Source organism: Schistocerca cancellata, chromosome 6 (genome assembly GCF_023864275.1).
Source record: "Schistocerca cancellata isolate TAMUIC-IGC-003103 chromosome 6, iqSchCanc2.1, whole genome shotgun sequence".
NCBI classification, from domain to species: domain Eukaryota; kingdom Metazoa; phylum Arthropoda; class Insecta; order Orthoptera; family Acrididae; genus Schistocerca; species Schistocerca cancellata.
In genome coordinates, this window is record NC_064631.1 from 331,884,473 (window position 1) to 331,956,561 (window position 72,089).

Here is a 72,089-nt window from a genome sequence, read left to right on the forward strand (position 1 = left end):
CAAAGTGAGACCGCGTCCAGACGTCGTGGGGTTGGGCGGCCTCCCCTCGTTACAGATGTCGCACGTCATAGGCTGGGCAGACTGGTAAAACAGTGCAGGCGGCGAAGTGCGGCAGAATTGATATCAGACGTTAATGCTGGACAGTGTACAAGTGTGCCTGAACACACAGTGCACTGAACACTCCTAACGATGGGCCTCCGCAGCCAGCGACCAATGCTTGTGCCAATGTTAACACCACGACATTGGCAACTACATCTGAAATGGGCGCGTGATCGTCAGCAATGGACGTTGGCGCAGTGGCAGAGCGTTGCATGGTCTGGTGAATCCGGATACCTTCTTCATCATGCCGACAGGAGGGCGAGAATCCTTCGTCTTACAGGGGAACAGCCCCTTGACACCCATGTTGTGGGATGGAGACAGACTAGCGGCGGGTCCGTTATGCTCTGGGGAATATTCACATAGGTATCCATGGCTCCAGCGGAGCTCATGCATGGCACCATGACGGACAAGGAATAACGTACACTGGTTTCAGACCACAAACACGCTTTTACGACGATCGTGTATCCCGACGGCAGTCACGTTTTTCAGCAAGATAATGCGCAACGTCGCAAGGCTTGAACTGTGATCGAGTGGTTCAAGTAACACAGTGGCGAGTTTCATTGATGTGCTAGCCCCCCAACACGCCAGATCTGAACCCGATCGAACACATCTGGGATGTGATGGAACGTGATTAGGTAGGTGGTCATAATTTTCTGACTGATTATTGTATAAATAAAGCAAGGATCAGCGCCAGTACTTTTTTCTTGCACCACTACGCGTTCCGGTGGTTTACTGCTTCATCGTCAGGGGGAGAATCACTATTTTCATTCTTGATGCATAGCACAGACGTTTTCTCACAGCAGCAGCCTTGCAAAACGGGCTATGTTTTGTCTTTTACTGGTGTTATAAAAGTACTTTTCAGAAACAGCACTACTAAAACCAAAACAAAAGCACGAGTAACGTAAAGTTACAGACAAAGGAAAACCAAAACGATGCTAAGTAGTCCATACTACAGAGAGCAATCTCTACACTTGAAGATGATGGTGCAATAATCAATTGACTGACCCGGAAATCTGTTTTAAATACACTGAAGAGCTAAAGAAACTAGTACACCTGCCTAATATCGTGTAAGGCCACGCGAGCACGCAGAGGTGCCACAACACCACGTGGCATGGACTCAACTAATGTCTGAAGTAGTGCTGGAGCGAATTGATACCATGAATACGAAAGAGTACGAGGGGTGTATATCTCTTCTGCACAGCACATTGCAAGGCATCCCAGATACGCTCAATAATATTCATGTCTGCGGAGTTTGATTGCCAGCTGCAGTATTTAAACTCAGAAGCTTGTTTCATTTCTTGATGTGTGGGGGGTAGCATTGTTCTGGACTTGCCCAAGTCTGTCGGAATGCACAATGGAAATGAATGGATGGAGGTGATCAGACAATGCTTAAGCCGTCGGCACACGGACCGTGCATCCGAACGTTGAGCGTTGAGCGTGCCGAGTTTCTGACGTCATAGCGTGGAACAGCACGCTCGGGAGTCTTTCCGAACGTGCAGAGGAATATCTGGCACGTCAGATATTCTGAGCGTGCGTCTGAGCGTTGACCAATGAGATGGCACAACGCCTCCTACGTCACACGCACGCCGTCTCCCTTCGGTACAGAGTTGTGAGGCGCCATATTGCCATTCATTTCAAGCCTATAGGTATATATGCCGTTTCGAGCACCAGCAAATTGAGAATCTCTGCAAAACCCGTTGTTAACTGTGTGATTCATTCCAATAAAATAATGAGAAACATCATATTCGTGGAAAAAGAATTATTGTAACTTGCGTATAATGGGAATATGCTATTTGAAGGCAGCGACACACTGAAGATCCACCCAAAACGCATTGTTCTTGGTACAATTTGTTATAATTAAATATCAGTTAGTAACATATCTACGATTAATGTTTTTAGCAAGCGTTAAGGTACTATGATTAGATGTAAATGTTGATATGTTGGTTTAGCGTAATGAATAGCGTCAGTGTCCACCAACGGGTTGATTTTGTTAGGGCGATGGTTCGCGTCGTGACACAACCAATTTTTTTTCTTAACATTCGCGTTTTTATTAGGTTCCGATACTTTATTATTAGTTTAATACAAGTCTAGACTATAATATTTGATGTTATGTAAATACAAGTTCACCCTTTTTGGGGGGGTGACTTTGTTCGATTGGCTTAATCTAAAGGACAGCTTGCGCTACTTGTATAAAAGATATTTTACTCCTCCTTCTTTTACACTTCGTAATTCTGCTACCGGGTAGGAACAGTGATCAAGTAAGACAGACCTCGGGGTTTTATTAAATGTGGGAACCATGAAATAATATTTATCTTATGCGGAGGGCCGGCCGGAGTGGCCGTGCGGGTAAAGGCGCTTCAGTCTGGAACCGCGTGACCGCTCCGGTCGCAGGTTCGAATCCTGCCTCGGGCATGGATGTGTGTGATGTCCTTAGGTTAGTTAGGTTTAGGTAGTTCTAAGTTCTAGGGGACTGATGACCACAGATGTTAAGTCCCATAGTGCTCAGAGCCATTTGAACCAATCTTATGCGGAGAAGTATTCCAAATTTGTGACGCACTGTTTGTAACGGAACTTTTATAAGCCTGTATCCTTATCCATTTGACACGGTACTTTCCTTTTCGGGGACGATGGAAGAAATGTGCGTTTTAATAGAGCTAACGTGAGAATTTTACGCGCGCCCGTTGAGTAAACAGTGTGTTTTACGAACTAGAAACATCCCTCAGCTGCCGCTGGAGTGCGTTGCGATCGCGTATACCACGTTGGGGCCCACGTACCGTATGCACGAATCGCATCGCTCCTGAGCGTTCAGCAGCACGTCGAACTTGGCACGCTCCACCAGCTTGAACAGCCATTGGTGACATGCAGGGTCCCTGGATTCATGAAAAAAATGGTTCAAATGTCTCTGAGCACTATGGGACTTAACATCTGTGGTCATCAGTCCCCTAGAACTTAGAACTACTTAAACCTAACTAACCTGAGGACATCACACACATCCATGCCCGAGGCAGGATTCGAACCTGCGACCATAGCAGTCGCGCGGTTCCGGACTGAGCGCCTAGAACCGCTAGACCACCGCGGCCGGCCTGGATTCATGAAGTATTCTCCATACCCGTACAAGTCCGTCCGCTCGATACAATTCGAAACGAGACTCGTCCGACCACGCAACATGTTTCCAGTCGTCAACAATCCGACGTCGCTGTTCACGGGCCGAGGCGAGGCGTAAAGCTTTGTGTAGTGCAGTCGTCAAGGGTACACGAGTCGGCCTTCGGCTCCGATAGGCCATATCGATGCTGTTTCGTTGAATGGTTCGCACGCTGACACTTGTTGATGGCCCAGCATTGAAATCTGCCGCAATTTGCGGAAGGGTTGCATTTCTGTCACGTTGAACGATTCTCTTCAGTCGTCGTTGGCCCCAGTCTTGCAGGATCTTTCACCGGACGCAGCGATGTCGGCGATATGACATTTTACCGGATTCCTGATATTCACAGTACACTCGTGGAATGGTGGTACGGGTAAGTCCGACCCCGGTAGCTGAATCCTCTGAGCCCGGGTTCGATTCCCGGCTGGGTCGGGGAATTTTCTCCTCCCAGGGACTGGGTGTTGTGGTGTCCTCATCCTATCATGCTCATCGACTGCATGTCGCCGAAGTGGAGCCAAATTGAAAGACCGGCACCCGGCGAACGGTCTGACGGAAGGGGGCCCTAGCGATACGATTAAATAAATAAGTACGGGAAAATACCCATTTCGTCGCTAATTCGGAGATGCTGTGTCCCATCGCGCGTACGCCGACTATAATACCACGTTCAAACTCAGTTACATCTTGATAACGTGCCATTGTAGCAGGAGTAACCGATCTAACAACTGTGCCAGACACTTGTCTTATATAGGCGTTGCTGATGGCAGCGCCGTATTCTTCATCTACAACTACATACATACTCCGCAGACCACCATACAGTGCGTGTCGGAGGGTACCTGGTACCACAGCTAGCATCTTCGCTCCCTGTTCCACTCCCAAATAGAACGAGGGAAAAATGACTGCCTATATGCCTCTCTACGAGCCCTAATCTCTCTTACCTTTCCTTGTGGTCTTTCCGCGAAATGTAAGTTGGCGGCAGTAAAATGGTACTGCAGTCAGCCTCAAATACTGGTTCTCTAAATTTCCTCAGTAGCGATTCACGAAAAGAACGCCTCCTTTCCTCTAGAGACTCTCACTCGAGTTCCTGAAGCATTTCCGTAACACTCGCGTGATGATCAAACCTACCAGTAACAAATCTAGCAGCCCGCCTCTGAATTGCTTCTATGTCCTCCCTCAATCCGACCTGATAGGGATCCCAAACGCTCGAGCAGTACTCAAGAACAGGTCGTATTAGTGTTTTATAAGCGGTCTCCTTTACAGATGAACCACATCTTCCCAAAATTCTACCAATAAACCGAAGACGACTATCCGCCTTCCCCACAGCTGCCATTACATGCTTGTCCTACTTCATATCGCTCTGCAATGTTACGCCCAAGTATTTAATCGACGTAACTGTGTCAAGCGCTACACTACCAATGGAGTATTCAAACATTACGGGATTCTTTTTCCTATTCATCTGCATTAATTTACATTTATCTATATTTAGAGTTAGCTGCCATTCTTTACACCAATCACAAATCCTTTCCAAGTCATCTTGTATCCTCCTACAGTCCTAAAGTCTTCTGCATGTTTACAAATCTCTGTATTTGAATACGCATGCCTACACTAGTTTCTTAGACGCTTCAATGTATGTTCCACCTTTTTGTTGAAACTGATAGTGAATTGACACGTCTTTCTTTCTACGGCAGGTTGGGAGAGTGGTCTGCTCTCCGTCGCCCCTGTTGTCTGTCAGCCCTCGGTATATATAAATAGGCCACCGCGTCCCCTTCGGATTCTAGCCAGTATTAATCGGTTGCAGCGGTCGACAGCAGCGGCGGGCGCCGCGGGCTGCGTGTGGCGCCACCGTCGGGCCCCCGGGGCGCCGCGGCGCCTGCCGCTGTGCGCCGCCAGGCAGTCTGGCGTCGGCGTCGCAGAGACGTCGGCCCGTCTGCCGCCGCCGCCTTCGATCGGCGCGCCTCGGCGCGTCGCGATGCGTCGCCGGTGTGGCTAACGCGCCGCCTCTGCCTCTCCGGACAGTGATTTGACTGGAAGAGCAAGTCACCCTGTACTGCGGAAACGTGTCACTCCTCCTGCAGACACTCTCCAACAACTTAGCGCTAGACCTGTTATTCACGCTCACCTAGACAACGACAGCTTATGAATATTTCGTCCGTAAATGACAGCACCATGAGGGCTGATATTGAAGGAGAAATACGAAGGCTATTCGGAAAGTAAGGTCCGGTCTGTGAAACGAAAACCACAATGTAAATCCCATGAAGCTTTGCAAAGAATTATTGGGTAGTGTCTGTAGTTCGCCCGTCGATTGCGCCACGTCGCTCTTTTCAGTTCTGAGCGCATAACGAGCACATAAGGATGCTTAGAAAGTAGTGTCTTCTGCCAAGCATGAGGGTCTGATGTCATGCATCCCGCATAACATAATTGTCTTGCGTTTGCTTCTCCATACTACACTACTGGCCATTAAAATTGCTACACCAAGAAAATGACGTTTTACAGACGCGAAATTTAACCGACAGGAAGAAGATGCTGTGATATGCCGATGATTAGGTTTTCAGAGCATTCACACAAGGTTGGCGCCGGTGGCGACACCTAGAACGTGCTGACATGAGGACAGTTTCCAACAGATTTCTCACACACAAACAGCAGTTGACCGGCGTTGCCTGGTCAAACGTTGTTGTGATGCCACGTGTAAGAAGGGGAAATGCGTACCATCACGTTTCCGACTTTGATAAAGGTCGGATTATAGCCTATCGCGATTGCGGTTTATCGTATCGTGACATTGCTGCTAGCGTTGGTCGAGATCCAATGACTGTTAGCAGAATATGGAATCGATGGGTTCAGGAGGGTAATACGGAACGCCGTGCTGGATCCCAACGGCCTCGTATCACTAGTAGTCGAGATGACAGGCATCTTATCAGCTTGGCTGTAACGGATCGTGCAGCCACGTCTCGATCCCTGAGTCAACAGATGGGGACGTTTGCAAGACAACAACCATCTGCACAAACAGTTCGACGACGTTTGCAGCACCATGGACTATCAGCTCGGAGGCCATGGCTGCGGTTACCCTTGACGCTACATCACAGACAGGAGCGCCTGCGATGGTGTATTCAACGACGAACCTGGGTGCACGAATACCAAAACGTCATTTTTTCGGATGAATCCAGGTTCTGTTTACAGCATAATGATGGTCGAATCCGTGTTGGCGACGTCGCGGTGAACGCACGTTGGAAGCGTGTATTCGTCATCGCCATACTGGCGTATCATCCGGCGTGATGGTATGGGGTGCCATTGGTTGCACGTCTCGGTCACCTCTTGTTCGCATTGACGGCACTTTGAACAGTGCACGTTACATTTCAGATGTGTTACGACCAGTGGCTCTACCCTTCATTCGATCCCTGCGAAACCCTACATTTCAGCAGGATAATGCGCGACTGCATGTTGCAGGTCCTGTACGGGCCTTTCTGAATAGAGAAAATGTTCGACTGCTGCCCTGGCCAGCACATTCTCCAGATCTCTCACCAACTGAAAAAGTCTGGTCAATGGTGGCCGAGCAACTGGCTCGTCACAATACGCCACTCACTATTCTTGATGAACTGTGGTATCGTGTTGAAGCTGCATGGGCAGCTGTACCTGTACACGTCATCCAAGCTCTGTTTGATTCAATTCCCAGGCGTATCAAGGCAGTTATTACGGCCAGAGGTGGTTGTTCTGGGTACTGATTTCTCAGTATCTATGCACCCAAATTGCTTGAAAATGTAATCACATGTCAGTTCTAGTATAATATATTTGTCCAATGAATACCCGTTTATCATTTGCATTTCTTCTTGGTGTAGCAATTTTAATGACCAGTACAGTAATTCTGCAGGAGCAATGAAGATGCTCCTGCAGAATGGTGTTTGATCACCCACAGTACAACCCGTAATTGGCTACCACCCCCACCCCCTCCTTTCACTTTCATTACTGCTCACATGAACCGCTCACATGGGCATTTTGGCACAGACAACGAGTTGTGTACCAGCGTACAGAATTTGCGAAAAGAACAGGCGGCTGCCTTTCATGACGGGGGTCCTACAAAGTTGGCAAAACAATATGAGAAATGTAATAGTCGGAGCGGCGACTATATTGATAGGTAGCTGGACGGTGTAGCTAACCGTCACAAAAAGAACATTTTTGACTTCCACAGTGGCTTCCATTTAGCGACCGATCGGACCTCATTTTCCGAATAGCTCACGTATAAATAAAACAACTTACTGCGTCAGTCATCACTTTATTTTCCGCTACGTGTTTTGATGGCTCACACTACCTTTAGGCCGGCCGCTGTGGTCCAGCGGTTCTAGCCGCTTCAGTCCGGAACCACACGGCTGCTACGGTCGCAAGTTCGACTCCTGCCTTGGGCATGGATGTGTGTGATGTCCTTACGTCAGTTAGGTATACGTAGTTCTAAGTCTAGGGGACTGATGACCTCAGATGTTAAGTCCCATAGTGCTTAGAACCATTTGAATCACCTTTAGGTGAAGAATTGTTACATTCCTGGTGTTTGTATGAAGCGACAGTCTAAACGTAATCTACAGTGAAGGGAGCATGCAACAAGTGTGCAGCGTCCTTGCGATTCTTCTTTCCTTCAAAAGACGAAACATAACCTGCTTTGCACTTCTATGCTGCTATTGAGAGGCGTCTGTGCTATACACTAACGTGAGGAATGTTGAAACCCAATTCTCCACCAGATGATGTAGTGGTAAAATTGACACGTCGCTGACGCGGTAAACAACTTTATTTGCAGTGATACCTAACTCTTGTAAAAACTCATATTCTGTAATTCCAGACACATTAATATGATTTACAATTACAAGAATTAGAGATCAATGGGCTTACATTGGTTGAGACTCCATCTTGCACTCAGAACGCTCTTACAGACAGGTCTGCATAATTACACTCAATTCTGTCATGTGGCACAACCTTCAGCAGCATTAGATCTAGGATGAAAAAAAGTATTTATTCTACACAACTGTGCATTAAAAATATTGTGTAAATCTGGTAACTAGGAAATCTAAGACTAATCTTCCACCACAGATGTGTACCTCCTAATGCCATTCACATTTAAGTCTGAATTTAGGATTTAGTCAGCAATTCACAACACTAGCAGTAGAAATAATTTCTAAATGGACTTTGTATCTATCCATGGTTCAGAACGGATTTTATGTTCTCCTGCAAAAAGCCGTAACAGTTTTCTAGTAGACACTAGACAGGAAATTGTGCATCCCCAATCATTTTTTAAAGCGAAAGATTACCTCTTTAATCATTCCATAGAATATTTGGCTTCAAGAATGTAAATTCCACGTAATTCTGATATTTGTATTAGATAGATTCTGGCCTTGCCAACATATAGAGATCTGATAGCTGTTTATGTCAAGTTACATAAATGATTGTTTGCAGTATTCGATAATAAGGGAGACAGAGCAGTTTGTAATAATTACAGGGGAATCATTATCGTGAGAGCTGACTATAAAAAGTCTATGTTAAATTAATAAATCAATGCTTGATAGCTATTACGTAAACCTAATACTTAAGGAACAGACCTAATACTTAAGGAACAATGTTGCTTCAGGCCAGGCGGTTCATGCAGTGACAATGTATTCATACTGAACCTAATTATTGAAAAACAAAGAGAATTCAATTCAGAAACGCATATAGCATCCATGGACTACGAAAAGGCCTTCGACCTGTGAGACGGAAGGATGTGTTGAAGATTCTCCATAAGAGGAGCTTCCCAAACAGTTAATTAATGTTCTTCAAAGTCCGAGTAATCACCCAAAGATAATTATAGTAACGAACGAAGAACTCAATAAATCAATAAATGTCAACAAGGGTCTACGTCAGGGCGGCAGTCTGTCACTGTTACAGTTTGATATTTATATCGACAACATAATACAATAATTATTTGCAGACGACCAAATAAATTTTGAGAAAACAGATAAACTGTAGATCCTGCTAACAGACATCCCCAAATTGAAGATATCCAAAAGCAAGACCAAAGCAATGGCATTCAGTGGAAAGCATCATATAAGAAATAAGACTGCCACTGATATAAGGTGATAGATCAAACAAATCATTTTAAGTGTCTAGGCTGTGATATATAAGAGGAGTGCTGAAGTTATGGAACAGCTCAGTAGGTACAGATTAATGCGTTGAAGAATAAGGTTCATAAACAGAAACCAGGGAAGTTTTATAGAACAATAACAAATTCAATAATAAAATTTGATGAATATTATATTAATATGTTTTATACTCACCATTCATTGTAAAAGTGCTGTGCTCTTCGATTTACTGCGAGCTGAATTGGTCCAGGGCAGTGATTATCCAGTGAAAACACTATTTCGCACAGTTTCTTCTTATTTTATTTCATGTTTTTGTCTAGTCTCATTAATAAAGTATTTCATGCATGCTTTTACACACGAGAGAGAAATTTGCCCAAAACTTTTTCCACACAAACGATGTTCTATATGCGCAGTACAAGTTCTTACATATCACAATATGAATACAGGATGCAGCCTGATTGCAGAATAAAGGCACACTAATTGATTGACTTCAAGCGTTTTCAGTTCTATTGACAAATTCTATGTTTTACAGAATGTTTTAGAAGCTACTTATTCCAATTGGAGACTAACATAACATTCGGTTGCGCAAACAGTAAAAATTCAAGTAAAGATATATCATTTTGCGGATTCAAAAACTTGCAAAATAAAAAATAACAAATGTTATTTTATTTAGTTACGAAAACAAATTTAACGATTTTAACATACAACACATTTAAAAATCTGTATATTTTTACCTCTTGGATCAAGATCTGCTATTTCTGAAGAAGTTACGTGCGATTTTCAAATATAATGATGCTGCTTAGTTTGATGAAAAATAATGTTTTGTTTACTATTACGTAAGTTAAATTTGGAAAATAATCAAGTCCACGTGGCATTAGTTATGAATTATATGGAAGAAATATAAGTCAGATTATGTTTTACATGGTTACATACTCTGTTTTGAATGTAGGTTATTTTAAAGTGTAATCTATAGGATGTCTAATTTTCGTAGCACTACAATATCACGCAGAAGGATGCAAACACGTTCTATGTTATGGGCAAATTTGGAACGGTATAAAATTTCGTAAATGCACCAGTATATTGCGTAATGTATTTTATAACCGAAAATCGGAATAAACATTGCTGTAATGAAAATGGAATCGCAGCCTTCGGTTGACCCAGGAAGTTGACCTAAATATCGGTTTGCTATAAGGGGGAGAAATGAACAATAACAAATAAAAGCGCAAAGATGAGATACTTAACGTCAGTTAAGGGATGCACAAGAACAGTCAGAATGAGGAATGAATATATTCGTCAGAAGCTAAAACTTTTTGCCCTGAATTACAAAATAAACGACTACAGGAAAAGTGGGAAGATCGTATGGATAGGATGGAGGAAAGTCAGCTACCCAGACTGGCAAGATGCTACGTACCAATGGGCAGAAGGGGCGTCGGGCGACCGAGGAAAAGAAGTAAGGAGGCCGAAACGGGTCAAAGACCTAACCATTCAAGGAAAGAAGGAAGAGATAATAATAGCAGCGGAGTAGTATACGAGGAGACGTAGTGGCTTTTTCACTTCATAGTAGTTGGTTTTCTCCTAACATAAAATAATCTTGAAGCGATTTATTATGAGTAGATTAGCCGGCCGCGGTGGCCGTGCGGTTCTGGCGCTGCAGTCCGGAACCGTGGGACTGCTACGGTCGCAGGTTCGAATCCTGCCTCGGGCATGGGTGTGTGTGATGTCCTTAGGTTAGTTCGGTTTAAGTAGTCCTAAGTTCTAGGGGACTTATGACCTAAGATGTTGAGTCCCATAGTGCTCAGAGCCATTTTTTTTATGAGTAGATTAGTGCTAACCATAATTAGTTGTTAGTAAACTTTATGGCACCTGAGGAATAGCGCGTGATTTTTCAGAAAGAAGGAGCAGATTTCAAAAATTTATTTCTCAAAATCTGCAGGTAGTATAAGCGCAATCGCAACATTCCTGATCAGAGAAAGTAACTAATTTCGCGGCTAAAACGGCAAAGCACTCAGTGTGAACACCATACGTCACGCAACATACATCAAAACAGTAGCTCGTTTCTTGCCAAACACAAATCAGCTGGTCTCGAATTATCAAATTCACAGCTCCTGGATAACAAGAAATATTTCAGGTGATCTACGAAAGAAGGAAGAACAAAAATGTTCAAGGGAATTCAGAAATAGAGAAATACAAGTCACTTAGTAATGAGAGAAACAGGAAGTGTAGGGAAGTTAAGGTGAAATGGCTGCAGGAAAAATATGAAGAAATCGAAAATGAAGTGATTGTCAGAAGCAGTGACTCAGCATTCAGAAAAGTCAAAATAGCCTTCTGTGACATTGACAGCAAGGGTGGTAACAACAGCAGCGCAACGGGAATTTTATTCTTAAATGCAGACGAGAGAGACAATGGTTGGAAAGAGTACATTGAAGACCTTTATGAGGGGGAAAACTTATCTGATGACTTGATAGGAGAAAAAGCAGGAGTCGATATAGGAGTCATAGAGGATCCAGTATTAGAATCATAGTTTAAAAGAGCTTCGGAGACTTACGACCGAATAAGGCAGAAGGGATAGATAACATTTCATCAGAATTTCTAAAACCATTTGGGGAAGTGGCAACAAAACGAATATTCACACTGGTGCTTCGAATACCGTTATACCATCTTACTATCACAAAAACATCACCCAGACCATTCCGAAGCTTGTAAGAACCGACTAGTTCGACAATTATCGCACGCTCAGATACACAGCTCATGCATCCGAGTTGCTGACAAGAATAATACACCGAAGAATGGACAAGAAAACTGAGAATTTGTTATAGGGCCATCAGTTTGGCTTTAGGGAAGGTAAAGGCACCAGAGAGGCTATACTGACGCTGCAGCTCATAATGGAAGCAATACTACAGAAAACCCAAGACACGTTCATAGGATTTGTCGTCCTGGAAAAGGCAGTGTCAAATGGCACAATATGTACGAAATTCTAAGAAAAATGGGGGTAAGATATAGGGAAAGAGGGGTAACATGGAATAAGTACAAGAACGAAGTCGCCCGGAGTGGCCGCGCAATTTGAGGCGTCATGTCACCGATTGCGCGGTCCCTCCCGCACGGGGTTCGAGTCCTCCCTCGAGCTTGGGTGTGAGTGTTGTTCTTAGCATAAGTTAGTTTAAATAGTGTGCAAGTCTATAGACCGATGACCTCAGCAGTTTGTTCCCTTAGGAATTCACACACATTTGAACATTTTTGAACAAGAACCAAGAGTGAATAGTAAGAGTGGGAGACGAAGCAATGATGGAAATAAAAGAGAGGTGCAAGAGTAGACTTAAAATTGAAGGTGGAAGGATATCAATGATAAGACACTGGTGTGACTTTGCCATTTTGAGTGAAAGTGAAGAAGAATTGCTTGATCTGCTGACTGGAATGAAGAGTCTACTGAATATAGACTATGGATTGAGAGTACATTGCTACCTAGCCAGTAAAATAACCAATGACGGACGGAGCAAGAAGGACATCAAAAGCAGCACTGGTAAAAAGGGCATTCCAGGCCTAGAGAAGTCTACTAGTATCAAATATGAACCTTAATTTGAGGAAAAAATTCCTGAGAATGTACATTTGGAGAACAGCACCGTATGGTAGTGAAACATGGACTGTGGGGAAACCAGAAAAGAAGAATTTGAGATGTGATGTTGCAGAATAATATTGAAGAATAGGTTGACTGGTAAGGTAAGGAATGAGTTTCTGTCCAGAATCGGAGAGGAAAGAAATATATGGCAAACACTGGCAAGAAGAAGGGACAGGATGGTGGGACATCTGTTAAGACATCACAGAATAACTTACATGGTATTAGAGGGAGGGTCGTGGGTAAAAACTGTAGAGGAAGACAAGAACTGAAATACATCCACCAAATAATTGAGGCCGAAGGTTGCAAGTGCTACTGTGAATGAAGAGGCTGGAACAGGAGAGAAATTTGTGGCGAGCCGCATCATACTAGTTAGGAGACTGATAACTTAAAAAAATAAAGAAAAAAAAAGACATCAAGATCATGAAGAGTAAGAGGCATATATACACAATCTTTTATATACCTTACAGATACAAAAAGCAGATGGTAAGATCTGATGACAGACGGTGGAATTGATCTTCACCTCTTCCCCTTCCAGTCTAACGCCCTAGAACGTTATTACCCAGGTAACGTCGGAAGTGGTGAAAAATGATCATTGCTTCAAGATTTTTTTGTCAGTAGCGGGGACTGAGTGTTTGACTCTTCAGCTCACAGCATCCATTTAGGCTAAGTACTATGTCCTTACAGTGAGTGATTTCTAGTTTCTGTAACATTTACTATGCCTATACGACAAAATAAAGTACCAAAATATAGATGTTAATATTTTCATTTTATGTGACGCTGTCGAGCCTTCCTTCGATGATCTCTATGTCATCAACTTAGAAAACGTACTGATAAATAAACTGTAGAAAAACGCTGCAGGATTTAGTATTTGCTCTGCAAGTACAGAAAATTTTCGATGTTGTCTTCAAGAGATACAGCAGTTGTCAGTGTGTACCATAATTGGTTATCTTCTTTAATTCGTGCTCTATATTTTTTCACATACCACTAAAAATTCCTGAAGACATTACTATGCTGCAACTAGTTTCCATCATTTTCTTCGCCATCCAGACCGCTTTCAAACATATAATGGCATACACCATTTGACAGATGTTTGACGTACACAGACAGAACCCAAAATCCACCCACAAAATTGCGGAGCACATTGCCCTGGTCGTTTTCTCGATCTTAATCCCCTGTATCTTCGGTTTTGAGAACGCTTGAAATCTTTGTGTATACAAGCTCCATTAATGATGTACTAACACTACAGGAAAGCATCATCAGTGTCTGCCAGCGCAACCGTAACCTACCTGGAGTTTTTCAAAAGAGTGCCTGATTCCATAAGACGTCGGACAGAAGCATTTCTTACTATGAACTTTCTCTGCCTCGTGATGACTGGGTGTTGTGTGCTGTCCTTAGGTTAGTTAGGTTTAAGTAGTTCTAAGTTCTAGGGGACTGATGACCATAGATGTTAAGTCCCATAGTGCTCAAAGCCATTATAAGCTTACACAGTAACAAATGATGTGCTCTGATTTGTTTACTGCTTTCTGTAGGTAGTTGGTAATGGCAAAGAATTTCACAGTAGCGAAAATGAGCAAGTGCTCATCGCTCTTAAGGCATGCATTTTAGAGCTTTGTTTGCCGTACTTCTTCTTTTTGTTTGGCCCATAGTGCAACCAATCAAAGTATAGAATACTTTTATAAGACCTTGTATATAACGACTGCAAAGCATCTGCATCTACATCTACATGTACATGACTACTCTGCAATTCACATCTAAGTTCGTGAAAGAGAATTCTTCGAACCACCTTTAGACTATTCCTCTACCGTTCCACTCTCTTACAGCGCGCGGGAGAAATAAACACTTAAATTTTCCTGTACCAGCTCTAATTTCTTTTATTTTATTGTGATAATCACTTCTTTCTATGTAAGTCGGTGGCAATAAAATGTATTCACATTCATAAAGTAGAGATTTGGAAACTGAAACTTCTCGAGAAGACCTCTCCGCAACGAAAAACGCCTTTGTCTTAATGACTGGTATCCGAACTCACTTCTTTCACACTCTCTAACCCCGTTAATTTTATCTGGTAAGCAGCAGAGGATAGGCAAGCGTAGTGCAGGCAGTCTCTTTACTAGACCTGTTGCATCTTCTAAGTGTACGGCGAGTAAAATACAGTCTTTGATTTCCCTTTCCCACAACATTATTTATGTGATCGCTCCAATGTAAGCTCTTCGTTATTGTAATTCCTAGGTCTTTAGTCAAACTGACAGTCTTTAAATTTGTGCGATTCATCGTGTAACCGAAATTTAACAGATTTGTTTTTGTAATCTTGCGAATGACCTCACGCTTTTCGTTATTCAGAGACAAGTGCTGTTTTCTGCACAATATAGCCATCGCGTCTAAGTCATTTTGTTGTTGGTTTTCATCTTCTGATGACTTTACTGAGTGATAAATGACAGCATCATCAGCAAACAATCTGAGAGGACTGCTCATATTGCCTCCTGAATCGTTGGGGAACGTTGGATACTACTTCTGTTTTAGTCGATGATTTTCAGTCGTTTAGTGCTAACTGTGACCTGTCTGACAGGAAATTACCAATCCAGTAGCATAACTGAAGCGATACTTCATAGGCACGCCGTTTGTTTAGAAATCTCTCATGAGAAACGCTGTCAGTAGCCTTCTGGAAATATAGAAATATGGAGTCAGTTCGATATCCCCTTTCGAGAGCATTCATTATGGTCTATCTAGCCAGGCAGCAAACTCCTTGGCTCTTTCACCGTATCGTGTAAATATGAAGAGGCCTAAGTATGCAGTTTAGGATGCTCTACCATTCGTATTATTTAGTTCTGGAACACCCTGTGACATGGATTGTTCAAACCGCCACCGGCTGGCTGGCTCATAAGTTACACCTCTATTGGTAGAGCGAAGAAGCGAGGAGTTGATTGTCTGGTAAGCTCCATGGAGATTCACTGCAAGAATCCAGACGAGGAAGCAGCGAGCATCATAGGGTTGTTACACGGCATTCAGATGGTTCAAATGGCTCTGAGCACTATGGGACTTAACTGCTGAGGTCATCAGTCCCCTAGAACTTAGAAATACTTAAACCTAACTAACCTAAGGACATCACACACATCCATGCCCGAGGCAGGATTCGAACCTGCGACCGTAGCGGTCGCGCGGTTCAGACTGTAGCGGCTAGAACCGCTCAGCCACCCCGGCCGGCTACACGGCATTACTGGCGGCTTTCCAAACCTGACACGTACATTCATTAACTGTTGTGATTGAGTACTAGGAGTACTCTCCAGATTCCACAAGACGGCGGTTTAACACCCTTCTAAGCAACTGTGTTGTCTGACACTCTCGTTACGAATTCCGTCGGTCGTATCACTGCACAATGTTTGTTCGCCTGCAGGTTCCGCGAGCAAAGCAAAAACATGTGAACTCCGACAAAAGACGTTCTCCTCTCTCTCTCTCTCTCTCTCTGTCACCGAACAGACGTTCATTGACGTCGGCTGTCCGCAGCGAAAGGACCTCCAGCTGGCGGGCCCGGGCGTCGCGACGCCGGCCGACGCCTGCCATCGATCACGCGGCGCCGGGGCTGTCAGTGGCGGCGCCAGGCTAGCGCATGGGCGGCGGGGGCGGCGGGGGACGGAGACAGGCGAGGCCACCCTCCACCCAGCCGCCTATTAGCTGCGGCGCCGTCTCGCCGCCGTCAGCCAGCGACCGCTGCGGGATTGTCACGCCGCAGTAGAAGGGCTTTACACTCTCACTGCACGCTTCCAGTGGCCTCATTAGTTATTGCACGATATCTGGATTATGTACATACTCGGTGGATATAATTGAAGTGCAGTTCCTCGCGGAGGTCCAGTGTGGGCTGTAATTATCGTGCGGCAGAGAAACTTCGAGGATATGCACGTGCGTTAATGCGCAACCCATTTGCGCTGGTTAACAAATTGGTTCCATTTGCGACCACCAGGTACAAACCTGGGTCAGTACCCTGTTTGTATGGCGGTATGGCATGCAACCTGTCATTTAACAAGACATAACGTGAGTGAGTAGTATGGCTATATATAGAGGAGAGTCCGCGCATTGTTAGTGAAACTGTTTCATGTAAATGGCAGCAATTACAGTGCTCCATTTAGAGAGTATCGTCGACTGAAAGATTTGAGGAGAGACCTGATGTCATTAAATGGTTTAAATAAGACGATAACGCTATTAAATAACACGGATGAGCTTGCACCAGCACCAGCAAGAGGAAGTCGTCCTATCCTGGTGGAAGATAATAACCAGGTTGCTATTGCTATAAGTGACCGTGCAGCACTTGTCACAGACAATGCCAGTGCTCGTACAGTGCCAGAAGAATTGTCCACCCCATGGTCAACAGTACGGAAAGTTTTGCGGACTATTTTAGGCTGGTACCCGTACATGATCTAGACGGTGCAACACCTGAAACCACATTATCCCCATATTCTCAATTTATTCTTCAGTTTCCGACACTGACCTAAGTCGATGACATGTCGCCGGTGAATATTTTATGAAGTGCCGAGCCATATTTTACACTACAGGGTGTATTGTATGCACACAACTGCTGAATTCGGGGTTCTGTTAAACCGTGTGTTGTGTAGGAAGAGCCAGTGCACACGACGTATGTGACTACGTGGTGTGGATTCACAAGCACCTTTATTTTCGATCTCTTTTTCTTAGAAGATAATACGGCCAGATGGCCTGTCAGGTGTACCGCGAAGTCTGCACGGTATCGAGACCTCCTTGTACAGCATGTGATTCCTGCTTTGGAAGAGCACAACCGTGCGGAAACCACTTTCGTGCAGGATGGAGCAACACCTCATGTTACTCGCCCAGTCAAATATCTGATTAATGCAACCTTCCAAGAACGTTTTATTTCTATAGGTTTTCTAGATGCATGGCCTGCAAGATCACCTGATATGAATCCGTGTGACTTGTGGCTCTAGGGAGAACTAGAAAAACGCGTTTACCAAGGACACGTTCGGTCCCTACTTGATCTGAAGGCCACTATACAGAAACACGTTGCTCAGATTCCACCCGAGCTGCTGCGACCAGCTTTACGGACGCAACATCTCGTCGAGGTCTCCAGTGCTCACGTTGAGCAAATTGTGTAAGCGGATGTTAGTAATAAAATAAACATAATGCCTTTCTCACTTATTTGCAATTTGGCCCGACTTCGTCTCTAACGTATTACACATGGAAAGGGTGCTCTATGGCTTTCATCTACATCTACATCATACTCCTCAACCCACCTAATGGTGTGTGGTGGAGGGTAATTTCGGTAGCACTATGTGATCCCTCCAACTCTGCTCCACTCGCGAATAGTGCGTGGGAAGAGTGATTGTCGGTAAGCCTCTGTATTGGCCCTGATTTCTCGAATTTTCTCCTCGTGGCCAGTACGCGAGACGTATGTAGGGGGAAGTAATATGTTGTCTGCTGTCCAATAATTTCAATAGTAAATCTCTCCGTGATGCACAAAGCCTCTCTCGTAATGTCTGCCAGTGGAGTTTGTTTAGCATCTCCGTAACGCTCTCTCGCCAGCTAAACGATCCCGTGTCGAAACGCGCTGCTCTTCGTTGGATCTTCTATATCTCCTGTATCAGTCCTACCTGGAGGGATCCCAGATGGACGAACAGTGCTCAGGAATCGGTCACACAAGCCCCTCACAAGCCACTTCTTTCATAGATGAGTTACATTTCCTTTAAGATTCTTCCGATGAATCTGAGTCTCGTGTCTGCTTTTCCCACTGTTTCCCACTGTCTGGTTAGGTACGCCTAGACATTCTATGGCAGACGCTGTCTCCAGCTGTTTGTCATCAGTAGTGTAGCTCTACAGTAGTGGATTTCTTTTCCTATGTATGCGCAATATGTTGCATTTATCAGGATCAACTTCCAGACTCTGCGCCGTTCTTCAATTCTCTGCAGGTCGTTCTGCAAATTCTCACTAGCTTCTGGCGTTGCTACTTTGGTATAGACAACTGTATCATCTGCATATAGCCTTAAAGAGCATCCAACGCTTTCTACTAGACGATTTATATTTAGTGTAAACAGCAACGATCCTATCTCACTTCCCTGTGCTACTTCGGATATTGTCGGCCGCTGTGGCCAAGCGGTTGTAGGCGCTTCAGTCTGGAAAGGCGCGACCGGTACGCTTGCAGGTTCGAATCTTGCCTCGGGCATGGATGTGTGTGATGTCCATAGGTTAGTTAGATTTAAGTAGTTCTAAGTTCTAGGGGACTGATGACCTCACATGTTAAGTCCCATAGTGCTCAGAGCCATTTGAACCATTTGAACTCCAGATATCACCTTCACATCTGTCGATTTAGTTCCATTAAGAGCGATGTGTCTTCCATTCACAGTGCCACATTTGCCCTGGTGGCCAAAACTGGAACTAAAAAATGTATATGTCGTTTGACTAGGGCCTCCCGTCGGGTAGACAGTTCGCCAGGTGCAAGTCTTTCGATTTGACGCCACTTCGGCGACTTGCGCCCAGTCCCTGAGCGGAGAAAATCTCCAACTCAGCCGGGAATCGAAGCCGGGCCCTTAGGATTGACATTCTGTTGCGCTGACCACTCAGACACCGGGGGCGGAAATTTGAACTGATTTCTTTCCACCGTAAATCCGTTTCCCATTAACGCATTAGAACAGCCATATTACAATTACAGCCCATACTGAACCACTGTGAGTAATTGTACTTTAATTATAAACATCCAGTACGTGATGTTGCTGAGAAGTCTGACGCCTCAGCTCATGTGCTTATATGTTGTCCGATGAAAGAAAACTATCAGAAAATAGCACAATTACATTACAGTTATCGTGGTTCCATGCTGCACTTGTAATTGCCACAGAAGGTATTGAATCCAATTAGTTTTTGCCCGCTGCATACGATTCTGTTCATTACACATGAAAATGGTTGTGAATGGCAGGTTACGCTTGGGGCCAGAAGATGGCTCCATTTGGTGTCGAAACTGGTAGCATGTGTTAAAAAGAATAAACGGCGTGGATTCAAAGACAACTGTTGGTTATATTCTTATCATGCCTGGGTCGCCAGGAGTCTGGACGCTCCAATAAAACATATGGTTGCGTACATTAAACTGTATTACAGCCACGCTGTAAGTAGAGCATTAGCACGAATTCTAAACGTCGGATCACCTAATATTTTTCTGTTAACCACATAAAGATTTCATAATTGTAGCAGGATTATAAATATATTGTTAGATCCCCGGGCAGAAACAAACTCTAACATAGCTAGCGATTACCAAGACGTCCTACCACTACGCCTTCACACTTTATCTTTAGTTGATTAAGAGCACAGGAGAAGTAAATGCCACCAAGTCTCCACTGTAAATGATCTTTAGTATATCTCCGTAGGAAATGAGACAGAATCGTGAGCAGATGGCACATACTGCCAAGTGAGCACTGACCCGCTTTTTATGCCAAACACAGGGCGGCATCTCCTCGCCCCCCCCCTCCCCCCAGCAAATTCCCCATGCCACCTAGTTTTGCTATTACTTCTTAATATTTGCTTATACTAAATCCCTGCTTTCGTGTGCCAGTCAACCATGTCAGGAGCTTAAGCTACTATTTCCCATTTACAAATCTGAATTGTAATTAGTGGAGTATTCCTCTAATTGTGTCTGTTTACTGATTTGCTGAAACAGTATTTGGCGCATTATTTTTGATAACTGCTGTATCGGCTGCTATCTGGCCGGCCACACTTTCAAATACAAGCGCCACCAGCTACGCAGCCGCGTTTCTTACGGCCGCCACAGCGGCATGAGGCGCTCCCATAAACGATTACGCCGCTGCCGATGACGCGAAAGCATCCCCTCTCTGAAGCTCCATCGACGGGTAAACTTAAATTCGAACACTCATCCACTGTTCCCATTTTGTGTGTTGGCCAGCTCAGTGATTTTACAGACTTTCGTACTAGCCGGGGCTCGACGTCTTCTGAATAGACATTGTATTGAGAGTGATAGATTTATAAATCTTTTGTATCTGGATGTATTTATACCTTCAGATCTACTGTTAGCCACTGACGCCGCAAATACAGCAACGAAGTTATGTATCATTTTTACTGTTTGATATTAGATGAAGAGTAAATTACTATCTCAATTCTCTGTTTATGAACAGCATCTGTTCCTCGCCCCAGTATTCACTAAAGAACTACATAGCGTGCAAGGGAAGAAATAACACTAACCACCCACAGGAGGACTATTAAGCGTCTTTGCTGGTCATGGGAGCCCACCTGCATCAACGTTCTGGCTTTATGGCTGTTCACTTCCGAGAATTTGCGGTGTCTCATCTTCAAATCGGTTCCTAAATCCTTTAATTTATCTTTTAACAGCTGCCCAGGATGACTGTATAGTGGGTACTATTCCATGCGAGGACGGTCATCTCAGGATGGTGTGTCAGACGTTGCTTGAGTACTGTCAGCTGCTCGGTGGTCGTGGAATCATAAAAGTTCCATTAACCACATCTTTATTTAATGAGATGCTTGTATAGTATCTGAAGCCAAAGACTCGAAAGCATGTGTTGATCTGCATACAGCGGTGGATGCCTCAGCAATGCATCCAGCCACACACTCGGCTCAGACCAGAGGAGGATGCAAGTAAGGCAGAATGCTGACTCAGGAAAGGAGCAGCAGCAGTAGGCGCGTCCTTGCTGACATCAGGCCTACAGGTGTCAGCATCTGTAAGCATGTTTGTAGCATAGCCATGCCATACTGGCGGTGGGCTAGCCCTAAACTCTGGACTCATCTAAGACACCCAGAAGCCTGTTCATGTTACCCTGAAGGTGACCCTCCCTCTAGGCAGCTGCCACTCGAACCCCGAAAGCATCAGCAGCATCAGCCTGCAGACCAGCAGCTAGTTGATGATGCAGCTAGATGTGGACGAAGCGGAGTGGCCCATGTGGCACTGTCGGTTGGTGTGGAGTAGGACTCGTTGCAGACAGCAGTCAAAGATACTGCTAGGACCAAAATATAATCATTTGGCTCGATTTATTACCACACAGTCGACAAAGATGGCACATCGCTGGATCCCGCCATGTGGTAATCGAGGTCACCACTTTAGTGCCAGTCCGCAGCTCGTGGTCGTGCGGTAGCGTTCTCGCTTCCCACGCCCGGGTTCCCGGGTTCGATTCCCGGCGGGGTCAGGGATTTTCTCTGCCTCGTGATGACTGGGTGTTGTGTGCTGTCCTTAGGTTAGTTAGGTTTAAGTAGTTCTAAGTTCTAGGGGACTGATGACCATAGCTGTTAAGTCCCATAGTGCTCAGAGCCATTTGAACCATTTGAACTTTAGTGCCCTTCCACTATGCTGTGTCAATGATATTCCAGCCTTGGCAGCAAGATTCTAAATGCTGGTAACTGACCTGCCTTTTCGTGAAGTCTGGATGGAGAGGTATTGGCGCAACACGCTACAAGATACATATATGAATAGTAACGAGCAGAGACTTGTCTCTGAAATGAGAGTAGTGTGTTATTAGTTCTGTTTCAATGTCGTCTTACGACGTCTTGGTGATATTAGAACCTCTAATGTCAAATGCTACGCCTTGATGAGTCTGCATGCTGTGTACCAGTTGGTTAAATTACATATTACTTGTGTCAATGTGGATAGCCTCTTTGATAACACAGTCTCAGCAGAAGACGTATAGACACTGTGCTGCTGAAGGCAGGTGTGATGAACACGGTGTAAATTGTATAGAATATATCAATAAAATGGTAAATGGTAAGAGAGTCCAGTCTCTTTCACCACATGACAGCATTACGCATATTTAATTGAAATGCTTACTACTATTTTCAGTACGTTCACAATGCATATTACTAGAGCTTATACGTCATAATGAAGATTGTAGTGGTCTAAATGTCATATATGAAGATAGCAATAATATGCTGAAACTAGTAATATGAATATTTGCAGTAATTAGGCGATTTTGACGATAAAGTTCTCAGCTATGTTGTTCAGAATAGGGCACTAAATACGCCCACTAGGAGCTGCTTTCAGCCACGCCCTAGCTGCAAACCAAATCATTCAGCATGTGTAACCATCATATACTTGGAAGAACAATATGTCTCAAAAACTGCGCCGTTATATTCTGGGATCCCATAGACTGGATATGGGTTCCATCTGCCAGTTGTGTTTGTCTCACATAACGACGAAGTGTGAGACCTAAGCATTACTCTGTAAAATCGAATCTACAGCTCAAGGTTGTAAACATTTTAATGCATCCCAGCTGAAGATTAATGATTGGTTTGCAAATCAAGAGAAATCAGAAGAAGTCTTTTGATATGCTGCCAAGAGTAGGCAGTACGTGGAACTAGTTACGCTAATGGGATCTGTCCTGTTCTCGTGAAGGATGAGCTTCTAATAACTGATTGCTGTTCCTCAGGGAGATACTTCATTGAATTCGTACAAATATTTACCCATTTCAGATGGATTTTACCATGCGAGATACACAATAATTATCTTGCTCAAAAGGAGCGTAAAGGAGGTCTTTTCCTTCTACTTTTGCTGCTGCTGCGTAATAAGTAAACTCTACAAAGTGTCGATTTCTATGCTGATTCTTTTGAAGTACTGTTCAAACATTATGAAGTAATCGCGTACCAGTTAATATAAAATCCTGATTTGGCTGTAGGATTCTTACTTAAAAATGGTTCGGTTCTAGTTTAACGTGAATAATTGTCATCTATTCTAAAGTGGTGGAAGACACATTGCATCTAGTGTTACGAAGTGTATGGTGTCATAGCTCACCAAAGAATCGAAGATTCATCAACTAACGCTTTTGCATGCAACTCTTCCAACCTCCCCCCCCCCCCCCCAGCCCCACTGCTCCGCCCCCCTCCCTTTTCCACAAATATCGTTCTGAATAACACAGCAGTAGTGAATTACAATTCAGTGGATCAGTCACAGTTCTTAGTTCGATGAACACTTAAACCGGAGTAAAATTATTACATCTATAAGTGGGATGGTATAGTGTAAGATTTGTTCCAGTCTTAGAAAAACATAGAAAGTATTTACGCAGACGTATTAAAAGGACAATACCACACTGTCCAATATTGACCATCTTCTTCGACTATTCGGACATCCTACAAGAAGATATGACAGTGCAAACTGGGAAGTCTGTCATCATTAATTCCTCTGTGTAAATTAAACCCATAGACCATTGCGTGGCCATCTCAGTGCTTTCTATAGATAACTATATTGTTTACATACAGTCCGGATCCTTACAATCGAAACCACTTTCAGCCAACACTTCTTCTACACCCCCTTCCCCCACCTCCCCGTCCGTACTACCAACCCTTTTGTTCTGCAAACCCTCGATTGGGGAACGTCCTGCTCGTAACATTAGAGAACTAACACTTTTGTCCAGTTTTAGATATGAAGTAATATGGAGAAGCTGAAATAATGTATTTCTGCTCAATTTGTGGTTAAGTACATCTCCTACACCTCAAGCATGTGATCTCAAAGCCCTTACACAAAACCGTTGTCACGTTCTAGTTTCCTGTCTCATGTAGCTCTCTTCCTCGCTTCCCGGAAGCACCTATGACTTTGTGTATTTTCACCCTAATAGATGCTCTTGAACTCCGTGACTGTTCCTTTGAAAGGCAATGCTGAATAAAATTCGCTAGTATTCACCAGAAACACTTAGCGGATTTCATTCAACATTACCCTTTGATTTTATGTTACAATTACTCTACTGTAGATCAGTTACGTAATCATACGTAATGGAAGTCACTGACTGCGAAAATAGAATCTAAGAGTGTCCTAGAGCGTATCTTAAGTAGACTTATGTACTTCCTTCGCCCACTGCTTCACTGATTATTGCGACTGTAAGTGGTTTGGTTAAGAAGGTTTTACCGAAGTTAATGGAGCTTGTAAATCACAGGTGTGATCTACGGTACCACCAATTATAACTTCCCAATATGAGCAAAACCAATACTCTCCCAACGTCTCCTATAATACATTACCAACACGAGTTCAGTGCAACGCCACAGATACTCTGTATCTCAGCACGCTACATTGGCTCCCCAACCGAAATTAACCATGTCACTTTAATCCTGGTGACTTATCCACACATACGAAAACTTCCTGGCAGATTAAAACTTCGTTCTGGATCGGGCCTCGTATCCTGGACCTCTGCCTTTTACGAGCAAACTCTACAAGCTGAGCTACCCGAGTACGACTCACGAACGGTCCTCAGAGTTTCACTCCTGCCAGTAACTCACCTCATACTTTCCAAACTTCACAGAACCTCTCCTGCTAAACTTGCGGGACTAGGTGCCGGGTTCGAGTCCCGGTCCTACGCACAGTTTTAACCGTCCAGGAAGTGTCTTATAGGTGTCTTCCTGCAATACTTGACTGAGATGAGGAAGACAACGCACTTAAGCTCCCGCTTTCACTCTAAAAGGTAATGATCACTAACAAATACATACATAGACATAATATACAAATATTATAAAAGTCTATTGTAATGATAGGTTCTGAAGTTTAACCGTTTGCTGTTAAAAGCTCATAAGTGTACAAGTAACTCGGTCATATTTGACATGATAGTTAAGCAAAGACTGAGTGAACAGAGATGATTTACAGTGGTCCAGCCACGTTAATGTCAAGTCCTCGAATGAAGCACTTGCGAAACGGTTTGAATTCACGAAATACGTTGATATGTGGCACTGTATGGCATTGTCATATATTTTGAGATATGCATATGGGGCCTGAAGATGGCATAATGGAAAATTGGTAGTCGTCAAAACAAAATAAAATAACATCTTAGTTAAACGACTGTTGGAGAATTTAATTTTATTGACAATAACAATAATGTGACGTCAATAAAGATGGATCGTTCGCGAACTAACGGGTCTAAAGGAACGGTTCATCAAGATGAACGAAACGAGCGCGGAACGAATTCTAACGAACGGTCTTTCATAGTTCACTTCGGTCGCAGCTTTGTACTTATAGTTCCTGGGTACGGGAAACGGTCGGTCTCGTTCCCGCAACGGCACGTCGGCCGGTCTCGTTCCAGCCTCGGTCTCGTTCTCGTCTGTCTCGGTCTCGGACTCGCTCGGCCGGACTCGTCCTTCTTCGCGTGGCCACTCGTCGCAGTTCCACTGCCGACTGCTCGTAGTTAGTTCATTATCGAGTTGTTATTCGTTTCGTTCACTGCGCACGCCCATTCTAGAGGTTTCAAACCTTTTTTGAACTCTGAACTTCTGGTTCTTTTCGTGATCCAGTCAGCGTCCATGACTGGTAATTAAAATGTATTTTATATATAATTACGTAAATTACTTAAAAATTACGTGGTATGTAATACATACATGTTTTCAGGTGACAAAGCGGCATATCAGCTAACGTCACTACTTCGATAAACAGCAGAAGAAATACTTGTAAAAAAGGCAAGATTTTTTTGTTATTACACATGCAAAGGAAATCGGCACGCCACACACGATTGGCCATTTTCCGTCTTTTTCTCATTCAAGGTAAAAGAGCATGTTCATTGCTATGGAAGGCAGACCGACTTACAATCGAATGAAGCCCGCGCTCCGTAATGGAGTGTCTGGTGTCACATTTTGTAAAGAGAATATGATAACTTCTACAATATCATTTCAGTGGTACAGGGTGGCGCACGAAAAATCGGCCCCAAGTACTAGACTGCTCATTGTCGCCCACCAATCGTCATCTGTTGTTTCGAAGTTATTGTTTGCACTTGCTTATTTGTCATTTCTTCACTGCCTAATTATTACATGTTTATCTATTCTGCTCGTAGCGGTCAACAAATTACGCGTAACTGGCGAACAGTCTGCACTCTGGGACACCTTCTCGTGCGCCACCTTATATTATTTCACTGCGATCAGCCACATAACGCTACAGTTGGCTAAATGAGAGGTTTTGCAGAATCACGAAAGTTACAAGTGTGTGAGAATTCTGTTATCAATTAAAACTCTGTACTCCAGGGGGGGGGGGGGGAGGCAAGTGCTCCCTCTCGGCGCCTTCCGTCTTCAGTCACTTATGCTACTAATTTTCAATTTTTCATAAGAACCATATACCAAGCAAAAATGAACGGTGACCGAGTAAAAATGAACAGTTCCCAAAAAAGAGCGATCATCAGTGAAGTAGTTCCCAAGGATGAACGAGTTTGCCCATCTCTAGACGTCAAAGTGCCATAAGCACGTACATACGACAGCTGGCAGCTGGCCCGGGATGATATAAAGCGTGCCCGTGAAGACGCGGAAAAAAGTGTAGTCGTTCTCGTAATGCAGAAACGGAGTGATTTATCTGACTTCCAAAAGGGCTTGATCATTTGCTTTCGGGCCAATGTTGGGAGAATATTCGAAACGGCTAAGCTGTAAAGTGTTCCTGTGCTGCCGAGTATACGTGCGTAGCACAACTGCGCCATCCAAAAACGGCGCCGGTTTAACTGTGGCACACCAAAGGCCATAGACGACAGCGGTGATTGACAGATGCGAAGATGTGTACGTGTCAACAGACATGCGCCTGTGTAGGGACTGACCGCCCAGAAATGAGGGAGTGCCAGCAAGTGTGTTCTCAACGACTGTTCAGCAAACGTTGCTGCGTATGGACTACCACAGCATGCATCCGTGCTGACTGCGGTTCATCGGTGGCGAAGACTGGAACTTGCATGCCAGTACTGCAACTGGACGTTCATCGAGAGGGCGACAGGTGGTCTTTTCAGGTGAATCACGTTTTGTGCTCCATCAGACAGAAAGCCAACAGCCTGCAACAATCGTCGGAAGGGTCCAGGCCGGAGGAGGGAGCGCTACAGTCGGGGAAGTTTACGTGGCATTTCCTGGATGATGTCATGCTTCTGGAATGCACAATGGATCAACACAAGTATGCACCTATTCTTGGGTACCATATCCCCCCCTACGTGCAGTTTGTTCTTCCTCGGCACGATGGCACCTTTCAGCCCGTAATGCAATGTGTAACACGGTTCGCAGTGTCCCTGCTTGTTTCAAAAAGCGTCAGTATGAGTGTGTGGGATCACTTCGATCGGGCTGTTCGTGCCTTGGATTCTCAACCGAGAAACCAAGCGCAGCTGCTCACGGCGCTGGAGTCGACATGGCTCCTCATTCGTGTCGATACCTTCCAGAACCTCGTTGACACTCTTCCTGTACGACTCGCCCTGCAACAGGTGGTTATTGAGGCTTTTGACAGGTACTGACTTTAATGTGAGTGGACAGTGCAGCATGAGTTACTAAATCAGTGCAGCGTAAGCTCGGATCAAACATAATAGGAAAATGTTGCCTTTTACAAATACCAGTAGCTTATGGTGACGTGAATCCATACCAGAGCTATTTTAGTGTGATATGGATTAATATTTAACTGCAGTGAAAGTTAATGAAACTTTTGTATGAAGTCCAAACGTAACACTGCTGTCTGCGAAATAAAATGTTCTGTTACATTTCGCAACAAGTAATATATTCAAAACCGTATGGTTGAGTAAATCTCGTTTGCAACTCCGAAGAAAATATTCAAGAAACTACCTGAGTAATGACTCCCATTTTAGCTAACCACAAACGCGTACAGACACTCAGTTTCGATAGAAGTGTAATGTCGCAAATTATAGCTATGAGAGAAGGTGTATTACTGTTAACGTAAGTGATATTTGGTTGAACACTGTTGATATTGTTTTCTTAAGCTACTCCTCTTCATTTAATAGAATACACTTTGTTTTTAAAAGCCAGACTAATGTTTATTTTACTGTGTGAAACGAGATCTGTGATGCGTCCGAAGTCATATATTCGCTTATCTACCCTGCTGTCACTTCTGCCATGAGAGAGGTTCTCCAGACTTGTAGCTAAACTGTTCTTCAAGATCGCTGTCTGCTGCACGATGGAGATGTCGATGTCGTTAATTACTAAAGTTAGTTATCAAAACCAAAATAAAACCTCGTAGCTTCTCCGCCATGTCATTTATTAGCAACATACACTGTACATAAACATTAATCTGTTTCCGAATAGGAATACGGGAACGGATATGTTGAGTTAGTGAAGACTGCAGATTCAACACTTCTAACAATGATGACTGCTTAGCTATGTATTTAAATGGTTAACCATCGGTTTATTATTTCTCATTCAAAATAAATTCTTAAAGTGACTGTTACTAGCTCTGGAACGTTCGATGTCTCTCCAGTATCTTCTTCTGCCCGGCATCTTCTGTGATGGTCCTCAAGCAAATATCCTTCTTTGTCATTTTTTTCTCTTCTCTTCAATGTTTCAAACATTCGCAATTTTCTCTTCTAGGTTCATCTTGGAAAATAAAATTTTCTTCTCGAAGTACTAGCGAATTATAGGGACAACAGTGCCACAATCTTCTTACAGAACGTTCTACGCACTTTTCGCCTCTCTACATATAATTACGGTGCATTTGGTGTAAATAATTTCCCACAAATTTACTCTGCGTTCACATCTTCCTGCCTTAAAACATCCGAGTCCCACTGTCAGTCGGACTCGCTCATCGACTGTCCCTTCATCACTCACCTTTTTGTTACGTAGATAAAATACTTCTTACCGTGTCGAAGCTTCGAGAAATATACATAGTATAAACATTTGTACAATGCAAAATAATATTAAAATTCAACTAAATTTTTATTTACATAACAATTTATAATTACATCCTTACACACATTAAATCATAAAGAACATTAAGGAAATTTAAAGGAAAGGAAAGAAAAGGAGAATATTTACAATTTTGCAATGCATTACTACAGTACTTTAAGTAGTGGGGAGGCTGTAAGTTATTCGCTGAAGCGGTTGAAATACTCTGTAACCTCCCCACAAAATAAAAATAAATATTATTGGGTTAATGTTTCTAATATTGTGTAGCCTCCCCACAAAATTCATTCTCATTTAATCTACCTCCAAAATTCTTTCTGATTTAATCTAAGCTCAAAATTCATTCACATTTAGCGTAACCTCAAAACAGAAAAATTCCTAAACCTCTCAACAGTAAAAACTATAATTATGTCGTTCAAATTCAGTGTGACGTCCCAATAAAAAAAATCAGTAACTTGATAATAAAACAATGTAACTAACCTCTCAATTAAATTGTCGCTCACTTATGACTTTTCAATAATTCACTGTGAATTTAACCTGGTAAATTTTGGACGACAGCAGTGCTGCGTCATGGCCCTGAAAGATTATTCTGAATAAAAAAAGGAAAAATTCTTACCTCAATGAAGTCGCCGGATATATCTGCTCTTACAATAAATTTTTCCGGCACAGCTCTGTGCAATGCTGGCCGACCTATCTGTCATTTATGAAAGAAAGCAACTGATTTTTCTATTGCAATAATCGGGATGATCATGGATGGGAGAAATTAGTAAATTCTTTAAATTGAAATGAATGGTTGTTAAAAGTTACTTTTTATGAGGAAGATTATTATTACGAGAGTTTTAAAACATTTACATGCGACTTGAGATAACATTACTACATATGCGCGAGGCTGCTTTTTACCTTGTACAATAATACTCAGGCTCCGGCATCGCTGCACCGCGACCGGGTCAGCCAACACGATACACCAGACCAGACCAGAGCAGACTCCAGACTAGCGAAGACTAGCAACAACTTACTGCTACACCTACACAGTTCCTACTGCAGTCAACACTGCTCTCTGGTCAGAGACCTTGCATATCGCAGGCAGCGCATGAGCAATACATCGAAATTACATCTGCTCGGACCTCTTACAACTCCCATCACAGTCCGAAGTCTTTAATTTGATACGCAAGTCCGACTCGCTTTTTGCGTAGAGTACACCAACACCCTCGTGTTCATTCAGTGAACCTCAAATCATTGTGGTATAATTTCATAACATAAGTGTGCTGCATTGCACTGTTGACGGTACAAATCGCGTGCGAGATATTGCAGGCTACCAAATGGAAGCATGCGGTCTGGCAGAAGCTGCTCATATCTTTTGCATTGAGAGCCAGAGACATACATATAACGACATTTCATGACATGTAAACAACCACTATAGAGAATACCTTTACAACCTACCGGAACGGTAACCTGTTGGCAAACAGTGTGCATCTCCATCGGAGGTTTTCGATCTCCTTGGATCTGTATACGGGATCAAACAACGTGTACCGCTACTTACCAAACACGAGCGTCTTTTTTCCACACATCTAACATCTAGTGGCGGTTTCCTGCGCCATTGGTAATGTATATGGTCAACGACGTATGATGAACAGATATACAAAGTAGCGTGGTGGTTTCTGGACAGTAGTTGCCCACCGCTTGTTCCTGTCCAAGAGTGCATTGGCGAGTAATTTGATGTTTTATGGCCAGTTTCTCCGCTTTTACAATCTGTGACAGAGGGAACCCAATCACTGACGCGTAGTTACTCTCAACAGTTGATTATGATGGCGGTGGCTTTCTCTCTCTCTGCCGTGCTGTTTGAGGCGCCATGTCACGGACTGCGCGGCCCCTCCCGCCAGAGGTTCGAGTCCTCCCTCGGGCATGGGTGTGTGTGTTGTTCTTAGCATAAGTTAGTTTAATCAGACGCTTGCAGGTGGAAAGGTATGTTCTTGTAGAACCCCAGAGATGGCGTGTGCCATGCATCGGGCACCGACGACTGACCACATAAACTGCGCCCGTACCTCGAGACAATCAGATGGTAGACTTTGGCGCCAATGGGCAGAACACGGTTTGAGGACATCCCATTGACATGAATCACAAATCCATTCCATACCGTTAGGGCCTCTAGAAGGTTCTCTCCCAGCAACATTTCTATTTTTTGTTCTTTTGGTTTTTAATAATCAATTTTCTGGCTGCTCTGATGCAGCCTGCCGTGAATTCCTTACACCCTAAGTTCTCAGTTATGTTGAGTTTGTTTCCTACAGCCCCTGTTTCACTGCCGTATAATGCTGCACTTCAACCCACATTTTCAAAAACTTCTTCCCAAATTAAGGCCCATGTTGTATACAAGTAGATTTCCTTTGGCCAGGAATGGCCTTTTTGTCTGTGTTAGTCCACGTTTTATGTTCTCCATTCCTCGTCCATCACGTGTTCTTATGCTTCCAACATAGAAGAATACCGTAATTTCCTTTACTTCACGGTCACCAAACTTGATGTTAACTTTAGCGCTAATCTCATTTCTGCTACTCCTTCTTACTTTAGTTTTTCTTCAGTTTACTCTCAGTCCATGATGTCAGTATCGCTTAATCTCGAAGGCGGCGCCGTGGGTTCGATTCCCGGTCGGACCAGGGATTTTCTCCGCTCGTCACTGTGTCTTGCAGCATTTCATCATCGTCGACACTCAGGTTGCCCAAGCGTTGTCAAATAAAACGACTTGCGCCGAGCCGCTGAACTCCACAGAAGGGAACTCCTCGGCCAATTATGCCAAACGCACATTTCACATTTCAATCCATAGTGTGTGCTTGTTAGCTGTTCATTCTATTCAAGATTCCCTCTAATTATACTTCATTTTCACTGAGGGCAGCAATTGATATGCTTTCATCCCGAATTTTAATCCTTTCTTTTATTATGGTGATTAGTTCTTTGATGTGTAACCGAACAGTATGAGAAAAAGACTGCACCCCTCTATTATACCATTTTTATTCACAGCACTTCGTTCTTGGTTTCCAGTTCTTACTGTTCCCTGTTGGTTTTGGTACACATTGTATACTTTCTATTTCTTTCAGAATTTAGTACACATTGCACCATTTTCTACTGTCGAACGTTTTATCTGCGTCGACAAATCTCATGAACATGTCTTGATTTCTCTTAAGTCTTGCTTCCATGATCAAACACAACGACTAAACTGTTTCTCTGGCGCCCATACCTTTCCTAAATCGAAACTGACCTTCATGTAAAAGATACTCGATTTTCTGTGCCATTCTTCTCTGTATTAATTTTATCAGCAACTTGGACGTGTAAGCTGTGAAGCCCATCGTGTTTAATTAACATTGAAAGCATTATTCAAATATTTTCTTAAATATTTTCGAGAGAGCTACAAAAAAGATTAAAGGCAATAGTAATTTACTCACCTATACATAATAAAGTGAGGACATTTTGCGAAATGTAACAGAGGATTTTATTTAGCTGGCAGGAATATTAAGCTTACACTTCATACAACAGTTTCACTAACTTTCACAAAATTTAAATACTAATGGTTTTCCGCCAAAAGAAACTCGATGACAGCTCTCCTCTTGGAACTCACCTCTGTTACAGACGCCATTTTGAAGGCTACGTACAGGGCCGCTACATATCGGAGTTTATGAAACTAAAAGGGTTCAAACTGGGATATTCCACGATGCCCCAAAAGAAATTTCACATTTTTTCAAAGGAAAAAAAATTAAGCCGCATTACTTATTGAATGCCCCTTGTATATCCACAGGCAACGGCCTTGCCGCGGTGGCTACACCGGTTCCCGTGAGATCACCGAAGTTTTAGCGCTGTCGGGCGTGGTCGGCACTTGGATGGGTGACCATCCAGGCCACCACGCGCTGTTGCCATTTTTCTGGGGTGCACTCAGCCTCTTGATGCCAATTGAGGAGCTACTCGACTGAATAGCAGCGGCTTCGGTCAAGAATACCATTATAACGACCGGGAGAGCGGTGTGCTGACCACACGCTCCTCCTATCCGCATCCTCCACTGAGGATGACACGACGGTCAGATGGTCCCGATGGGCCATTTGTGGCCTGTAGACGGAGTGGTTTTTAATCCGTACTACAATAAATTAACTCTGATTGGAATTCACGTTATCATAAGCAGCTGCTATTTAAAATAGACAGACAGAGAGAGTGAGCAGTAATTTAGGGCTGTATGCTGAAGACGCTATGGTGTACGGGAAATTGTTGTCGTTGAGTGATTGTGTGAATATACAGGACGACTTGATAAAATTTCTGATGAATGGCAGCTTGCTCTAAAAGTAGAAAAATGTACTGATCTGGACGAGTAGGAATAACAGTCTTGTAACGTTCGAATAAAGCATTAGTAGAAGTGCAGATAGACAGTCACTTCGATAAAATATCTAGGCGCAACATTGCAAAGCGATATGCAATGGGTTAAGCGTGTCAGGTTGGTGATGAGAAGGGCAAATGCTCAATTTCATTTTATTGGGAGAACTTTGGGAAAGTGTTGCTCATCCTTGAAGGAGGCGGCGTATTGAACGCTAGTGCGACGCATTCTTGAATACTGTTCCAGTGATTGGAACCCCCTCTAGGTCGGATTAAAGGAAGACATCGAAGCAGTTCAGATCTGTGCTGCTATATTTGTTATCGGCAGGCTCGATCAGCATGCAGGTATTACGGAGATGCTTCGTGAACATAAATGGGAATCCCTGAAGGGAAGTCGATGCTCTTTCCTCTAGTTACTATTGAGCAAATTTAGAAAAGCGGCATTTGGGCCCGACGGCAAAACGATTCTACTGCTGCCAACATACATTTCGCGTATGTTCGATGAATATAAGATTCGAGAAGTTAGGACTCATACGGAGGGTTTTACACGTTTTTCCCTCGCTCTTTTTCGAGGGAACAAGACAGGAAATAGCTACTAGTGGAACAAGGTACCCTCAGCCATGCACCGTACGGTGGTTTACGGGGTATATGTGTAGATGTCACTGTAGAAGTCTTTGGCTGCCAGTGCTGATGATTTTTATTCAGAGCATACGCAGCCATGACTGACTTTATTTCTGGTTACGAGTCAAAGACGGTACCTCTAGACTACGGATCTCTGTCAGTTGTATACGTAGTAATATTCTGAAATAATGCATGAAGGCGAAACCATATAAATTTCAACGCACGTGCTTTTCTGCATAACATGTAAATTCATATTTGAACACACAGTGTCCCTTTCGCTGACTGCCCGACCGTATCCTCGTCACCTCCAATGACAGCATTGTAGACAACTGGTGCGAGAGCAGTGGTCAGAAGCTCCGACTCACTAACCAGTTAACGGGGAGCTAACTAGCTACGCAACAATATATTGACTGCACCCTCAGTTTGGTCCACTCGGACTCCGATCGGTTGTTGGTTACCATGGTAACTGAAGGAAGTGCACTACTCGGAACTCTAGAGTTACTGTACGGTTCACCGGATCATTTGACCACCTCTACCCATTAGTACACTGCAAGAACTTCTTTTGAAGAATGTAACGACTTACCGTTGATCTCTTTACAGTGATCTCCAAAAGCGTGCAGATTACTCTGGTTGCCAGAGGTGGTGCTACAACACAATAGGGAGGCATTCCCATTATTTGTCTAGAAACAGATACCTCGGGAACGAAATACACAAAAATTTCAGATTCAACCGGAATTTCGGTTATAGAGGCTTTAGCTAATGTGAAAGACCAGGGGACCTGTGCGAAACTTACGCACTTCTATAGTTTTAAATAATGACAGAATTTGGAATAAGTGTAGTCGCTGGGATAGGGGTAGTTGCGAGAATGAAGAAAAAAAAACTTTAAAAATGAACCGAAACAACAATCATGAATTTATGTTACACCTTTGTATACATTTCCATATGTCCAAAAATGTGTTTTGCTTTCGGAATGTTTGTCCTGTCCTGTATGATGGGCCACATAACTTATAACTTTCATTCGACAAACATTTTAAATTACATTAAGCTGACGGACAGAGATAATGGATTGTCGTAGTGCCCACGATTGTCGTCCATGACGATGCTGTATACAAATTATCCATTTAATAAGTACTTTAAAACAAATAAAATGGTATTTGTAATAAGATAACGCGAAAAGAGAGTCTCTCATTCGTGATTGATAAGTTACCTTCGAAAAATATAGTATGAAGCTGTGCATCCATGACGTCATTTTGCCTCTGATAGTTAAATGTCTCTTTTACGTTAAAATTTTCCACAAATAGTAAGTTTTAGCGTAAAATAGGTTAATAAAATCTTTCTGATGATAACCCAGTCATCCCTGTACGATTAGTATGTGTCGAGGAAACTGAATGTTGACTTGAAAAATAATATATATGATAGAGAAGCAAGTGCTCTTCAATAACAGACGGCTTATCCACATATTTATTTCCTTTGTTTTGTTTTTCCCGCACCTACACGGCATCGGCATGTTAATTACGGAATGTAGCATCGTTAATGTTAGAGGGTGACCGGATGCCCTTCCTGTCGCCATCCCCTGTACTTCCCGGGAAGGATTTCTGTACCACAACTGCCTATTATTTCCATGTGAAAGTGTATAAATGTTTTCTGAATGTTTGAGAATTGTGTTACTGAGACGGGACGTAGATACCTGCCCGGTATTCATCTCGTCGTTGGATATGGGGAACTGCATAAAAATCACATCCAGGCTGGCCGACACACCGGCCCTCATCGTTAAACCGCCGGGCGAATTCGATAGGGGACCGGCTCACCTACCCGAATTCCGGTACCGGCGTGTTGACACACGCTGCGATCTGGGTGCGTACCTAGGGATTTGTTTGTTTGGCATATAGCACTACATATGAAACACAGCCAGGAATACAAAAACACATAAATACGAATAATATTAAACTAGCAAATACACTGAAGCACCAAAGAAACTGGTATAGGCATGCGTACCAAATACAGAGATACGTAAACAGGCAACGCCTATGTAAGACAAGTGTCTGGCACAGTTGTTAGATCGGTTACTGCTGCTACAATGGCAGATTATCAACATTTAAGTGAGTTTCAACGTGATTTTATAGTCAGCGCACGAGCTGTGGGACACAGCTTCTCCGAGGTAGCGATGCAGAGGGGATTTTGCCCGCACGACCATTTCAAGAGTGTACCGTGAATATCAGTAATCCGGTAAAACGTCAGATCTCGGAACATCGCTGCGGCCGGAAAAATATCCTACAAGAACGAGACCAACGAAAACTGAAGAGAATCGCTCAACATGACAGAGCTGCAATCCTTCCGCAAATTGCTACAGATTTCAGTGATGGGCCATCAACAAGCGTCAGCGTGCGAACCATTCAACTAAAATGATCGAAGCAGAAGAAATGAGTTAAAAATCGTGATGCGCAGTGGACTCGAACCAGGGTCTGCTTGCTTTTTAGGCATAAATGCTAACCATTACACCTACAAACCACAATGATCAACATTCCTGCACGAACAACCCAAGCTGAGTGCCCTCCCCAACACAAACTTCATATCTTCAGCTTATTTTCCGTTACATTCTCACTACTGCCATTCAACGAAACATCATCGATATGGGCTTTCGGAGCTAAAGGCTCACTCGTGTACCCTTGATGACTGCGCGCCGCAAAGCTTCAGGCCTCGCCTGGGTCCGTCAACATCAACATTGGGATGTTGATGACTGGAAACATGTTGCCTGGTCGGACGAGTCTCGTTTCAAATTGTATCGAGCGGATGGAGTTTATGGGTATGGAGACAACCTCTTGAATCCCGCATGTCAGCAGAGGACTTTTCAAGCTGGTTGAGGCTCTGTAAAGGTGTCGGGCGGGTGCAGTTGGAATGATATGGGACCCCTGATACGTCTAGATACGACTCTGATAGATGACATGTAAGTAAGCATGATGTCTGATCACCTGCATCCATTCATGTCCATTGTGCATTCCGACGAACTTGGCAATGCGACGCCGCACATCTCCAGAATTGCTACAGAGCAGCTCCAGGAACACTCTTCTGAGGTTAACCACCTGCACTGGCCACCAGACTCCCCAGACATGAACATTATTAAGCGTATCTGGAATGCCTTGCGACGAGCTGTTCAGAAAAGATCTCTATCCCCTCGTACTGTTTCGGATTTATGGTGTCAATTCCCTCCAGCGCTGCTTCAGACATTAGTCGAGTCCATGCCACATCGTGTTGCAGCAATTCTGCGTGTTCGCGGGGGCCTTGAACGATATTAGGCAGGTGTACCAGTTTCTTTGGCTCTTCAGTGTAGTTAGCATAAGTTGCAATGTCCAATCTCCTCATCCGTCAAGGCTTCATGTTGTAGCCAGGTAGACTTTTCACAATCACAGCCCGAGGTGGACTGCTTACCCCATTGTGCAGGCTGTTTGTATGCACACATAACGTGTCGTATTCCGATGCGATCTATATTGTTCCACTCATGCCTTTGGTAGGTCGAGGTCCTTGCGTCCCTGTAGATGGCTTGACTTTTCTGGACGAAAATATTTATTTGTTATGAACTGTAACTGGACTGGTTTCCTACCATAAATCTCGTGTGTCTGTATTATCATCCTGAACCGTCAAGTGGTTTAATCCCGAAACGCTGTCTGATTAGATGAGTTGCCAGAACTATCTGAAATTCCATAACTCTCTCTAAAGAAACTTTTATCAGAACAATCAGAAAACGTAAAAGTGTATATTAACTAGTCTGTCTTGTGAAATTCTGCACTGCGTAGTACAATGAACAGTGCTACAATGCGTAACGTCACAGTACATGACATGCAGTTCGAACACACAAAATTAACAGAACAAAAATTTACGTAAAATTACAAAATGTATTTTGAAAGAATAAATAATCAGATTTTTTCTATGAAAATGCCCTGTAAAGTAACTTACTCAGAACTAACTAAGCGAAACTCTAAACACTGAATAATATACACGCAAATGTAACACTGCACTTGGGAATAAAACTGTCTGCTTAATAAATGCAATCTGAGCTGATTTTCATCTAAACTGAACATGTTACTAATTTGAAATACAAGGCTTAGCTGTGAATGATCTTACTGTCTTGCCGTGATGTAACTGGACCTAACAAATTTCCATGGCTTTCCTGTGACAAAGAAAATTCGGTACAGCTAGAAGTGATGAACATAAAACTACAGCTCTGCAGTAAACCAGCTAAATAAAAGAAAACTTTGCAGTGCAATCCAAGGACATGTAACTATGCTAAATACATTAAGCTTTAAGCAACGTGTTCGGAAAAGGGCAATGTGGCGACACACACAATCAGAAATTAAACTTGTTAAGTAATTGAAAAGAAACTAGCTTTTAAAGAAACTACCTTGTGAATAATAAAACTCATTCTTTGGGCATTACAGTCATCTATACAAAATTTACCTCTTATTAAAAACCATGCCGTGAAATTAATTGCTGAAATGGTAAAGGAAAGGGAAACTTATATTTGTGAGTGCAAGCCATTTGAATTTATAACTTTACTTTATCACCTCTGAATAATGAAACTAGCTAATCCAAACCAATAAAAAACTCTTACTAAACATTTTGTGTTTTCCAAACATATCAAAAATTACGCGCAAAAACAGAGAAGCAACGACAGTACCTAAAAATCTGCACTTCTCAAATTAATCTTTAACAAGTCATTTTTCCAAAGTTCATCATCCTCTGTTGTTAAAATGGAAACGGCTGGCTTCGCTTTCAGAAAATCTGGGTATGAGTCTCCACATGGTGAAATATTTATGTTGTTTGTTGAGGTCTTCCGTTAGAGTATTTTTAGCACTTTTGAACGTTGCTCTCATTCGTAGTTGTAGCCTTAAAATATCCTACACGTTGCCCCTCGCGGTAGCAAACATTCGTATCCTCAAAGTAATATTTCGTGGCTACAATACACAGGGAAGTGATGGCACTCCAACTTTCTACCACGATGCCGGTGCGTCATCGCCCTGGGAGCGGCCACTAATTTCGGCAGAGTGTTTCGTCTTCACTCGGAGGTACGCAGGTGCAGCAAGGCCGCGGCTGAAGTCCTCTCCAGGGCAAATTACCGCCGAGAAGGCCTCTGGAAAGAGGAGGCGCAGCTGCGTCGCAACCTTGCCCGGCCGTTACGCAACCTCCCCGCCGCTGTTTGCACTCCGTAGCTGTCGAATTAGCGACGTGCCCAGTCTGGGGAATGCAGACTTCCGCGTCCTTTCTTGACAGCTGTCGAGGTCTTCTCCCAAACAACCGCCGCTCGAAACACTGTTTAGCGCCTCACGCTCAGTTTAACAGCGCCCTGTGTATCTCTGAGGCGAACGATTGTTTGGCAGCGCCGTCTCCAGCGCGTTTACGTTTGTGTGACCTTGAGCCATTCTTCATTTATCCTAGTCTCTAGGTGCACTGTGGAGAGAAGTTCTCTGCGAATGCGTTACAACACGTACCAAAGTCCCTTTACCCAACTGTTCACAAACACACCGGACAAAAAAATTACTCACCCCCAGAGATCTAATATTAATACCGTATAACACTGCCTATACCTTCCTGGTAGATTAATGCAGCGGGATTCGAAACCAGAATCTTTACCTTCCGTGGGAAACTGCTATGCCGAGCTATCCAAACAATACTCATGGCCCGCCTCTCTCCTGTATTCCACACTTCACAAAATTCTCCTGCGTATCTTGCGGATCAGCCCTCCTACCAGGAAATTTCAGATCCGTGCACACTCCGCTGCAGGATGAAAACTCATTCTCCAAACAATCCTACATGCTGTGGCGAATCCATGTCTCCGCTAATCCCCTTTTGCCAGGAGTGCTCGTCACGTAAGATATGCAAGAGAAGTTCTGTAAGGTTAATTAGTCATTTAGTTACATGTTCCATAGATTACTTTAATGGACATTTTACAGGAATGATGATGAGCGAGTCAGTTTACAGGATATGTATATATGATTAGTGTTAACATTAATGAACAGTTTTCTTTTTTTTTGTTGGCTGCCAGTTTTTAAGCAGAAATTCATCAGACATTTTATATTATTGGATAAATAACCAAAATTTTTATTGGTGCATACTGAGCTCCTTTCTAAGACACTCACAGCTTTAATAGTGCTTAATAAAGGTCATTTTTGCCTCTAGTGTTCTAGGTATGGATATCACTGTTCTTCTGAAACTGTGATGGGTTATTTATGACGAATTTCACTGGTGAATATATGTGCGACGGCACATTTGAAATCCTAGCTCCTTGAAAAGGTACCTACATGATGTCCGTGGGCTAAAACCACATATTATTCTTACTGCTACCTTATGTGCAATCAGTACTTTCTTTCTAAGTGATGAGCTATCAGGCGCTACAGTCTGGAGCCGAGCGACCGATCCGGTCGCAGGTTCGAATCCTGCCTCGGGCATGGATGTGTGTGATGTCCTTAGGTTAGTTAGGTTTAAGTAGTTCTAAGTTTTAGGCGACTGATGACCTCAGAAGTTAAGTCACATAGTGCTCAGAGCCATTTGAACCATTTTTGATGAGCTATCCCAGAAGATTATTCCGTACTACATTATTGAGTGGAAATACGCAAAATATGTCAGGAGTTTGGTAGTTTGTTTCCCAGACCAGCAATTGTACGAAGAGCAAAAGTAGCTGAATTTAATTTTTTGAGAAGCTCAGTAACATACCTCTTTCAGTTCACGTTTTTATGCTCATGTGCTACATCATTTGTACAGAGCTGACTCTAGTGTGTGTGCTTTTCTTTTTTTCACAATTTAGGAGTTCATTTTCAGAGAACCAGTTAATAATACTTTGGAAAATATATAGTTTAGCAATTCTTGAGTTGCTTTCTCTCTAATAGGATTGATTATAACACTAGTATCATCTACTAAAAATACCACATTGCTTGTTGAATGTGGAGTGGTAAGTCATTCACATATATAACGAATAGGATTGGACCAAAAATTGAACGCAGTGGGACTCTCTTTATAATTTTTTCCCCAGTCACTGAAATGTTCTACTTTTCTGACCGTGTCTCAACAATTCAGCACAGCCTTTTACATTCTGTTTGTTAAGTATGATTCAAAGCAGCTATGCGTAAAGTCATCAATTCCATAAAACTTGAGTTTTCTGAGAGAGTAACGTGATCTACACAACCAAACACCTTGGAAAAATCACAAAAAATTCCCATCTAGACATATAGTACTATTTAAGGCTTGCACTATTTGATGAGTGAATGTAGAAATTGCATTATCAGTCGTGTAACCCTACTGGAATCTGATGTGTGATACACAAAGTAAACTGTTTCAATTTAAGTGTGCTTCTACTCTCAAGTCGGTTGCTTTTTCGAATAGTTAGGAAAAAACTGTCAGTAAGCACACTGAACGATAATTGTTCAAGTCTGTCTTGTCACCTTCCTTAGGGAGACGCTTAACAATTGCACATTGAAGGTAGTAAAGAGGTAATGGCGGAATTAAAGCTGTGAGGGCCTGTCGTGAGTCGTGTCCAGATAGTTCGATGACTAGGGAAAGGTGGAGTTCACAATGCACAGTTCTAAGCTGTCAGGATTTTTGAGGTTAGCGCATACTCCACCAAACAGTGTAATTTATTGTAGAAACCATCTTTACCCTCATTACTTGTCTTAGTTCGGCAAGGAAGAAAGTCCTCATATTTATTAGGTATACTATATCCAGCCGAATCCACTCAGTGTGGGGATGTTGACTGCTGAGATTTACTACCTGTTCCAAGCAGACTAAGACATTTTCTATGGGTTTAAGACTGGATGATTATGCAGACCAGTCGAGGAGTGATAGGCACTTGTGCGCTTGTCAGACCATGAATGTATGTGTGAAGGCATGTGAAGATGGAGGCTGTCATCTTGGGAGTGTCCACAGCATGCTCATCATGAAGGTGTAGAAGAAAGGGTTGGAATTTTGAACAAAAAAACTGGTTCCTGTTCACTGTAACCAGAATGAACAGGTCCATGTTTTGGTACAAACAACGCCCACAAAATAACACAGAACCGCCTGCAGCTTCAACTTCACTCTCTTCGCACTGTGGAAGAGACGTAAAATTGTGGCAAATCATATCACACTACAAGCATCCAATCGGCTACTGTCCAGTTGCTACACCCTCTGTCCAGAATGTTTCGATACTGGATTAATAACAAATAGACAAATGGTAATTTAATACCTGAGGTGTTGTATATAGCCTTCATCCCCCCCTCCTCTTCCCATCCCTTTTCAGTAGAACAAACAGAACGGTCATACTACCATGTGAAACTGTCACGAAAATCCTCCTTTGGAATGTTGTTCAACTAGCGTGTCACATTCGCATCCTCTTCGTTCTTGGTGAACTATCAGTGGCCCTTTCTGACTCTGTCGTTTTGTGGTACGCTCATATTGATAACACGAAGTCTCGTCATCGTTGAGGGCTTTTTTTTCATTTCAGACAAGTAAAGGGAGGCGTCCATGCACCGTTATTTTTGTTCGGCAGTCAAGGACTGCAGTACGAACTCTCCAATCACTCTTCTATTCAAATGGTTCAAATGGCTCTGAGCACTATGGGACTCAACTGCTGTGGTCATAAGTCCCCTAGAACTTAGAACTACTTAAACCTAACTAACCTAAGGACATCACACACATCCATGCCCGAGGCAGGATTCGAACCTGCGACCGTAGCGGTCGTGCGGTTCCAGACTGTAGCGCCTTTAACCGCTCGGCCACTCCGGCCGGCCACTCTTCTATTCTTCAAAACATTCTAGGCAATGTCTTGACATTTGATTTAGAGATGTTCAGTCCACTGCGATTTGGGACACGACAACGATGAGCAGAGATGTAAAATTATTGTAGCCCACCGTAGACTATCATAAGTAAGTGTAGACTACAATAGTTTTGCTAGTAGCGTTGGTCAGTTACGATCGTAACCCCGTTACCTGTACGTTAAGTCCGCTGCACATCTATCGCGCGTTACCTCATTTCCATGGCTTTATCTGCGTATGCGATCAGTGTCTTACTGCACACATCAACAAAAGTTTTGCGTCACCCCGGTTCCCAGAACTCCTGAAGACAGACGTTGACTGTGGATATTGTATCACAGACGCAGTCCCTTTGAATCTTCAGAGACGCATTAAACCCGCCCAGAGATGTAAACAACCATGCATGAGCAGCGCCTATCGGACGTAGGGGATCCGACAGCCGATCAGTTCCAGTCATTTTACCAGAAAGGAGGTACACGGCTCGTGTTGTCTGTAGTTCAACCATGTCCAGACGGTCAATACCGAGGTTCGATCGCGTCCGCATTGTTACTTTGTGCCAGGAAGGGCTCTCAACGAGGGAAGTGTCCAGGCGTCTCGGAATGAACCAAAGCGATGTTGTTCGGACATGGAGGAAATACAGAGAGATAGGAACTGTCAATGGCATGCCTCGGTCAGGCCGCTCAAGGGCTGCAGTGGATGACCGCTACCTACGGAGGAACCCTGACAGCAGCGCCACCACGTTGAATGCCTTTCGTATAGCCACAGGACGTCGTTTTACGACTCAGTGAGCAGTAGGCTGCATGATGCGCAACTTCACTCCCGCCGTCCATGGCGAGGTCCATCTTTGCAACCACGACACCATGCAGTACTGTACAGATGGGTCCAACAACATGCCGAATGGACCGCTCTGGATCGGAAACAAGGGGAACAAAAATTGGAATCGGTTTCGTATAATTTATAACGCTGAAAGCAATTGTGTAGGAAACTAGCTCATTATCATGAAATGGAGCCGGCCGCTGTGGCCGAGCGGTTCTAGACGCTTCAGTCTGGAACCGCGCTGCTGCTACGGTCGCAGGTTCGAATCCTGCCTCGGGCATGGATGTGTGTGATGTCCTTTGGTTAGTTAGGTTTAAGTAGTTCTGAGTTCCATGGGACTGATGACCTCAGATGTTAAGTCCCATAGTGGTTAGAGCCATTTGAACCATGAAATGGACTGGCTGAAGTTGCAGTACCGTCTATCTTAATACCATAAAGCGAAACGTGAAGTTCCTGTGCTGGTCGACGAATAAAGGTGGTAATAAGATGCTTGACGTTTGAGAAAGGATAATTATTATAAAGTAACAGCAATTTTATCGCAAGCAGGTGTTACTTCCTGGCGTTTCGTTAGCACATGAACAGCTTTTGCAAAAGCTGCCGGAAGGTTTTTTACGAGTCAGCCAAAAGTTGCAGAGCCATTGCCGACATTTAGCTCGCAGATGTTTTCAAGGCTGCAGAAGGCACGTAGCTTCAATCTACACCTGTCTGTTGTTGTGTTGTGTCTGCTCGAGATGTCGAATATAATTTTGTCCGTGTTTAGGTATCGTGTTATTTTTTCGTGTTTCTGTCTACAGATAACAGACGACAGTTGAATAATTTCAAAATTCTATAACGTTCTTCCGGTGACGATCTTGTAGAATGTTAGTCTGTTCGCCATTAGTGAAGGAGTGTTATTTACCTATACCCTTATTATGTTAGGCTGGTTAAGGTCCATCACCATTATCACAACTTGAGAGGTAGTCTGTTGCACGCAGGGAGTAGAAATAAGTTTCATCTAGTATTTCGATCTCAAGTTCCTGATCAGCAGTTTGGGCACAAGTTTCTTAGATTAATCCCAAAATATCTTTGAACTGAGGTCATTCGGGAATGCTGGTGAGCATCTGTCCTTCATTTGTATACTTAGCGCTAGGCGCTGTTCTCACTACTAATCTAGAGGAGTTCATAATAGGTGAACTACTGGTTTTATCCACACCTTTAATTTCCTTTCCATGATCATACGTGGCAAACTCAACATTAAGCGAAAAAATTACACACTGCCGTGTAAAAAAAAAAAAAAAAAATGGCGTAGGATGGTTGGCTGGGTGACAGCGAGGTGTAGGTTCAGCTTCATACCATGAAAGGTTGCTTTCTACGAGCAAGTTGGCAGTTTCCTTCGCAAAATGTGAAATTAGTGACGTAAGTGTACATTTTGATTGTAGTTGACTGTGACGAGCATGTGTCGAGGTTTAATGTCTTGTTTTTGTTAATTGTGTTTCCCATGTGGATAAAAACAAATGTTATTTGCCTTTCGCCGCTTATTGGTTGTTTTGTTTTTACCCGAATATTTTTTGTGTTGTCGATGATGAAGCGAGAAACGATAGAGAGTGAAACCTGATACCGGTGGAGAGTCTACCCGTCCCTAATTGCACAAGGATTTTGTGGTCGCTGTATCGACTTTTCAGTAAACTGTCTGACTGATATCTACGTTGACGAAAATCGAGTGTGAAAAGCCAATGTTTTTGATACGCCCCATTTTTTATAAAACAAAAAGAGTGATTCTTATCATGAAAATGTTTGTTAGGTTTCAAACAGGATACCATTGTGATGTACGTTTGTTACTCAAGAGTTGTCTCGTTGTTGATCTGCAAATAAGTCTAATTTTTCCTGAAGATATTTTAAGATTTCCATTATTTTTAATTTGTAGAGAGTTTCTAGAGGTAGTTAATTACACCAAACCGATATTAACGTAGATGCCAAAGAGCTAAGAGTTGTTCTGTGTTGAAGATAGTGTTTATACTACTAAAATTTTTTGACGTTCTTCGTATGGTCTTAGAGCAACGTTACTTCAAAATAATGATGCTGAAACGTATTACCAATTTAAATAAAAACAAAACAAATATCAATTCAACAATGGCCGCACTCGTAAAAATTTGAGAGTGCCATAAATCGTGTAAGACTATATTGTAAAACTAAGAGTTTTTGTTGTTACTGCAGAAGAGGGTTGAACATCTTTTGGAAATCTAGGAAGAGGAAGTTTACCTGTCCACCTTGCAACATTACAGACTATCAGTGCCACAGATGAATCGAGGTATATAATTTTGTGCCTCACTTCTTTAAAATGATGAGAATAAAGCGTTGCGAAAGTTTTATAAAATTCATATTTGTCAGTTAATAAAAAAAAGAAAAACATTTTCTTCGCTCGGGGACCGGATGTTCGATTTGTCTTCATAATTTCATCTCATCTTCATCGACTTACCAGTCGCCATATTGGCGTGAAGTACGAGGGTCGTTCAGTAAGAAATGTCCCACTTTTTTTTAAAAAAACCATTAATATAAATAGGCAAACGTCTTTGTTCGTGTTTCATATTTGATGTTTGTTCTGTGCGCCGGTGAAGTTTCGAACCGTTCTGGCAGATGGAAGAGCCGTAGTACAGCGTCAAAATCGCGTCTACGCAGGACCCACGTTACAAGCAGTGTGCTGTTATTGAATTCTTGTGAGCAGAAAAAGAAACCGTGGTGAACATCCGTAAACGTTTGTGTGCAGTATATGGCGATGCTTCAGTAGATAGGAGTACAGTTGAGCGATGGGTAAAGAAAGTTACAGCCTCAGGACATGCAGAAACAGAGCTCCATGATTAGCCACGCTCGGGACGTCCTGTCACAGCCAGTGCTCCAGACATCATGCTGAATCGTGCGGATGCCATTATTCGCGCCAACCGGCGCATCACAACTCGACAGTTAGCTCTACAGTTGAAGTGCATCTGCAATGATCGAGACTCTCAGATATTCAAAGAGATGCTCACGATGGGCTCCACGAATGCTCACAGCGGACCACAAGATTCAAAGAAAGGCGATTTCATCTAAATTGTCGGAGCGTTTTGAGACCGACGGAGAATCCTTTCTCTCACGGATCGTTACGGGGGACGAAAGCTGGGTGCACCACATTGCGCCGGGAACATAAACGCAGCAGATGGAGTGGCATCATCCTCATACACCACTAAAGAAGAAATTCAACCGCCTCTGCTAGAAAAGTGATGGTGACAGACTTCTAAGATTGTGATGGCGCCATTCTCGTGGATGTGATGCCAAGATTGTCAACCATCAATTCAGAGGCAAACCTGAAGACTCTGAATATACTCAAGAACCGTTTCCGACGTATTCGATCGGACAAGAATCCAGCAGAAATCTTGCTCCAACACGATAATGCACACCCACACACAAGTCTGAGAACCCGGGAACACATCGCCAAATTGGGTTGGACATCACTGCCGCGTCCACCCTACAGTCCATACCTGGCACCCTCGTACTTCCATCTCTTTGGGCCGCTTAAAGATTCTGTACGGGGAACACACTTTGAAGATGATGAGAGTGTCAGTCATTTAGTCAAAACATGGCTACGCCGTAAGGACAAGAGCTTCCACCAGCTCTTCCACATCGTTGGCGAACGGCCGTAGAAAGTGATGGAGACTACTTAGGAAAGCAGGACGTGGACAAGACATGTTGATGTATATTGTCACCAAATTCTGACTCTTAACGATAAATACGTTCTCAGAAAAAAGAAATAGTGGGATATTACTTATTGAACGACCCTCGCAGAAACACCTTTCAGCAAGCGACCGAACAATCCCGTAATGGAGTTTCCCGCCCAGTAATGCCGTACGATGATTTAGTTTCATTAGTGCATCACTTCTGCTACCTTTATTTTCTTATTTAATTTAATTTATATATTTATTGACATGTGTCATGTGTGACTTGTGTCCAGTGCATACGTTGCATTATCCTATCAGTGAAAACGAGTGACGGTGCGCTCATTTCCAGTCACTGCAGGAGGTAACACTGTAACAGGCCGTAACTCAGAGTGGAGAACGGATACTGCTTCCGGTAAGCCGTCCAGCTGCCCTCAGGGGACTTCCGGACTGGGCGCCGCTGGTGGTCCCGGGTATCTGACGCCTTCTGGTGGGCAGTTAGGCTGCGCGTCACGCACGCGGGGAACACGGCCGACAGCCACACTTTCCCGTCGCCGCGTGCAACCGAGCACGGCGCACAGCACTGAGAACCCGAGTCCCGCAAAAGGAGACAGCGTCCGACTGTTTTCACAGAATTACAACAACACAAAGAATTCAACACCTATGAAAAAATGAACGTCCGTCGCTTCCATGTCGGAGGATAATGACTACTCCTGCTGTAAATTACACTACTGGCCATTAAAATTGCTACACCAAGAAGAAATGCAGATGATAAACGGGTATTCATTGGACAAATATATTATACTAGAACTGACATGTGAGTACATTTTCACGCAATTTGGGTGCATAGATCCTGAGAAATCAGTAGCCAGAATAACCACCTCTGGCCGTAATAACGGCCTTTATACGCCTGGGCATTGAGTCAAACAGAGCTTCGATGGCGTGTACAGGTACAGCTGCCCATGCAGCTTCAACACGATAACACAGTTCATCAAGAGTAGTGACTGGTGTATTGTGACGAGCCAGTTGCTCGGCCACCATTGACCAGACGTTTTCAATTGGTGAGAGACCTGGAGAATGTGATGGCCTGGGCACCTGTCGAACATTATCTGTATCCAGAAAGTCCCGTACAGGACCTGCAACATCCGGTCGTGCATTATCCTGCTGAAATGTAGGAATTCACAGGGATCGAATAAAGGGTAGAGCCACGGGTAGTAACGTCCACTGTTCAAAGTGCCGTCAATGCGAACAAGAGGTGACCGAGACGTGTAACCAATTGCACCCCATACCATCACGCTGGACGATACGCCAGTATGGCGATGACGAATACACGCTTCCAATGTGCGTTCACCGCGATGTCGCCAAACACGGATTCGTCCATCATGATGCTGTAAACAGAACCTGGATTCATCCGAAAAAATGACGTTTTGCCATTCGTGCACCCAGGTTCGTCGTTGAGTACACCATCGCAGGCGCTCCTGTCTGTGATGTAGCGTCAAGGGTAACGGCAGCCATGGTCTCCGAGCTGATAGTCGATGCTGCTGCAAACGTCGTCGAACTGTTCGTGCAGATGGTTGTTGTCTTGCAGACGTCCCCATCTGTTGACGCAGGGATCGAGATGTTGCTGCACGATCCGTTACAGCCATGCGGTTAAGATGCCTGTCGTCTTGACTGCTAGTGATACGAGGCCGTTAGGATGCAGCACGGCGTTCCGTATTACCCTCCTGAACCCACCGATTCCATATTCTGCTAACAGTTATTCGATCTCGACCAACCCGAGCAGCAATGCCGCGATACGATAAACCGCAATCGCGATAGGCTACAGTCCGAAGCAGTCGGAAACGTGATGGTACGCATTTCGCCTCGTTACACGAGGCATCACAACAACATTTCACCAGGCAATGCCGGTCAACTCCTGTTTCTGTATGAGAAATCGGTTGGAAACTTTCCTCATGTCAGCACATTGTAGATGTCGCCACCGGCGCCAACCTTGTGTGAATGCTCTGAAAAGCTAATCATTTGCGTATCACAGCATTTTCTTCCTGTTAGTTAAATTTCGCGTCTGTAGCACGTCATTTTCGTGATGTAGCAATTTTAATGACCAGTAGTGTACTTTGTATATATGCAGACTGAATCGATGAATGAGATTTTGTGCCAAGGCCGAGATTCGAAACTGGTGTTCTGCTCAGTAGACAGATATAGTTTCATTTGATTAAAAATCATACAGTTTCATTTACAAATTGTTTTACGATTTTGAACATGGTTACGCTTCCGCAACTGTGCATGCAAGAGATACAGCAGATTGGAAATAACAGCCAACCAATTGCAAAATACAGGTTTACTAAACCTTACTTTCGACAGTTTTAAAGCTGTAGGTATTGCACCTATTAACAAATATTACGACACTGTGTGTAGAAGAGATATAGCATCATTACAACAAAAAAATTACAGTAAACGTTTACAGACAATTTTAGTGAAGCGTACTCACATAGAATCACATGTTATCTATATCCGATGTGGGAGTCGTTGAGTGTCTAGTAAATGTGCGTATTGTCACATTAATCACCATTTAAAATAGTTGTTTTAAAAGTAATAGCTCTCCAATGAAGAACTTTGTCTTAGAACTTATCCATCCACTGTCAAATGTGTGGTATTTTTAAAAAGTTTTGAAACCAAGTTCTACAGTAGAGGGCAACTACTATTTAATCATGTATTTTAAATGGTGACACGTGGATGACACGCACGAACATTTAATAGAAAATTAACGACTCCTACATCGGATGTAGATAAATGCGCTCTACCTGAATATGCTTCACTGAAATTATTTGTGAACATTTCCTGTAATTTTGTTTATTGTAATGATACCATATCTGTTCTACATACAACGTCGTAATATTTGTCAGCCGGCCGGTGTGGCAGAGCGGTTCTAGGCGCTTCAATCTGGAACCGCGGGACCGCTACGGTCGCAGGTTTGAATCCTGCCTCGGGCATGGATGTGTGTGATGTCCTTAAGTTAGTTAGATTTAAGTAGTTCTAAGTTCTAGGGGACTGATGACCTCAGATGTTAAGTCCCGTAGTGCTCAGAGCCATTTGAACCATTTGAATATTTGTCAATAGGTACAATGCGTTCTGAAGAACACAGTCTTAAAATTATCGACATCATGGTCAAGGCTGAATAAACCTGTATTTTGCAACTGGTTGTCTGTTATTTCCAGTAAATTACTTCGTTTTTGGAGCATACACGCTATATTCATACTGATTTCCCACTCAGTTGTATTTGTTGTAAATTTTATTTGCAGTCGATTTTGAAGTTGTTCATTGCTTGGTCTTCAGGCACTTTGGCACCGGTGTCGAAATAAAAGACACCTGCAATTATATCACGTCGCTGTATCATAGCACCTTCTATCGTGATAAATTTAAAATCAACAACGTGTATTACATTAGTACGATACATTATTCTGTGGAGTAGCAACAGGATATCCTTGTAGGCAAAGAAAGCAGTGCTGGCCAATCTACAAGTGTTAGCGCGCTAACCATTCAACGAAACATCATCGATATGGGTTTTCAGAGCCGAAGACCCACTCGTGTACCCTTGGTGACTGCACGACACAAAGCTTTATGCCTCTCCTGGGTCTGTCAACACCGACATTGGATTGTTGATGACTGGAATCATGTTGCCTGGTCGGACAAGTCTCGTTTCAAATTGTATCGAGTTGCTGGACGCGTACGGATTGGAGACAACCTCATGAATCCATGGACCCTGCATGTCAGCAGGGGACTGTTCAATCTGGTGGAGGCTCTGTTATGGCGGGGGTGTACATTTGGACTGATATGGGACCCGTGGTACGTCTAGATGCGACTCTGACAGGTGAGACGTACGTAAGCATCCTGTCTAATCACCTGCATCCATTCATGTCCACTGTGCATTCCGACGGACTTGGGTAGGACAATTAGACACCCGACATGCCCAGAGGTGGCTCCAGGAACACTCTTGTGAGTTCAAACACTTCCGTTGGCCACCAAACTCCCCAGACATGAACATTATTGAGCATATATGGGTTGCCTTGCAACGTGCTATTCAGAAGAGATCTCCACTCCCTCGAACTCTTACGGATTTATGAACAGTGCTGCATGATCAATGATGTCAGTTCCCTCCAGCATCACTTCAGACATTAGTTGCGTCCATGCCGCGTCGTGTTGCGGCACCTCTGCGTGCTCGTGGATGCCCTACATGATATTAGCCAGGTGTACTAGTTTCTTTGGCTCTTCAGTATAGTAGTACACACAAATTCTGAGATTTGCAAAATAGGTTACAGAAATGGTGGGTGCAGTAATTACACAGTGGTGAAGAGACCAGCATAAAACAATCTACAGCTACCTCTTGCTATTGCTGTTACTGTTACTGCTGCTACCTGAAGTAAGTCACTGATTAATTACCTGTTGATGTGACACCAATGAAACTGGATCGATAATACAGTGTCAGTGATTGTATACGTAACAGTGAACTGGCAGTTTAATATTTTGATCCTAGCGCAGCTTAAAATAAGTAGCACCTTTTGGAAATGAATGCAGGCTTAAATTTGCTGACAAGCAGCGACGACAGAAACTTTCAAAGTACATGAATGCTATTCCCATCTCTGTAATAGTCCAGATGCCTTGCAGTTGGATGAAGCTTGCATTCCTGTTCCAAGAACGGAATTTTGCGTAGTTTCTGTCCACAATCATTGTTCATGAACTCCTCTAGTTTTCATGAACTATCCTTTTCACCTACTACCAGTTAGCTGGGTGTAAGTAGTTTTTTGAAGTGAAAAGACTGTCGTAGGACTGGAAGTCATATAGAACCAGCCAGAAGACTAAGAAAAAAAAAACACAAAAGAGAATACATAATTATAACTATTTTATACTAATAGGCATATATGATACACCTTCAATAATTATTTACAAGCCTACCTTACCTGTTATTTACATATTGAACGTATTAATACTTTTAAACTAGTTTGAAGATACCAACCAAATCCAGTGTATGTGTTTATAGTTTAACTTACACACATTACGAGCGCCATGGATTGCTGACTGATCTTCTTTACGCCACTCCTTTTTATTCGTCCATAATTTTTCAAGGATATGCCCTTTTTTCCTTCTTCATTTTTGTGTCCAGATTGTTATACGCCTTGGGAGCCATTGCTCTTACATTATTTTGACTTGCCATTACCGCTATACTTCATTCACTGGGATAATATCAATAACTGATTTCTCAACATTCGTTCCATCTCTGATTACTTTATTCCACACTTTTCCTCTTATCTTGATTTCCTTAGTGAAAGTCTCCAAAAATTTACCACTGCAGCTGGTAATACTGAATGTTGTTGCTACTTGACATCCTTCCCAAACCTACCCTTGATCTACTTTCTTTGTCTCTTTTCCCATCGTTTGCAATTTTCACTCCTAGATGTTAATATTCGTCAGTATCTGCTAATTTTTTCATGTCCTCTTCCAATAGTAAATTTTGATTTGTTTCAGCAGCTACCATTTTTGCCATTTTACTTATGTTTCAATTTAGATCCCACTTATATGTTCTAGTATCAGTTTCTGGCCATTTATTATATATTCTCACAGCCAACAGGTAAACTATTGTTATATTAGTATTTCATTTCTAGTCACTCTATGAATGAAAACATTGCATGCCCTGCACACACTCATGTTGACACACTTTCAGCTGACATAAAGACGATGATGACAATTAGGCCCACAAGTGCGACAATTTGTTTAAATGATTGCAACCTGCCTGTAACTGTCAGTGTTAACTTTATTTGTTGTTCTGTTGTACAGTTTCGGCCGAAATTATACAATGACACAGGTAATAAAGAAAAACTAACAGTTGCAGGTGGGAGATGATGATGATGTTTGGTTTGTGGGGCGCTCAACTGCGTGGTTATCAGCGCCCGTACAATTACCCAATCTTTGCTCAGTCCAATTTCGCCACTTTCCTGGATGATGATGAAATGATGAGGACAACACAAACACCCAGTCATCTCGAGGCAGGGAAAATCCCCGACCCCGCCGGGAATCGAACCCGGGACCCCGTGCTCGGGAAGCGAGAACGCTACCGCGAGACCACGAGCGGCGGACTTGCAGGTGGGAGGTAGTCATTTTAACATGTTGTCTTATATATTAAATCCTTCGACTTCCTTCATCTGTTTGAAAATCTGTGCCACTTCTCACGCACAATGAAAGAGATATTTAAGAAAACATCAACAACACCTGAATGCTACTCCGAAGTTGAAAGTACGTGTTCTTTGTGATCAACTTGCAGATCCATTTTTCGCACAATATTTCAACGAATGTCTTCGTAGTTTTCTTCAGTTGCTCTTATGTGTTCGACTGCCGGAAACCCGCTACAAGATACCACCGCTTCAAGTTGGAGATTTTTTAAACGAGCCAGATGTGGAGAATCCATCCCCATCGTCAAATAACGGACACAGATAACATAACGTTAGACGTGTAGCGATTGCCACATTTTCTGGCTGTACGGGACACTGACGACACAATTGGCCCTGAAGAGTTGGAACACCATTTCCGTCTTAACACCAAAAAGTTTCCAGGACGTGGTCGACTAACCAACCAACATTTAAAGCGCCGTTCAGCTAGAATATTCCGGTGACGTTGTCGAGGGAGACACAAGGACAATACAGAGGGCGATGTTGTCCTCGCATTGACCGTGGTTGGCGGATAGGTGTCGCCCGTGGTTAAGTTTCCTTCTTCGGGAGTTTAACTGGACACCAACCGGCAGGTCGCCGTCCCCATTGGGCGTGAGTGCGTTGGTGCGCGAGAAGCTGACCGACTTGGCGTTGTGGACCACCATGTGTCGGGGATGTGGCCATAGAATGTTGTTGGGTTCGTCTCACAGCAGTGTCACGTTTTTCGGGTCGGTTGTTGTTCGAACTAATCGTATTGATTAAGTCATATCCGTAGTGTCACTGCAGTCATCACTTAAAGGTCAGCATTTGGTACCAGTTGCTTGCTTTAATATTCTGTTGGAGAAATTTTATCGATATCTTTGCTGATTTTTAAAAAAATAATATCTCTAATTAAGGTTTCACCCCAGCCAATATTGTGCATAAAGTTATTTTGCTGTTGTGAAACAGTAAAATTTAGAGTCGCTAGTTAGTGGTGCAAGTCGTAATATTTAAGCAGTGATGTAATTCTGAATTTAGAGCTGGCATAGTTACTCCCTTATTCTCAGAATGCACTGCCTTACAAGAAAGTGAAGCGTTCAAAAGCGGACGAGGAAATGAAACTTCACACACTGAGAGGGTGTGTCATATGTAATTCTGCAGGCTTTCGTGGCCCTTGTCACCGAAGTTAAAATCTTCTGGGTTATTAGGCCGCGTTATATTTCTACTAAAATGATCGACGTTTCGACCTCTCTGCTGGGATCTTCCTCAGGATCTTATGATGTCCACTATTGCTAGGACACTCTCAGAGACGAGTGTCGCGTCCTCTTACAAAGGGGAGTTTTCTCGCGTACCTGCTGCAGAAGTGATAGTATTGGTTAAAATTCATATGGCTACCATCGGTGGGACATAGTCATAGGCTAATATTCCCGCTCTGATGCAGAAGAATGGGCGTTGTTGGCTAATTCCTGTGGACACCATTGGCGGCCCATCGTCATTGGATTGAAAGGCACTATTCCACACTTACACTGGAAGAGGGGTATTGGTTGAAATTCCTCCTACCGCTATTGGTTGGTCATCATTGGCTAGATTCGAAACGGAAAGCGCAAGAAAGGGGGAATGTTTACCCAAAATATTATTGTCCGCCGAGGTGGTTCAAATGGCTCTGAGCACTATGGGACATAACATCTGAGGTCATCAGTCCCCTAGAACTTGTTGTTGTTGTGGTCTTCAGTCCTGAGACTGGTTTGTTGCAGCTCTCCAAGCTACTCTATCCTGTGCAAGCTTCTTCATCTCCCAGTACTTACTGCAACTTACATCCTTCTGAATCTGCTTAGTGTATTCATCTCTTGGTCTCCCTCTACGATTTTTACTCTCTACGCCGCCCTCCAATACTAAATTGGTGATCCCTTGATGCCTCAGAACATGTCCTACCAACCGATCCCTTCTTCTGGTCAAGTTGTGCCACAAACTTCTCTTCTCCCCAAGCCTATTCAATACTTCCTCATTAGTTATGTGATCTACCCATCTAATCTTCAGCATTCTTCTGTAGCACCACATTTCGAAAGCTTCTATTCTCTTCTTGTCCAAACTATTTATCGTCCATGTTTCACTTCCATACATGGCTGCACTCCATACGAATACTTTCAGAAACGACTTCCTGACACTTAAATCTTTACTCGATGTTAACAAATTCCTCTTCTGCAGAAACGCTTTCCTTGCCATTGCCAGTCTACATTTTATATCCTCTCTACTTCTAATATCGTCAGTTAGTTTGCTCCCCAAATAGCAAAACTCCTTTACTACTTTAAGTGTCTCATTTCCTAATCTAATTCCCTCAGCATAACCGGACTTAATTCGACTACATTCCATTATCCTCGTTTTGCTTTTCTTGATGTTCATCTTATATCCTCCCTTCCAGACACTATCCATTCCGTTCAACTGCTCTTCCAAGTCCTTTGCTGTCTCTGACAGAATTACAATGTCATCGGCGAACCTTAAAGTTTTTATTTCTTCTCCATGGATTTTAATACCAACTCCGAATTTTTCTTTTGTTTCCTTCACTGCTTGCTAAATATACAAATTGAATAGCATCGGGACAGGCTACAACCCTGTCTCACTCCCTTCCCAACCACTGCTTCCCTTTCATGCCCCTCGACTCTTATAACTGCCATCTGGTTTCTCTACAAATTCTAAATAGCCTTTCGCTCCCTTTATTTTACCCCTACCACCTTTAGAATTTGAAAGAGAGTATTCCAGTCAAAATTATCAAAAGCTTTCTCTAAGTCTAGAAATGCTAGAAACGTAGGTTTGCCTTTCCGTAATCTTTCTTCTAAGATAAGGCGTAAGGTCAGTATTGCCTCACGTGTTCCAACATTTCTACGGAATCCAAACTGATCTTCCGCGAGGTCGGCTTCTACCAGTTTCTCAATTCGTCTGTAAAGAATTCGTGTCAGTATTATGCAGCTATGTCTTATTAAACTGATAGCTCGGTAATTTTCACATCTGTCAATACCTGCTTTCTTTGGGATTGGAATTATTATATTCTTCTTGAAGTCTGAGGGTATTTCGCCGGTCTCATACGTCTTGTTCACCAGCTAGTAGAGTTTTGTCATGACTGGCTCTCCCAAGGCCGTCAGTAGTTCTAATGGAATGTTGTCTACTCCCGGGGCCTTGTTTCGACTTAGGTCTTTCAGTGCTCTGTCAAACTCTTCATGCAGTATCGTATCTCCCATTTCATCTTCATCTACATCCTCTTCAATTTCCATAATATTGCCCTGAAGTACATCGCCCCTGTATAGACCCTCTACATACTCCTTCCACCTTTGTTCTTTCTCTTCTTTGCTTAGAACTGGGTTTCCATCTGAGCTCTTGATATTCATACAAGTGGTTCTCTTTTCTCCAAAGGTCTCTTTAATTGTCCTGTATGCAGTATCTATCTTAACCCTAGTGAGATAAGCCTCTACATCCTTACATTTGTCCTCTAGCCATCCCTGATTAGCAGTTTTGCACTTCTTGTCGATCTCATTTTTGAGACGTTTGTATTCCTTTTTACCTGCTTCATTTACTGCATTTTTATATTTTCTCCTTTCATCAATTAAATTCAATATTTCTTCTGTTACCCAAGGATTTCTACTAGCCCTCATCTTTTTACCTACTTGATCGACTGCTGCCTTCACTATTTCGTCCCTCAGAGCTACCTATTCTTCTTCTACCGTATTTCTTTCCCCCATTCTTGTCAATTGTTCCCTTATGCCCTCACTGAAACTCTGTACAACCTCTGGTTTAGTCAGTTAATCAAGGTCAGAGTCCACATCTGCCCCTGGAAATGTCTTACAATTTCGAACCTTGTTCCTAAATCGCTGTCTTACCATTATATAATCTGTCTGATACCTTTTAGTATCTCGAGGCTTCTTCCATGTATGCAACCTTCTTTCATGATTCTTGAACCAAGTGTTAACTATGATTAATTTATGCTCTGTGCAAAATTCTACCAGACGGCTTCCTCTTTCATTTCTAATCCCCAATCCATATTCACCTACTATGTTTCCTACTCTCCCATTTCCTACTCTCGAATTCCAGTCACCCATGACTATTAAATTTTCGTCTCCCTTCACTACCTGAATATTTTCTTTTATCTCATCATACATTTCATCAATTTCTTCATCATCTGCAGAGCTAGTTGGCATATAAACTTGTACCACTGTAGAAGGCGTGCGCTTCGTGTCTTTTTTGACCACAGTAATGCGTTCACTATGCTGTTTGTAGTAGCTTACCTGCACTCCTATTTTTTTTATTCATTATTAAACCTACTCCTGCATTACACCTATTTGATTTTGTATTTATAACCCTGTATTCACCTGACCAAAATTCTTGTTCCTCCTGCCACCGAACTTCACTAATTACCACTATATCTCACTTTAACCTATCCATTTCCTTTTTCAAATTTTCTAACCTACCTGCCCGATTAAGGGATCTGACATTCCACGCTCCGATACGTAGAACGCCAGTTTTCTTTCTCCTCATAACTTAGAACTACTTAAACCTAACTAACCTAAGGACAACACACACATGCATGCCCGAGGCAGGATTCGAACCTGCGAACGTAGCGGCCGCGCAGTTCCAGCCTGAAGCGCCTATAACCGCTAGACCACACCGGCCGGCCCCGCCGAGGTGGCTTGCACCGCGTTGTTTATGTTGCTCGCGCACCGTGGCCGCGTTTTCACTTCCTTGGTGGCGAGGAGCCACGATGCCGGAAGCGTATTGCCGTCCTCTCTATTGAAATTACATGCATTCTTGGAAATTTCAACCGCTTCTCGGACGTTCCTTCTATAAATGTTTGTTTCCTTAGCCAGTACACGTACGTTATTAAAATCGATGTCAGAGCCACTGTTCTCATGGTGTTCCGCTACTGCCGATTTTGCGCTTTGTTTTAGTCCCATGTGCCGTTCGTGTTCTTTAATGCGTTCCTTAACCGTTCTTCCCGCATCCCTTTATATACACTATCGCAGCCACATGTCACTTGATAGCCGTTGACACTTACTGGCGGATTAAAACTGTTTGCCGGACAGAGACTCTAGCTCGGGACATTTGACTTGGCAGCTATGAGGACGGGCCATGAGTCGTGCTTGGGTAGCTCAGTTGACAGAACACTTGCCCGCGAAAGGCAAAGGACCGGAATTGGAGTCTCGGTCCGGCACACAGTTTTAATCCGCCATGAAGTTTCATATCAGTACACACTCCGCTGCAGAGAGAATATGTCATTCTCGGTCGTTGAGATTCTGCATACTGGCGACGGGAAGGGTTTGTCGTCCGAGCTGGATCCACACATGTTCTATCGAGGATAAACCTGCTGATAATTCTGGGCACGGGTGTATCTAAACATCAGAAAGCAGGTAACAGAGAGTCTCGCCATGTGTGGACGAGCATTGTCCTGTTGAAAAATGACGTCACGATATTGTCACATGAGAGGTAACACACCGGGACGAAGAATGTCCGTGGCGTACCACTGTACCGTCAGAGTTCCGTCAGACACTGCGATATGAGGTCAAATCAGATGGATCCCCACACCATGAAGAAGGGAGGAACACCGTGGCCCCTCTCCAAAACGTTGTAAGAATGAAGCTCCATAGGTTGCCGCCATACCCCCTTAGGATGGTCATCGGGGATAGTGCAGAACTGCGATTCGCCGCTGAACACAATGCGACGCAATTCATCAGCATTTCAGGCTCCTCAGGCACAGCACTACTCCAACCGTTTGTATTGTGTTGTGGTGTTAACTGGAGACTACGCATGGGACGGTAACTCCCTAGTCTGTCTGCTGGTAGCGTCCAGCCAACGACACAGAACTTTGCAGGGAGCCCATTACTTGTTTTCCTTGGTGTTGATCAGACGTGGTCGATGTGAACCTTGACGACGAGCATACCTGCCCTCACGTTCCCAAGCACTCCAACACTGGGCAACTGTCACATCCCAGTGCCTCACAAGCAGTACACGATTCGACCAGCCGACCAAATGGAGACCCACCGTGAGGCTTGTTTCGAGCTCTGGTAACGCTGTCTCACGCGACATTTCCGTTTCCTTCAGACATGCCCCCTCTGTACGCCACCAGGTCTGGTAAAAACACCAATGCACTCTGGTGGGCTGGCCGGTGTGGCCGAGCGGTTCTAGGCGCTACAGTCTGGAACCGCGCGACCGCTACGGTCGCAGGTTCGAATCCTGCCTCGGGCATGGATGTTGTGATGTCCTTAGGTTAGTTAGGTTTCAGTAGTACTAAGTTGTAGGGGACTGATGACCTCAGATGTTAAGTCCCATAGTGCTCAGAGCCATTTGAACCATTTGAACCACTCTGGTGACAACTCTATTTGTCAAAGAGAAATGCAACTCCATTCATTTACATTGTAACTCCCCACTCGTTGCTTGTCCGATTTTAAATGAGACAAAAACTTACAGAGAAATTGGGAGTGGAACCGTACGCAAAAATGGATAACGCTAGATTTAAATGGCCCTGTTACCCCTAATTAATCTGCGGTAGTAGTGTTGACGATAAATCGCACCCATTTTTCCTTCCTAACATGAACGATCACGAACTCTTAGGGTGTTCAATGACATCAAACACATACACAAATATAAAAAATATGCATAAGGGTAAATTCAGGATCCACTACTGAAAATAAAGGCTCTATTGAATCACAATAATTGTATTATAACCTTCAGATCAATGCTGAAAAAACGCAATGAACAATTTACAAATCACCCTCCTAACTGGCACTGGCAGTGAACTGTGACAAAATCGGTACAAGACGGGATCTCTTACAAACTCGCCGACCAACTGACATCGACACAAACATAAAATATGAAGAACCACTAAACCACAAAATATCGTGAAACCTCTGTGGAAACAGCAACTGCAATTGATCCAACTATTTAACGTTGCTCCTAACACAGGCCGAAGCGGGAGCAATCTCACCGTAATATTCCTGTTTAGCGGCGGTCTCCGACGGCGACGGCGCGGCCAAGCGGTCGGTGTGTGGCGTCTCGGAAAGTGCAATCCTACAGTATTAGAACACCAGACTGCTGTCCGTAAACTTCTCTGATTGCGACAATGTTTCCGTCAGCAATGAGCTGGCGCGGCTAACGTCCTCTCAGAACGAAAGACCAAGAGGGGAGACGACTTGGCTAACGTCCTCTCAGTACGAGAGCCCAGAACGGAAGACCTCTACCGAGAGTCGAGCAAGATCGCTCTTCACCTCTGTTTTCCCACCTCCACTTTTACCGAGCGAATCACATCACTAGAGCTCTCAAAATACCCAGATTTCCAGTGCCGACCAATGTACGCCCTGGGAATAGAAGTCTTTTCCACAATTCTTCGCTTTCTACAAAATTTCACAAGTAAACTCCGCCCACGCCGGCTGGGAAGAACCATAGCTGTGGGCAATAACACGTTTACTGGAAGTTTTCTCGCAAGAGACCACTCGAGATTTTCCCGGCAAGATTCCCCGTCGTAGCGAACACAGACTCCTGCATTGAAAGTTTTGTTATTAGGAACTCCTGGCCAGCCCCACTTGAGCTACTCGAAGGCGTAAAATTAATGGGACATAGAAGAGAGCACGCACAGGAAAGCCCATCCAGCTATCCACTGCTCTGTTTTGGTAAACACTCGAACACCTGCAGCCGCGCGTCCCTCAGAGGCTGCCGGCCGCCGTGGCCTCTCTGAACGGATTACTCGTACATAACTCCCTCAGTTCACAATTCATACCGTCAGGCTGTGGCCTTCGGCGGCTGTATGAAGCTACACTCATATTCAAGTCTTTTGAATGCTTATCTACATTGGTCGGGCAGGGTTGTTTTAGGTCCTAGAGTTCGTTATTGTTAAATTCGTATTTTTATTCTCTCAGGGTTACACATTTTGATTTTTTAAAAGGTTGAACTCCCAGTTTTTACCGAACAAGACTAGCTGGCATATATATTTCAACTATTTTTGTGTTGTTTAATGTTTAATAAATCAGTTATTATTGGCACGGAGTCCAGATCTCCCGCTCTCCTTTTACTCGATACCGTCATAGTGTGGCAAAGGTGTATCGACTATAGAGCCTGCTACCGCCGATCTCAAATTTATTCGAGAGGCTACACTTGCAGATAATAATACTGCAGTTACGAGCGAAACGCATTATCTCCGAGCAGCACTATAGGAACTACGAACAAAATGCCGACGACTCCTACTAAGGATACTGCCTACACTACGCTTGTCCGTCCACTTTCAGAATACTGTTGCGCGGGGTGGGATCCTTACCAGACACGACTGACTGAGTACATCGAAAGAGTTCAAAGAACGACAGCACGTTTTGTATTATCGCGAAATATGGGAGAGAGTGTCACAGAAATGATACAGGATTTGGGGTGGACATCATTAAAAGAAAGGCGTTTTTCGTTGCGACGGAATCTTCTCACGAAATTCCAATCACCAACTTTCTCCTCCGAATGCGAAAAGATTTTGTTGACACCGACTTACATAGGGAGGCACTCTCACCAAGATAAAATAAGGGAAATCAGAGCTCGTACGGAAAGATATAGGTGTTCATTCTTCCCGCGCGCAATACGACATTGGAAAAATAGAGAATTGTGAAGGTGGTTCGATGAACCCTCTGTCAGACACTTAAATGTGATTTGCGGAGTATCCATGTAGATGTAGATGTAGATGGGTTGTCGGAGCTACTGAGGCAGCGTCTTTGTTCTCTAATAAATACCCAGTGTCATTATGAAAGGGGTACCATCATCCGCATCACCACGGCGTTAGAGCGCGGACTAGTTCCTACTCACAGTCCTGTCTGTCTTCTGAAGAGGGGAAATATGCACGGGCAATTGCAAGTTTAAATGTTTCAGGGATAATGTGGACTGCTGCCATAATTTGCACTGCCCTGTTTGCAGCGATGGAGAAACAAGATAGCTGGCAAATTACGATCCAAATTACATCTCCGGTGCTGACGAGGAAACCGCCACGAGGGGCGGCCACTCCCTGCTGTGGCGAAATTGCAGAGCGCGTTACAAGCCGGCGGCGCGCCCAGGAGGAGCCTCCACTGTGGTAGTGTGCTCCAGCAGGCCAGCAGGAGAAACGTCCTGGGATGAGTCACTAATGTCACGTAGGGCTTTCCATAAGTCGCCAAAACCCAGGAACTGGGTGAGTCATTAACTCTGCAATGGGCAGACTACTCCAGGAATTAATGTAGTACTATGCTTCAGCATGGACAAATACAATACTGGCCATTAAAATTGCTACACCAAGAAGAAATGCAGATGATAAACAGGTATTCATTTGACAAATATATTATTCTAAAACTGACATGTGATTACATTTTCACGCAATTTGGGTGCATAGATCCTGAGAAATCAGTACCCAGAACAACCACCTCTGGCCGTAATAACGGCCTTGATACGCCTGGGCATTGAGTCAAACAGAGCTTGGATGGCGTGTACAGGTACAGCTGCCCATGCAGCTTCAACACGATACCACAGTTCACCGAGAGTAGTGACTGGCGTATTGTGACAAGCCAGTTACTCGGCCACCATTGACCAGACGTTTTCAATTGGTGAGAGATCTGGAGAATGTATTGGCCAGGGCAGCATTCGAACATTTTCTATATCCAAAAAGGACCTGCAACATGCGGTCGTGCATTATCCTGCTGAAATGTATGGTTTCGCAGGGATCGAATGAGGGGAGAGCCACGGGTCGTAATAAATCTGAAATGTAACGTTCACTGTTCAAAGTGCCGTCACAAGAGGTGACCGAGACGTGTAATTAATGGCACCCCATACAATCACGCCGGGTGATACGCCAGTCTGGCGATGACGAATACACGCTTCCAATGTGCATTCACCGCGATGTCGCCAAACACGGATGCGACGATTATGATGCTGTAAACAGAACCTGAATTCATGCGAAAAAATGTTTTGCCATTCGTGCACCCAGGTTCGTCATTGAGTATACCATCGCAGGCTCTCCTGTCTGTGATGCAGCTTCAAGGGTAACCGCAGCCATGGTCTCCGAGCTGATAGTCCATGCTGCTGCAAACGTCGTCGAACTGTTCGTGCAGGTGGTTGTTGTCTTGCAAACGTTCTCATCTGTTGGCTCAGGGATCCAGACGTGGCTGCACGATCCGTTTCAGCCATGTGGATAAGATGCCTGTCATCTCGACTGCCAGTGATACGAGGCCGTTGGGATCCAGCATGGCGTTCCGTATTACTTTCCTGAACCCACCGATTCCATATTCTGCAAACACTCATTGGATCTCGAGCAACGCGAGCAGCAATGTCGCGATACGATAAACCGCAATCGCTATAGGCTACAATCCTACCTTTATCAAAGTCGGAAACGTGATGGTACGCATTTCTCCCCCTTTCACGAGGCATCACAACAACGTTTCACCAGGCAACGCCGGTCAACTGCTGTTTGTGTATGAGAAATCGGTTGGAACCTTTCCTCATGCCAGTACAATGTAGGTGTCGCCATCGGCGCCAACCTTGGGTGAATGCTCTGAAAAGCTAATCATTTGCATATCACAGCATCTTCTTCCTGTCGCTTAAGTTTGGGGTCTGTAGGACGTCATCTTCGTGATGTACAAATTTTAATGGCCAGTAGTGTATGTTTACCATTTCAATAGCTGCACCATCGAGTTTAGAATACCTACGCACAGACACAGCTTGAACAACGAAGTACAAATATTCAGTCTCTTGTGAACAGGTACAGTATCCTAGTGAAAATGCTGTACTCGTAAGTTCAATACGTTTCAGCGCTAGCTCGAAATAAGACACAAAACGATGTTTAAAAAATTAAAATCGTCTTGTCGTTCAACGTCAACTATTCCCGTACCAAGTGCTCATAGCACTGATCGCGGAGGCTCTAGAATATCTTGGTAAAAGTTTCGTTAGGGATGGTGTCTACAACTGCCGTCACATTCCGCAGGACCGATTCAGTATTCTCAAATGTTGCCCCTTGCCTGCAGATTTGAGTTTGAGAAACAACGTGAAGCCTCCTGGAGGTAAATGAGGTAACTGTGAGGAAGGGTATGGGAGGCACTGTTCGAGGAATTTTACCCCTCTTTTGGCCAAACACTGTAGGGTTTTGGAGCATATACTGTATTCGAGCATTATGAAGTACCTCGAGGAAAAAAATTTATTGACATATAGTCAGCACGGATTCAGAAAATATCGTTCTTGTGAAACACAACTAGCTCTTTATACTCATGAAGTAATTATTGCTATCGTCAGGGGGTGTCAACTTGATTCCATATTTTTAGATTTCCAGAAGGCTTACAACACCGTTCCTCACAAGCGTCTTCTAACCAAACGCGTGCCTACGTAGTATCGCTTTAGTTGTGCGACTGGATTCCTGATTTCGTGTCAGACAGGTCATAGTTCGTAGTAATAGACGGAAAGTCATCGAGTAAAACAGAAGTAATATCTGGCGTTCCCCAAGGAAGTTTATAGGCCGTGTATTGTTCCTGATCTATATTAACGACATAGGAAACAATTTGAGTAGCCGTCTTAGATTGCTTACAGATGATGCTGTCATTTACCGTCTTGTAAAGTCATCAGATGATCAAAACGACTTGCAAAATGATTTAGATAAGATACTTGTATGGTGTGCAAAAGGCAATTGATCCCGAATAAAGAAAAGTGTGAAGCTATTCACATGACTACTAAAAGAAATGTAAATTTCGATTACGCACTGAGTCACACAGATCTGAAGGCTGTCAAATTCAACTAATTACTTAGGGATTACAATTACAAATAACCTAAACTGGAACGATCACATAGATAACGTTGTGGGTAGAGCCAACCATAGACTGCGATTCATTGGCGGAACACTTAGAATATGCAACAGGTCTACTAAAGAGTGATACACCACGCTTGTCCGCCCTGTTCTGGAGTATTGCTGTGCGGTGTGGGATCCGCATCAGGTGGGACTGACGGATGACATCGAAAAAGTACAAAGAAGCGCAGCTCGCTTTGTATTATAGCGAAATAGGGGAGATAGTGTCACAGACATGATACGTGAATTTGAGTGGCAATCATTAAAACAAAGGCGTTTTTCGTTGCGACGGGATCTTCTCATGAAATTTCAATCACCAGTTTTCTCCTTCGATTGCGAAAACATTCTGTTGGCACCCACCTACATAGGGAGAAATGGTCATCCCGATAAAATAAGAGAAATAAGGGCTCGCAGAGAAAAATTTAAGCGCTCGTTTTTCCCGCGTGCTGTTCGAGAGTGGAACGGTAGAGAGACAGCTTGAAGGTGGTTCATTGAACCCTCTGCCAGGCACTTTATTGTGAATAGCAGAGTAATCACGTAGATGTCGATGTAGACGCATACGCCACTGTCGGCCGAAAAAAAAGACAAAGAATAAACCCGCATTATCTCAGGTTCCGTGTACGCCATAGACATTCTTACCAATAGTCACAAGACAAATACTCCTTGTAAACTATAGTCTGTATGACTGCTTATTTCTACGAGTAATAGCGCTATTGGTTTCTGGTGCAATATTCATACACGGAAATTACCGAACCGACTATATCGTTTCTCGGCGGCACTGTGGAAAAGGTTTTTTTTTCCCTAAAATCTTAAGCAGTTCTCCATCGTGTTCAGTTTGGCAGAAGATCCAGCTATTCTGTCAGATTCCTATGGAGCTCGACAAAAATGCTGAAAAGTATTGACAGTCCATAGTACCAAAAGGGATCCATATTGTGCATAGCCTGGTGTCTCAGATCACTAGATTCTTATGATTTACTCCATCCTAAAAGTCGATCAACAGCAAGAAACTTGTCCCGTGGTAAATGTATCCAAGAAAGTAGAATACAGAAACAAGGAATGAGGTTTCTAAGAAGAGTGGAAGGGTGTACGTGGGAAAGGATAAAAAGAAATGAAGATGCAGGGAAAGATTTTGGAACGTATAGCCTAAAAAGAAAAAATAAAGGAAAATGGAAGAAAATGGAAGAACGGAACATGTAGGCCACTTGGGTGGAGAAAGATTCCCGGTAAAGACTGTCAATTAGGAGAACTCGGGGCGGAACAGGATACTTAATGTTTAACAATTTGTATAAAATAAGGGAACACAAGAAACACTTCTTAAATTTATAAAAAAACACCTTGTAGTGTAACCTAATGTACCTTATTTGAATATCACTTAAAACAATACATTTTACGTTTTTTACAATTTTTCAAAGAAAGTCTTGCATTTTCCCGTTCCGCCCCACCCACGGATCAGGATGGGATAAGGTGATTTTTTGTTAAATTACTGCATAAGCGTTGAATTTGAATTACGGATATCATACTAATTATGACAAAATGTTGTATGAAAGGCAATTCACACTATGGAATGTGTAATTTAAACAATTAAAAAGTCATTCTTCAAAATAAGAAAATATTTTTATGCCATTCTAAAAAAATGTACAATGCTTAATAACCACCAAACCACTAACTACTAGTCCTTTCGACAATAGTCACAAATATGTATTTCCCCTTCATCTTCACTGTCTGTGCCAGCACATGAATTGTGTGCCCACTTGAAACACCTCTGGCATGTGACCCAGCCCTCATTAGAAACGTAGTAGAAGTCCCCACAGTACAGACACTCAGCATCCTCTCTCCCTGATTCTCTCTTCTCCATCATCTTCTTCCTTTTATTTTTCTTAAGGTCTTTGATGTCCTCTGTTTTGGTTTTTTTGGGTGTACAGTTTGATATTTTTGCCTTAAGTTGCACTGCACCTGACGTCTCTGTCCTGACATTGTTCATATTTGTGCACCCTCCTCCCTTCTGTAAGCCTACCTTACGTGCGACAGCATTCTGCAGTTCCTTCTTATAAGAAAAAGCTGTTAATACGACTGTCTTTCCTTTTCGTCTTGTAGTCCGCCGGGTATTTTGACAGATTAGTGGGACTGGAATGGCAGCCTCGGGAGATATCTGGAAAGCTGAGTTGTTCGTCGAACATAGCTGGTTGGGAGAGTCCGGCATCCATGAACATCTAGGCTGGGTTTGCTTTCTACTTGCATCAAAATATGACGGGCATTTTTTTTTCTTTATAGTTATTTTCAAACCTGGGTACAGGCAGGCCAGCAGCAGCATGCTACGCCGCTCTTTGGCCTCAGAGAAACACACAAGATATAAATGAAGACAGCGAGAGAAAAAACATGGTGACATAGAAACGGAGACAATCACTTTTTAAAATACATGGAGCCATTCACGGGCGTAGAGTCCAAGATAAAATTTGTTCAGACACGTGGACAGAGACGAATATTGTCACACGTGAACAGAGGTGCACAAAAACGAATAATACTGAACCACTTAAGCACAAAACGACGACACACATAGAACACGAGGCGTAGATCTCCGGCGCGCGAATGTTCACTAACCATGGACTCTGTACGAGTCCGGGGACCTGCCAAAAAAGGAGGAGGGGGGTGGGAGAGGGAGAGGGAGAGGTAGAGGGGAGAGCAGATGCCAAGGGCAGGGGAAATAAGGGGAAGGGAGGAAGGTGGAGGGGAAGCCTGGGGGAAGAGGGGAGGAGGGAGGAGACGGGGGAAAAGGAAAGAGAAGGGAAGGGAAGAGAAGGGAGGGAGGGTGCCGAAAGGAAAGGTCACAGGAAGTGGGGGGAGGATCAAACTTGGTAGGAGGGGTAGATGGAGGGGAGGAGGGCATCATCAGGGAGGGGGAGCTGACGGAAACCACCTTGGGAGAGGGTAAGGAGGGTGGAGAGATGGAGACTGGGTGGGACGTGGGAATACAGGCGTGGCAGTGGGCGGGGATGGGAGAGGGTGGAGGAGACTAGCGGGTGAGGAGGATCGAGTTTGCGTGAGGTGTACAGGATCCGTATCCTTTCAAGGAAAAGGAAGAGGTGGTGGAAGGGGATGAGATCGTACAGGGTCCGCGTGGGGCAGGGGAGACAGAAGTGATAGGCGAGGCGGAGAGCATGGCGTTCAAGGATTTGGAGGGATTTATAAAAGGTAGGGTGGGGGGGGGGCAGAGATCCAAGCCGGATGGGCGTAACAAAGGATAGGGCGGATGAGGGATTTATAGGTGTGGAGGATGGTGGAGAGGTCCAGACCCCACGTACAGCTGGAAAGGAGCTTGAGGAGACGGAGTCGGGAGCGTGCCTTGGCTTGGCTTGGATTGTCCAGAGATGGGGAGTCCAGGAGAGGCGACGGTCGAGGGTGACGCCAAGGTACTTAGGGTGGGAGTGAGGGCGATAGGACGGTCATAGATGGTGATATGACGGGGCAGAATGGGACACTATCCCATTCTGCCCCGCCCCAAGAGCACTTTTGAGGTTAACAACTTTTATGGAGTGTAATACCTGACGTATTTAAAAGCATTAAATAACTAAAGTATAACAAATGCTATGCACTTTAAGGGAATGTGTCAGTTTAGGGTATACAATTAACAATTAACAGCCTACCTGGCGTTGAAATTCACCAAACGTTAGAACAACGCGAGCGGTAACGTGACGGACAACAATTCACTTACATCTCGCACTTCAAGTTAAATCAGAATGGCTGCCCTGACTTTCATTCGGAGAAATAGTTCCATGCCCATACAAGAGGTTGCAGCACTGTCCAGTGTAGAAAAGAGCAATTTCCTATTGTGCGCCGCTATCCCGTTCTGCCCCGAGTTCCCCTATAAACGCAATGGAAGAAGAAAAAGAGGAAGAAAAAGAAGAAGAAATATAAAAATATCGACGTATCGTTATATCACTCTAGACTTCAGCGAGGTCTCTGAATCCGACCCCACCCAAGATATTCCCCAGTATATGTACCAGTAGCTATCCACTACAAATACCCAGTCTAGTTTCCGTCCCAAGTACTCAGACGATGCCATTGTGGAATCTGGTGTTCGTCACTTTGGACGACTTGTAACGGGTATGACGTAATAAATCACACCCATGACGCATTGCAGCTTCTGTAGAAGTTTCGGAGCCGGGCGCTCTTTTTTTTTTCGGCAGGAGCATTGTCCTGGTGTTCGGACCGACAGCGCCCAACCGCTACCGGTCACGCGACAGAATGCGAGGAAGAGAGTCATTGTTCGGATTTCGCGCGGGACGGTCTCGGGAAATTCAGTCGCACCAAACATCATTTGGTCAGGTTGCATATGTGATGAAATACGAATTTGGAAAACAATTCCGTTTTCCACAGTAGCTTTTATACAGCGATCACCATTTGTACCGCTATCAGCTGATTTCGGCTGTTTACCAGTTTCGAGTCCATACTCCAATACTAGCAAATTTGTACCGTCAACCGTTGGGGGGCTACATAAATCTACATCTGTCATTATATACGTAACCGCTATCGTAGTAATCACGAGCGAGAACGACGATTTAAAATGACATTAGTGCCGTATTGTGCTATGTTCTGTAATTTACTCTGGAATTACTAATCCGTGTTACTCATCTGCTCACCTGTTTATTTCTTTACTCTCTACAACATATCTCTGTCGGACTTCGTTTTCCAAAGTGCTGCAGTTAAAGCTGGAAGTCCAGAATATAATCCAGTACTCAGATTCTCCAAATAAATATGACGCTTGTCAGAAATAACGTGACGTATATTGCACTCTCCTTTTACAATGACAGTTCATAACAAATTCTCATTCAGTACATCAAAATGTACGTTGTCAAAAACTGAGAGATCCAGATAACAGAATCGAACTGAAACTGACAGGTAACAGTTTTTCTCTCGTTCCCACGACGTCATTGCCGTTGTCATGGCTCACCCCAGATCTCCAGCGCAAGATCCGACTACACGGAATAAACTGCCCAGTTTGCAGTTACCGCGGAACGTTGTGAGATTAGTACAGTCCTCTCAGCTTGCAGATGTCCATCCACTCCCGAATACTCGCACATAAAGAAAACAAACTCTCTAAAACTCAGTACTTAAATCAAACTTCTTGGAGAGTTGGAGAAGTACAGCATTCTTGTCGTACTCCTTTGTGTTTGTTCATTGCCTTTTTTGTTGTATTTGCCCCATCTATAAACATTTCGGTGTATGTACATATAATCTTAATAGCATTTATGAGGTGAGATTGATAACCTAATTCAGCATAATATTCGACAGCATTTTTCTATTCACATTATCGAATGCTTTCTCAGAATCCACGAAAGCGAGATGGGTTTCCCTTCTGAACTCTCGCCTCTTTCCTATAACTTGTTGCAGTGTATATAGTTATATATGGAAATTACCTAATTTTGTAAGTAGGCTGTTTAGGTTTTTATGTCGGTAACGCCACGTAGCGTTCTGTATGAAAATCACTGACTGTGCTGCGTGCAGTCTGTGGCTGGTTGGCATTGTTGGAATATTCGCTATTGTAGTGTAGGGCAGTTGGATGTGAACAACGCATAGCGTTGTGCAGTTGGAGGTGAGTCGCCAGCAGTGGTGCATGTGGGAAGAGAGATGCCAGAGTTTTGATTCGACGACATGGACGTGTGTCCGTCAGAAGAAGGAAATTTATTTAATTGACTGTCACTTGTGACTTTTGGACGATAGTAAGGTAAATACATTGTTTGTTCTCTATCAAAATCTTTCATTTGCTCACTATACCCATCAATAGTTAGTGCCTTCAGTAGTTAGAATCTTTTATTTAGCTGGCACTACTGGCGTTCGCTGTATTGCAGGAGCTCGAGTATCGTTCAAATGGCTCTGAGCACTATGCGACTTAACTTCTGAGGTCATTAGTCACCTACAACTTAGAACTACTTAAACTTAACTGACCTAAGGACTTCACACACATCCATGCCCGAGGCAGGATTCGAACCTGCGACCGTAGCGGTCGCGCGGTTCCAGACTGAAGCGCCTAGAACCGCTTGGCCACTCCGGTCGGCGGTACAGGCTTTTTATTCATCATAGAAATCTCCCGAGTTTATGCCAATGACTGTCTGCGACTCCGCTAAATTCAAGATCTAACATTGCCGAGCGCGACAGGAAATACCGTAACTTTAGCAATCAGTGTTTATGTTGGGTTTTTGGGTTGTCACGTTGTCCACAGGGAATTTTACTGCGCCCTGACACCAACACACCAAGGGGATTGTCAATCGTTTGAGATACAGTAAGTACTACGTACTTCACCTCAAATTTAATTCATGAGGATTGACATGTTTTCAATTTAACCAAAACAATTATATGAAAAGTGGCAGATTTAGAATTTTT